The sequence below is a fragment of the Astatotilapia calliptera genome, chromosome 13 (assembly GCF_964374335.1).
Source record: "Astatotilapia calliptera chromosome 13, fAstCal68.1, whole genome shotgun sequence".
Lineage (NCBI taxonomy): Eukaryota > Metazoa > Chordata > Actinopteri > Cichliformes > Cichlidae > Astatotilapia > Astatotilapia calliptera.
Window position 1 is genome coordinate 23245588 of NC_137434.1, and position 72089 is coordinate 23317676.

At 38.4% G+C, this 72089-nt stretch overlaps 1 long non-coding RNA gene across 2 annotated transcripts; it reads left to right on the forward strand.

Annotated features, from left to right (window-relative positions):
- Positions 1–6776: 6776 nt before the first annotated feature.
- On the forward strand, positions 6777–40191 carry LOC113034976 (uncharacterized). 2 transcript variants are annotated; one of them, XR_003274270.2, is made up of 5 exons: positions 6777–7115; positions 11869–11980; positions 13814–13956; positions 33717–33936; positions 37569–40191. It is a non-coding gene; the product is annotated as an uncharacterized LOC113034976 (long non-coding RNA). The 2 variants fall into 2 exon arrangements; XR_013900874.1 differs by lacking the exons at positions 11869–11980; positions 13814–13956 and having other exon boundaries at positions 6784–7115.
- The last annotated feature ends 31898 nt before the right edge of the window (positions 40192–72089 follow it).

Sequence of the window (72089 nt, forward strand, 5' to 3'; positions counted from 1 at the left end):
AACAAAACAAAACAAAACAAAACAAAACAAAACAAAACAAAACAAAACAAAAAAAACAAAACAAAACAAAACAAAACAAAACAAAACAAAAATTCCTACAATTAAAATCATTCTGTGCCTCATACAGTTTGATGTACCATATTAATCACCTAACACCCCACTGTCCCCTCACCACCACCACACTGCTCTGTAACATGCCTATACCAAAACTGGAGCTGGTCTGAATACTGGAGCAAATCGCTACAAGTGTGTGTTTTTCTGCAAAGCTGGTTAACAGAGTTTGTATATATGCATCTGTTTTGTGTGTGTCTGTGTGTGAGAGAAAGAGAGTTGGTTGCTGCTGAAAGTAATTTATTCGATCAATCACTCCATTTGATTCCTGTTTATTTTCAGGAGTTGCATGGTCACTTCAGCCACACACTGAGCTCTTTATGCACTGCCAAGGCTTTTCCCCTCAACCAATAAGACTGTATTTGGCTATAATTTGGAGAGGAGAGCGGTTCCAGCACTTCTCAGATATTTCATGGTTCCCTGCCTTTATGGTGAAATCCCCTCAGATCTGTTTCTTGTCAAACTGGCAGTGTGCAGACATGCAGGTATACCAGCTTCATACATACACTGATTTATATCAGCGCTGTGGGCTTGTTTTAAATGACTGCAAACACGCTCCTGTGTGGAACTAATAGTTATCATCATACATAATTTGGAAAATAGGGCAAAGTATGCAGCCTCGTCTTTTAAAGGCATTACTATGAAGTAAGGATTTTATTTCTTTTCTTGTTTTTATTTTGCCTACATTGGATAAGACTAATAAAAAAGCCTTTTTAGAGTAAACTTTTTGTTTAATCTTAAAACCTACAGTTGATATGAACTTTCATGCATAGTTGGTGCATCTTGTGATGCTGGTTGTTAACAATAAATTGCAAACCTAGCAAGAAATTAACTCGCTCCTTTGCAGTATTTTGTTACACCAAGCAACTAAGAAACCACCATGGGACCAATATGTAGGATCAGATAAACTTTGGTCTGCTCTGCATCAAAGTAGACAGAATGCTGGGCGGTATAATTGGATCATGATAACCAAATGCTTCTGATCATGTAATATTTGCAGCAGAACACAAATACCTCTTTTGCCAAGAAATAGGAGGGAAGATTTTGCTCCACCCCTAAAATAAATATAAAGGGGACTTGAATGTGATACCACAAATGTTATTTCAGTGTGAATAAGGTCAGAGCTTATTTTGGAAACTGGAAGCAGTAACACACAAAACAACATTTCAAATTACCCACAGAAATCTCTATAGCTCTCTGCAGGTTTTACAGTCCTGTCTGCTTGTTAAGTCTTTCAGTAAAGATAGCTTGGATGGCCAGGTTTCTATTTTTGTTCAAGAAAATATGTGAATTCATAAACTGAGTTTTCTCTTTGGGTTGAACCTGGGAGACTGTAAGATTCCTGTGTGAATCTTTGAGTTCTTACAATTGTATTTAAGCTTTCTACTTATGGCGAAAGTCTGCAGAATTTCCTTAATGTTTTTTCCTCATGCAACATTCTTCCTTTTTTTACAGTGCTGGAACTCGTATGTCAGGAAAGAATTTATTAAAAGCAACTGGAGTAATTAGCAATGTGCTAATGCTTGAATTTGTATCCATTCCTGTATGTAGGGTTTTTTACAGCACTTCGTGGTTTTAGTTGAAACACAAGGCCTGACCCCATGTCACTGGCCATATGGGCAGTAAATACTTCCATGATAGAGTCAGTGGTTGTACTGATACTGTACCAGAGAGAAATGTCTTGTTATATCACGCCACACTGTGTATTTTATTGCATGGAGATGACAGACAATGACTTTTTAATGTGATTGGTGCTTTGTTTAACTGTGTTCTGATACACTGGCTTGAAAAGTTTACTTATTTTATTTTTTCTACAAACCTCAGTTGCATTTGCGCTTAGATACTAAATGCTAATGCCAGCATTGCAACATTCTCGAAGAAGCAAATCCATCATTGTCTTGTTTAGCAGGATTAATGCTAATAATCGTATACAATCTGGTGCCACTCAATAGCCCATAATTTTCACAGTTCGTATTTTAACATTTGTTGTGGGAAATGCACAACTTGAGGATAAATTTCATTTCAAAAAGTACTTAATTTCATTGAGATTTCAAATAAGTCACAAAAAACACAAGTGCTGGGTTACCTAAAATGAATGGGGCTATTTTTAAGGTCCTTAGCCACACCTGTTCATTTCCTTCTAAAGATTCGAAAGATAAGCAAAGTCAATAGGACTTATCCTCTGGGCACAGTAAATCTGCCAAGTTTCATGGAAATCTATCCAGTATACCTTGAGACTTTTATCTCTACATACCAAATCTGTAAGAGACAGACAGAGAAATACCTAAAGTCAAGTCAGTTTCACCTTCTCGACACCATGGATAGCTGTAACAAATGAAAAAAAGTTGGCAATTCAGTGACTGAGATATTTCATTTTGAACCAAAGTGATGTACTAAATAACCATAACAACATTCCCAAGAGCAATGCTGTAACCATGGATAATGATAATAAGAATGCAAACATGCACAAAGAAAGATAAATTCTCTCAGACATCTGGTTGTTGTTTTCACAAAACACAAACCTCATTTGGGGACTTATTCATGGTGTCATCACTGGTCAGATCACCCCAGAAAGAGAAGCGTATCCTTTGGATAACATTGTGGTGCTGTTGCCTTGTCTTTGCAGTGTAGTTTTTTTTTATCTTTTTTTCATGCATTCAGTAAATCTGAATCCTTCAAAAGAGCCCATTAAATGTGTCTACTTTCATCATCTAAATGACTTCTCGGACTATGATTCAAGCCATCCATCAAACCTTTTGTTGCATTCTGCTCACTATTGAGGATAACATGAGATATTGTGGAGATGAAGGCAAGTGTTTACTTTGTAAATAGAAGTGTGCACAGTGTGCCACTCATTTGTTTTTATATGGAAGCATTAGATTTCGTGATAGCTTTTTAATCCTGCCTGCGGGGTACATTAAATGCCTGCAAACCTTCGTCCAGGAAACTAACAATTATACTCAATCGGAGCATATGGAAACCGCAGCTATTCAAAAAAAAAAGAAAGAAAAGAAAAGATGGGGCCTAAGCTGAGGAACTGCCTCATACATCATTACACAATATTGCTTATAGTGTTCCTGTTTATGCCCCTAATTCAACGTCTTACTTTCTAAAACTTTAGTTCAAATTAAATCTGGATTTGCACAGCTGTAACATTATTAGATTTCTCAGTTCAAAAATGTCTCTTGAATCGGTGCATACAATATAGGTACTAAAAGCAAAGACTTATATTCTGAATTATCTTCATATGTATTTTCTCTCTGGACCATAAACTTTTCAGCTCCTTTAAGTCTACAATCTGCTAAAGATGTTTTTAATGGCATTTGCAATTCTTCAAAAATCACAGTCTTAGAATATTGTACTGTGTTTAGGGGCTATAGCTGTGTGGGACTAGATCAGATTTAAGCCATTTCTTTACATAATCTTTCGACTTAAATGTTCATTTGCAAATATATATTTCTAAACATACAGTTTTACATTCCCTGTATTATCTGCAGCCTTAGCAAAATTACGGCTAGATGAAGATCTTCCTGTTCTTCCTGTTCTGTGTTTTGAGGCCAATGTCACTGTGACCTTCTCACCCTGATTTCTATATAGTAGCCACACCTCATACTTCCTGGATGAAAAAACAACAAAGCAGTAAATACAGCGCGGCGGCCGAGCAGCAGGCTGAGTTCACTCAGACGCTCACTACTCGCTAACTGAATCTGACTCCAACTGCCACTCACACAAAACTTATTTAAGTATCTTGTTCTTTAGTGATTTCTCGGAGGTGAGGGAACTGCCCGCTGAACTGAGAGTTTATTTTGTGGGTCAACTCTTTTCGCCACCATAAGCCACTGCAGTATGTTTAGATTTGCCCCAAAATCAAACTTTAGGTAAATTCTTCCGTAGCTCAGAGGAGAAAAGAGGCCATTACTGTATTTGAGTTTGCTATACACCAACCTACTGTGAAGCTATTTAGGATTTCATGATCAGGTTGCTTATTCTTATTACTAATGGTTTCCATATATTAGTCAATACAGTAGAGCTCATGACTTAAGTACACGTACGACTAAGTTGCCATTAGTGGATCTGCACGTTTTTTTCATCGAGTGTATTATTCTCTGACGTGCCTCTACAGACAACCCCGATAAAGAGCGAGACGAGCAGATAATGATACAGAACACGAGCTACGACGTATATCAGCTCTGGAGGTCCGTTCTAGTGAAGATGCGGCTGCTGGACGGTGAAGGGATGATGAGCTTTCACATAAGCAAGAGGGGGATTACTGTCAATTGCTCCTAAATTGCAATAATACCCGCTGCGGGGCCACCCACGCATGTGCTGAGAGACAAGTGATAAATTGCTACATATGTCCATTCCACAGTGGCAACTACTGATACCAGCACACTGCCCTCAACAATCTCCATTCCTTAATGCTGCCTGTCGTACGGAAACAAGCTTTTACTGTAAGAGGTATTAAAAATCTAAAATTTAAACTTGGTTATGCGGGTTCAAAATAGTGGGCTGTCTCGTTTCCTTAATATGTATGGCAGGCTAAATATTTTTGTGAAAATCATAAAAATATCTCTAAATAATTAAGATCTGAGAAGTAGTTGAAAGTGCGCCTTTTACATTCACCTTAAAAATCCAGTTAAAGTTTAAACAGGATATATAAACAGCACAGGACCCCATTTTAAAGAATTCCTCCACATAAGGAAATTCTTTGCCGCTCAAGATAAACATGGCCTATCGTGTTTTGAAACTAAAACCTTCTGTGTGTTCTCATGAAGGAATAAATGGTAATTATTTCAGATCAAATCATTCCTCTGCCAAAGAGCCAAGCAGATGGCTAATCCAGTCTCAATATCTAATCAGAGCAGTCATCCTAATGACAGTATAATTTCATAAGAGGCCTTTGTCTCAGAATATTCAGGAGCAGCATGGGGAGATCGGAGATATTCATCATCAGCACAGATTGGAAACAGGCTCTAATAAATGACACATTTGCTTCCTGCCTGTCTGTGTAAGAGGAATGGTAGAATGCAGTGAATGTGGTACAGTGGGCTTGATTGTGTTGGTGTGTGTGTGGAGAGGCGGTGGCATCGTTGGAGTGTGTGGGTGGTGGACAGCTGCTGCACGGCTCTCCGTGTGCTTTTCTGAATATGCACGTGTATGTGTGATATGTGTACTGGTGTGTGTGCGTGGATGTAAAGGATGTGTGTGTCTGCCTGTGTTGTGTGTGTCCTTCAGAGTTTGGTTTAACTAATAGACGAGGCATTAATGTAGAATTTACACCTTGAGGTCAGGGCAGCAAAAACCTAATGAGTGCATGCCATGCAGCTGGTGTCTCAAACGTGTGCGTCTTTTCTTGCAGTTGTGTTTTAGTGCACTTTGATCATTTTCACATTTGTTTTTCTAGAGCAACAATGATGAATGTCTAATTCAAGCAAAAAAAAAGGAATAAAGAGAAATGACAGCTATAAAATCACATGTGGCAGTAAAATCCAGTCCTGTTCCCGAGTGTGCATCGCATGGAGACATCCACCTGTGAAAAGACATATTATTTACAGCACAGCGGGAAGTCACAGCAGCCCAGCATGGACAGATAAAAAATATATACACGCATGAAGGCAGGATATTCTTTTAGCCAGCTCAATGCTCTGTGCTGTTTATCATGTCGAGTCTCAGCTCGATATTTCCGGCAAACTGCATGAAGCCTGACGTTGTGCTTCTACCTGGGGAAGGAGTGTCCTGGGGTCAGGAAGCGATTGCGACACACACACTCACACAAACACTTGTACACAAACACTGATACACAGTGAACTGGGGCCTGACTTCCTTACTCGTTCGCGCGTTATAGACGAGCAGACGTTAAATTCATTCACCTCCACACGCACACACAAGCACAGATGCGAGCTCCAGGTTTGCATTAGGATGACAGAGGGTGGAGGCGGAGTCATATTTACATCAGCCAGTGTAATATTATCAATAAAAGCCAAGAGGACAGCAGCTTGCCATAACTCACTTAGGCAGGGAGTAACACAGCTGCTCAGAGTTCATCTTCCTCTGACTCAACAGAGGGGATGAAAAGTTACAGCGGTGACAAAGAAGCAGTGGGGAAGGAAAAAGCAACGACACAGAAAGGATAGATTAAGAGAGTGTGTGATACTAATTTACAGACTGATATCCAACCTAAAGCTATTTTACCAAGTTGGAAAATAATAATAACTAATTGATTTGTGTGTACTGTTATTAGTTCAGGAAAAATGAAAGGCCTACAAATGCCTTGTTTTCGCTAAACGCTGATTTAAAAACATAATAAAACAGACAAAAATAAACAAGAGGAAATCAGAGCTATAAAACGATCTGTTGTAGGTGATCAACTGATTGTCAGTCTAAGTCCAGACTAACCTTGCAATCAACTTTTTCCACTTTTGGTTTCAATCTTTGGTGATGTAGTTCATGGCTACATTATTATGCCATATTGTTGCTCAGCACAAGTTACTTGTCCAAATAATTTCACACATTGCTGTGAGAATACTGTAGCAAACATACATCATGCAGTTTGGAGCACAGGTGATTCCACTAAACATTAGTTTGATCACATATCGTATTTGCCATAAACATAACAATATGTAAGGATTTCACACACACTATATCACCCAATCATCCATCTAATTTAAAAGGGTGTTCATTTTAAAGCTTGTCAAAAAACATCTGATTGCATGAAGAAACTGATTTTTTAAGTCAAGGACTGCGGTGAGCTGTTAACTTCAATGCAAGTCAGTATGAGTTCACTCTCATGCATGCTGCTAACTTTTTTTCTTTCTTTTTTATGTGAAATTAGGTGTCACGTCTCATTTTGGAAAGCTGCTCCTCAAAAACTTCATCACTGGCCTCCTAAGATCCACTGCGGACGCTGGCTGACCTCAGCGAGTGACCTCTCCAATCATAGATCAAAGCCGTCTGCTTCCCAGCTAGTCGGGTTAATCAGAGGACCACCCTGAAGAGCCAATCAGGTAACATCTTACTGGACTTTAAGGAATTATGCTGCATTTGACAGGCATACGTACATTTCCTTCAGTGATGTACTGGAGCACATGTTTGAGGTTTATAGGTTTTTTTCTAAGCATGTCAGTGAATCTGTTTTGGGGATCAAGTGCTTTGTTTTCAATTACATCAGTCATAAGTCCTTTTAATTTGCTTACATTAGGCTTTGAAAGACAAGGGCATGCACACAAAAGAAGAGTATGTGACCCAACTGTAGCAGAAGAAAAATAATTAGAGGCTCATACATAAAGTAAATAACTCTAGAGGGCTAAAGCCTCATATTGTAAAATCACAAATTGCTTTTTGTTTTACTACTTAGAGTAGTTTCAACAACATTATTGAAATACAAATCTGTTTGTAATACAAATACAGTCTGAAAATAATGTCCAAGAACAAATATTCCAGTCAAAATGGAGCCCGAATAGTGTGAGTGAAATGTGTGTAAGTGTCCATGCAAGTGGTTGTGTGTGTTGTGATGCTAAGAATGGAGCACTTGTATCACTTGCCCCTGTTTCAGGGGAAGTGACATGAGATACTTAAAGACCAAAATTGCCTCACTTAGCCAAACAAACTGGCTCTCCTGACACACACACACACACACACACACACACACACACACACACACACACACACACACACACACACACACACACACACACCAACACAATCTTACATGCACACACACATCTAGAGCTCTCTAATGGCCAATAAACTCAGGATGTTCGTTCCTCCTCTCAGGCTCACAAAAACGAACAGCAAAATTATGAGAGTAAACGGATTCCACTGTAGCTCTGCCTAATGACCACACACACACAAAAAAACGTACACACAGTTTGTGTGTGTGTGCGTGGGTCAGTGAAGGCTGAGGCAGATAGGATGTACATAATAACCCTAACATGGCTTTTATAAGCCTTCAGCTCTTTTGAAACGACCTCGACTGGGAGAGAACCCAGGCCTGCATATAAAAATACTGAACATACTAGAACATGACTTTGAAGTTCCTTCTGCTTGACATCAACAGAAGAGATACCCATGGACACATGTGTCCAAGCTATTATAGCTAACAGGAATACCTTTTGAGGTAACACTTGATCACAACCTCTGCTTATAAAGTCCAGATAATAGTTAATTGTACTTTAATAAATTTTTATTTTGCTTCTTTTTGAATGATTTTTATTTATATCATTAGTTTATAATGCATGTTTATCTATATCATCAGTTTGTGTAATAAAATAATAATTTATGGATTATAATGTTTTATTACCACAGCTATAACAAATACACTTTACTAGTATCAACATTTTATATTCTCAGTTATGCGTTTTTAATGATCACCACATGTTATTACCATTTAATAGCAAATATTTCATTACTGATCAGCGAGCCAGTTCTCATACCTAGAGCTTCAAATACTGCCAGTACTGCCTGTAATTTAGCGTTGGTTCTGTGACATGGCAATAGCCAGACTAGTGTTATTTCCAGCTGACAGTATTTTTATCCAAATCACAATCTTTTCCTACGCCTAAACAAACGTGGTCTCAAAACCTCATGGAACCTCGAGTAAAAGTAAACAAAAGTGAGGGAAATAAAAAAATAAACAACAATCTACATGTGATTCACCCCAAACTTCTTTTTACAGATGTAAACACAAGTGACAACTTTGTAACATTCTAATAACCAGTTGATAAAATTATTATCACTTCATTATTTGTTAACAGTAACAACTATTAAATACAGTTTAATTATGAATTTAACAATTTAGGAATTAAGGTCATTTCAAAGTGTTTCCATTCAGGCTGGAAGTGATAACGAACGACAAAATGTTAAAGTCTTAAAGAACTCAGAAACTCAAACATCTTACTAAAAGTCATGAAACAGACGATTGTAAATGGCATACCAACACATATCTACCCTACTAAAGTCTGCACATAAATAACAGTATAAATGTTATAGAGAAGTACAAAAAATACACCCATGGAGTTTTGATACTGAGAAACAGACATCACTCCCAAAAATTTACAGGGCATTTCCTTCCTTGTGTTAATACTCCCACCTCTCCTATTTGCAAATTATTGTCCAGTCTCAGCTGGTAAATTCCCTTTACCTCCAAAGGACAACTTTTTTTGCTCTAATCTCACCACAAATTTAAAGAATTCTGTCATTTTATATGGATGGGGAAAACATGGAATGGGTCATACACACTGGAATCGTGTGCATCTCTGTGTGTGCGTGAGTGAGTGTAAGACTGAGACAGAATTCAAGCACCACCCCCCAATACTTCTAATGGTTTCTTTCAGGACCATATGTCCTTTGCGTCAGCACAGCAACAGTACGGCCTCTACAATTACAGTCGGCTTCGGTGTGAAAGACAGACATGTTGTATAATAGGAGGTGGGAGGTGGAAGGTGGAGGGCATTAAGTTATGTGTGTAGAGCAGGAGGGAGCTGCAGAGCATTTTTGAAGAAGCAGATCTCCCTGTATTGCCTTACCATCAATAAATCTTGGAGCTCGCTATAGTGCTGACATAAATTAGCCTCCACCTACCCATCTAAAACCTAACTACTACCTAACCCCCCCCCCCCCCCCCCCCCAACCACCACCACACACAGGCACACAGACACACAACTAAAACACCACCTCCTACTACACAAACCCTGTTTGAAACTTTCTTGAAGCTTTCTTCTTGCACGCACATGCAAAACTCACAGCAGCAGAGACACCCACGGAGTTTGGGGTAATTAGTAGTATTTCTCGGTGGTGAGTGCATTTCCTCCTCAGGGTCACTGATAGCAAAACGCTTGTTAAACTTTATATTCCCTGATGGGGTGAGAAAGAGTGAAACAGAAGGAGAGTACACTCTCATTAACACAGTCCTCTGTGTGTGTGTGTGTGTGTGTGTGCATGTGTGTGAGTTTGAGCGTGCATCTGCAGCTGTCTGGCTGATGTCTCCATGCTTATAACAGGTCTTATAATGGTGAAAGATACTCATTAAGGTAAATTATCAAAGTCAGATTTCATTAAAGCAACAAGCAAACACAAAATAAATTATTCAAAGGATTTGTCTCAATTCTTAAATATATATATTGATAATTATTTACAAAGTTGTTTGGAAAAATAGATGGGAAAAAGCTATACAATTATTTAAGCCCTATATTTTAATTTTAAACAGTAGAAACACAAAATATTAAATGCTGAAACTGAGAAATGTTTTTCTTTAGAAGGCAAGGATATAATCATTAATTTAATGAACAACCTTTCAAATAGTTGTGCCGGACAACAACAGAAAATATTAGAGAAGTGGAGTCTCTTAAAACGTTGTGGAAGGATTACCACTTTTTGGGAGACTGTAAGAATTCACAAAGTCAACATTCAGATTTTTGTGATTTTATCATTATCAGTAAATATTATCATTAAAGTATTGTTATCCCAGAGAAGACTCTATACAAGCTGAAAACTAATACAGAATGGCTGCATGGCCCTCAGGCACCATTGTATTTGAAACAGACTACAGTGGAAATTATTGCATAGGCTCAGGACCTGTTTTAAAAACCACTGTCAGTGAATACAGTTTATTTCTGCATCTACAAATGTAAGTCAAAACTCTATCATACAAAGACAAAACTAAACTGGTACAAACAAGATCCAGAAACATTGCTGCCTTCTCTGGGCCCAAGCTTATTTTGCATGGACTGAGGCAGAGTGGAAACTGTCCTGTGGTCTTATGAATCAAAATTCTTTTCTAGACACCTCATCCTCCAGACTAACGTGGAGAGAAGAACCATCTGGCTTGTTATTAGCACACAATTTAAAAAGCCAGAATCTGTGATTGTATGAGGGTGCATTAATGCTCATGGCATAGGTAACCTGCACATCTACGAAGGCGCCATTAATGCTGAGGAATATAAACAGGTTCTGGAGCTATATATCACTGAGAGAAGATCTGGTTTATTTTAACAAGACAATGCTCATTCTAAATATATTACAGCAGCATGGCCCAGCAGGAAAAGGTCCAAATGCTAAACTGGCCTGCCTAAACTGGTCCAGAATTGTACCCCATTGACAATGATTTGTGCATTATGAAAACAGATGACAAAGGAGGAGATGATAAACCGTTGGGCGACTGAAATGTTGCATCAGGCTGTTTGCAATTTTTAAAAAATCACAAACATTTTAACAGCTCTTGCAGTGTTATTTAAAGAAACAATGGAAGAAATCAGTGCAAAACATGCAGATGCCAAATTCAACATTAACATTTTTTAACTTTTTTATATTGTCTTTATACTACATTTAATTGTGTAAAGGCTTGAAATTGTTTACAAATTATTGCACCGGTTTATTGTCATTTAATAAATTTTGTTATATTGTAGCAAAGTCAAAGAAATACACATATAATAATTCTGTAATGACTATAATAAATCTGCCTATAAGTGTTACAAAAAGAAGGAATTTGAAAGACATAAAAATGAATAAATTATTCCCAGAGTGAGTACCTCTGTGTACACTGGCTAACTCCATCAATATCGAACAATTTTTGTGTTTTGCAAAAGAAGGATGTGGGAAATTTTAATGGACTCAGCAAAAAAGAAGCTGCACTGAGGCACTTTGACATTTTAAAACACACACACTTTTGGGGAATTAAAGAGATTCTGTAGATAGGTCTGAAAGCTTATCCTGTGCACCTCAGCAAATTCTAAAGCTCTTTTTCTTATGTGATCATTTTAGGTAATTTAATAAATTCCCAGAGCTCTGGGTGGAATTAGAAGAAGCTAGACTTTGGTCAGAGGAGAGCTTTTAAGAAAGCTGGGATCGTACATCAGAGGCCCAGCAGTCGATGGTAATATAATGAACGTTTACATTTACCTGCTTCTCACCTTTCCTGTTGGTATATACCCACAATCTAAACTGCACTTGTCAAAGCATCAGTCCAGTTTGTTTTCATAAATATGCTGTATCTCTTTTTTTCCATCTCTCTCCTCCATGCTCCTGCTCGAAAAATTAGATATTTGGTGTTTTAGTGAAGGGCTTGAGGTGTGGTTAGCGTACGCACGCGTGTGTGTGTGTGCAAGCACGTTGGGGTTGGGGTTGCAGAGAGCTGCTCACGATGCCAGAACTAGCACTTCTGGTTGGAAAAAAGGAGTCTGAGTTTTCGTCAGACGTGTAGGGAAGACAGACAGGGCGAGGGAAAGGCTTTTTGAAAGTGCAGTCCAAAAGCAACAGAAAACACTCCCTCTTGACCATGTGGTCAAAAATGGGTGTAGAGGGAGAGGCGGCATCTGGCGTGATGCCTGGAATGAAAAGAAGCAAATATACCCTCCTCGTCCTGCAGTGTGCACCTTATATTGCCAGCTGCAAACCGTGTGTAGACGAAGAGAGACAGGAAGGTAGAGGGAGAAACAGGTAGAGTCAAGAGCAAGACGCAGACAGACAGATAAAAAGCGGATCAGCAAGAAAGACAGACAGACAGACAGAGAGACAGATTCACATATAAAAGCGCCAGGAAGGAGTATACTGAGAAGCGTGGAGGCATATCATGAACAAGGTCAGAAAGACATCGCTTGGCAGAACAGGAAATGATACAGGATATATCTTCTCTCTCTCACTCGCTCTCTGTGCTCTCCAAGGCCTGTGCTGTAAGTGACAGCGCTGCAGAGGGAAGTTGACATTGCTGAAGTATGAATTTCACCCATTTGTGTTTTGCGGAAAACACGGAATCGAGGCTGTCTGTCTGGATCAGGGGCTAGGCCCTTGACCTTTTAATGACCCCTTCTGAGCAGACGGCAGGATTTTATTGGCCAGTCAGATTCAATTTATTAAACACTATGCAACTCTATTTGAAACTTCTTAGTTATTCTTTCCAAATGTGGTTGTGATATCCATTTGGAAATGGATGTGAAAGATGTTCAGCGTCTTTTATGACCACTTTTGGACCTCTTACTTTACTTTACGTGCTTTGCTTACTGCTTTTTTAGATAAACCAGCGTGGTCATGTATTTAAAAATAAAGGATATTTTTAAATACTGTATATATCATTAATCAGCCTGAAATGCTTTTTTAAGCCCAGCACAAATCCAGCACGTGGCCAGAGAGTCAAAACAGAGCAAAGGGGAGATTACTTGGAAATAATTGGAAATAAATCAATACAAGAGCAAGCTTCACATCAATGTTTTTTAACCATGCGAGGCAAAAACTGCTCTAAATATTACGTTGAAATAAATGACTCATGCAGCAGAACCCAGGCAATAAGAGGCCTTAATCTGGAGCCCAAATAAAAAGCACTAACATATCTGCATACACATGTATATTGACACACATGCACGGGCAGAACAGTGGGTAATACAATACACACAGCTATGGAGTGGTGGGGTAAAGTGAGACCTTCCTGTAATCAAAAGAAACGGTGTGCTATAATAAAGCCCATTTTGAAACGGTCTATGGCCTGAGGGATCAATCCTTCTGTTGGAATGAGGAAGAGAAAATGGACACTAAGCTGTGTCTCACAAAAAGAACAGAATAGAATAAAGTAGAATAGAGCGCTACAGAAGTGGATGATTGTACCGTCTTAATAACACTATGTTTTGTTGACTTGAGATCTCGTTTCTGTTCTTCCTTTGTCCTCTTTTACCTTCTTCCCTCTTCTTTTGTGGCATCTTCTCTCCTGATGTTGCAGGTTGCACTTCGTTTGCGAGTCTCTTGGGCGACATCCATCAGCTGAATGGATAGAGGCTGTGCAACAGCAGCGCTACAGCAAAAAGAGGGCAGAGGGTATTACCTTTCCAAAAACCACAGAAACACCAGTCTGGAATCAATCTGGTATCACACTACTAGCTCTAAAACACACACAAAAACACACATTTTAATCTTTAACCCTGGTGAGTTTGCTCGCTGCAATTTTTCATCTGCGTGAGTTTATGCGTTGTAGTATCGTGTCAGGCCCGGGATATGGTTCTCTGCTATATCTTTGACTTCACCTGCTGCTGAAGCTCTTTACCAGAGCACTGAGAGTTAACTGCTGCCATAAATAGTCAAAGGAGTGTGTGCAGTGATGTGCGGGGCAGTACAGGGCAAAGATATATCTGACAGGAAAAGAGCAAATCATCTCTCCTTGCTACCTGCTGTAAAAAATCCAGTTTCAATGCTTCAGATCAGCCTTCAGATCAGAGACCAGTTGATTTTGAAGAAATCCAAAAAAAAAGGAAAGCATGAGGTGTCTCTGGCATACTTAATTTGATTTGTAAGGCTCTGTCTCAAAAATAGATCACACATGGGCAGAGCGTTTACACAGGCAAGTTCATCATTACATTACATACTCTGAAAGCTGTACTATTTTCCACCTTTGCTGCTGTGGAATTTTACATCAATTTCAATTTAGGATTTCTTCTGTATCTCTCTTTTTTTAATTTGTCTTTGATGTGGCAGCTGGTCAGTTATTGGATATAATATCACCATTAGCTATACTAGAAGGACAAAAATATTATTTTTAGAAGGCTAACTGTTTTATTTATTATGTGTTTCATCAAGCCATATGAAAAATATATTTTAAGCAAAGTCATGTTTACTGTATTTAACAGCTTTCATGACGAATGCTGATCATTTTTGTTGGCAAACCTCCATAAAGCTCATAAGCAGGAATTATTTCCTAATTTGAACATGCTCTATTGAGTATTGGGTGAGATTCTGGGGCCGTAACACTCCAATAAATGAACAGACAGTGTATTGTTCCTCTGTGGCTCTTTGCTGCCTTTCCTGCTTAATTAAAGGTTAATTGCATAGAATAAGTCCGCATTTCTATTTCCATCGATGCAAAGCTGAGTTTGTGAGAGGGCGGCAAGGATATCTGGAATTTATCAACTTTACCTAACTCAGTGTGTGAGCAGGCACAAAACATGTGGGAGAGGGTATATGTGTCACACAGCATATGCACACGGCACACAAGGCACACAGACACACACAGAAAAATTCAGAACTCCCTCTGCCATTTTTAATCAAGAATTTGATCCCTCATTCCATCTGGGTGTTCTGACTTGGTGGGCTGCAGTGTGCACACAAGAACACATGCATACATGAAGCAGCTAAACACACACAGAGATACACATATATGTACATGGAGATGCAAACACTGATAGATAATCTGTGGGGTGGCTAAAGCGGGGACCACCAACTGCATGCTGAGAATTTTGCCTGAGCCATCAAGCAGCAGATGGTACTAGTCTATTATTCGACATGGTTTGCACACACGGAAAGATAAACGCATGCATATAAAGTTGCTTAGAAGCAATGTAATTAGCAAGTATTGGAAGAGCATGCACGAAGAGCTCTAGTATATTTCAGTGCAACTTCAATATGATCTCCCTGTTTCGTGTCTTTGTTCTGTTTGGGCTGATTTAGTGAGTAAATCCTTGTCCTTCTGTCAGAGGCCTCCTTATCCTTTCGTGATCACCTGTGCTCATTTAGCAAATAGGCTCTTGTGTGTTGCATGTGCATGTACGAGGACACAGGTTAAAAAGATAACATTTGGTGGACCACCTGCCAGGAAGCTCAGTTTGCTAAATACAAAGTCTCATCTTACCCAATACTGTGAGTGTGTGCATCGAGGGTTTACAGTTGACATGAATGGCTGAAGAGCAAAAGTGTTTGATTACTGATAAATGTTATGGAACAAGAACTACGTAAAGAAGATGAAGTGCAAATGACACATGCTGTGACTTTTTAGCAGTAGAGCTGACATTTGAGCACAAATCAAAACCAGACACAAAACCATGCAATTTCCATGCACAAGCCCTGTCATCACTTCAGTAAGATGTTTTTCCATACTGCTATAAACCCTAATTGTTACTGTAACTTCAACTATTAAAAAAAACAAACTTAAATCATCACTTTATAGCGACCACGTTATTAACTGATTTGAATTCTTAAATGAGGCCTATGGCAGGATCACTCAACCACTTATCACCTTTGCTTATCATTAGTGCAGTGCCGCAAGGCAAGTGTTACTACTAAAATGGCCATTAACAAGTTCTGCTACCAGCTCTTTGCCCCATAACCTGGAGTGTCTACATCATTAGGTCTAACTGGCTTCACTGATCATAACTCACAGGGAGGTTCACGTGCAGAAAAAAAGATGGAGACAGGTACAGATGGAAAAGGGGAGAATTAAAATGCTCAGTCTTCTATTGCTAAATGGACTGGTTCTCATAGTCAACTTGCCTCATTTACTTTCCTTCTAGGCTCTTTCTAACTAACATTCACACACATTCGTCCATCAGAGAGCAACTTGGGGTTAGCATCTTGTTCAAGGATATTTGGCATGCACTGGAGCAGACAGGGAACGAACCACCAACTGTCTGATTAGTAGGTGACCTGCACTACCGCCTGAGCTACAGCCATTCCATGTGTGCATATGTGCATTACTGATGAAGAGTTAAAGACATTAAGGATGGAATTAACAAATTTTTTGCTTTGGCGCAAATGTGTAAGGGTGTGGCAACATGTACGCTCTGTATTTGTGGGTCCACATGACTTAGAACCAGAGGAATTTTAATTGTCTGAAACAAAGGAGGATTTAATTTTTTCCCAGTACATCTATCTTTCACTCCTTCGCTCTCCTTTGCTTCTTTTTTTTCACCGTCCTTTCTTCCATGAAACAATAAAATCGTCTGGCCTCTAAGTTATGGAGAGCTTTTGAAGTGGCTAGAGGAGCCAGTAAATTTAGTGGGCACCTTTGGGAGTCGGTTCAGTGGTGCAGTGGCTGTACCTATATTTCATGTGTTCATGTGCTCGTGCCTATGTGTGTGCGTCTATGTGTATGTTTGAAAGTGTATGCGTGCTCACATGAGTCACGGCTGTGCCTGCGTTTCTGTGTGTGACACAAATGTGCTTAGATTTGGTGTGTGCACTTGAATATGTGTGTGTGTGTGTGTGTATGTGTTCATGTGGCTCTCTATTTCATAGTCATGCTGATTTGTAGCCGTCTACATCACGTTTCCCAGGACACCATAAATCTCACTGGGCAAACTGCATTGGAGATAGTGTGTGTGAGTGAGTGAATAAAATAGCATGAGGTCTATGTATTGTGTGATCATGGGCACACCACTGACCATCTGTGCCCGTAGTATTTGCTATATAGTGATAGTTGGCCTTTAATAGAGGTTACTCAGTAAAATTGATTGGTAGCAGATGCATTCAATTGGTGAAGAGAATAAATGAAACCTAGACTGAACAAATGGGGAAAATGCATTTCTCTGTCTACCTTCTTATTTCTTTACTTTGGCATTTGCATCTCTGTTTTACAAGAAAGTGAGTTAAAACAACAGTGCAAGGAAAGGCAAACTATTTAAACATATATTTTGCATTTTCCACATTTTTGTGACATTACCTACATACTAAAGTGTTCACAGGACATATGTGGACAAGTATATAAAAGTGAAAGAATAGGTTGTTGGACAAAGCTCACTGAATTCAAGTATGGTAGCAATGGAATGCAACCATTCAAATTTCTTGTCTCCTACATATACCATGATCGGTTGTAAGGGATATTATTGCAAAGTTGAAGTGTTTGGGAACCACAGCCACGAGGAGCAGATCATGTAAAGTTACAGAGCGGGGTCACCGAGTGCTGAAGCGCATAGTGCGTTAAAGTTGCCAACATTTTGCAGACTCAATAACTGCAGAACTCCAAACCTCCTCTGGCATTAACATCAGCACAAAACTTCCCCGCTAGCAGCTTCATGGCATGGATTTCTATTGCTGACCAGCTCCTGTAATTGTGATGTGTAGGTGGACCAATACCTTTGTCCAGTGTTTCAACTACTATTTAATGCTAATGAGAAAAACAGCTGAGCTTTTGCAATATACTGAAGTACTGATGCGTGGTATCCCTCCCGTTGTTTGTTGCATCCCCAATACAGTGAATTTATGATAATGTATAAAAAAACTGTTTACTACAAGATACTACTAGAAAACATAGGTTTATGAAAACAGAATAGAAGATGTGGACACATAAATATGATATTTAGTGGTAAAAAGTGTGTTTATGTTGCTTTTTCTCCTCTGCTCCTTGTTGTGTCTTTCCACTCCTCTCTATGCTTCTCTCTCTCTCTCTCTCTGTCTTTGCTCTCTCAGTTTTCCTAGACACCTGTGCAGGTCTAATGTTTCAGCCGAGTCCCTGAAAAATAAATGCGGCGCTCCAATCTCTTAATCCACTCGGCTCCATGTAACCACGTCACATGACACCACGATGGACGCCACCGTCTTGATGCCTAGACAACACTGGAGGGAGTGATTGTTTTGTGCGTGTACATGTGAGTTTGTATGTCGAGTCTTTTAGGAAACAGGGCCAAGGAAGAAAGAATTCAAGGATATAGTATGGAATTGCTTCCCTGACAGTTTTAGCTGTATATTAGGTTTGTGTTTGCATTCTAATACTGTATATAGGTGTGTCTTTTTCATGTGTGTGGTTTAGGGATTGCATACTTTATGGCAGAAAATAGGTAAAGTTGGAAGACCAATCTTTTCTAATTTAAATCAAGGTCCATGTGTATGTTTGTAAGTGTGTGTGTATGCGTGTATGTGTGTTTTGGGATGATACCCAATCCACAGCAATCAGTCTGACCTCCACTCTGGAGTGAACTGCTCTCAATGATTAATGGATCTGCCTCCGTGCTTGGTTGCCAAGGCAACCCGAAACCGGATAGCCCTCAGGAATTCGCTAGCTCGCCCTCAAACTTACGTTGTGTGTGTATGTGTGTTGCTAGGCTGTGGGTGGGAGACAGAGTGAGGCTAACAGTGACTCTTTGGAAAGATGGAGTTGGCTATGGTGAAGGTGGGAAAGGAGGTCCAGTTCAGTCAATAAAAGAGGGTGATTTCCATTCTGCATTTTTCAACGCGTTATTGTTTTCTTAAATTTATATTACACATTTTAATGTACTGTCAACCGTTCAGTCTTAAACATTTGTGTCCAAAGCAAGTATTATTTTAGGCCAGAGATACCATAGTATGTAAAATTACACCATTGTTATGGGCCACCTCTGTGTCGGTATGTGGTTTAAATTACAAGGACCATTATTCACTTTCAGTGATCTGTAGTTTCGGCCAAATAGTTATTTATACAACTAAAGGTTCGTGACAGTAATTAAGATTCGTGCATAATTATTTCCATTTGCGTGTGTACATTACTATTTACTATGCTATGTGAGTAGAAGGTTGGGCAATGCCCTTAGTCCATTTGAAACTAGTGATGAGTAAATCCATGTTAACAAGATGGCAGCTCTTAAGTTGAAGTGCTGCTGCCCAGCTTGTGGATTGTATGCTTGACAGACCAACTTAACACTACAGTGTTATTTTCAAAGGGCCTCTTAACACTTTATTGATCTGGAGACCATGGGGCCTCATTAGATGAAGGCTCTGGGTTAGCGCAGTATGCATGCAGTGTGTAGTGGTGCTTTCATTACTGATGGACTAATGATATACATCTATATATATGCATTTCTTTTTGGTGAGGAAATAACCAGTTTCAGCAACAAGGAAACGCTTTTTTTGTCATCTTACATTGTACTGTGGTCAATTGTTGTTGTTTTTTTAAACTATAGACTCAGTATCTTTAGCGTATCTGCCCTGATTAACACATTTACCTTCCAATGAAAGATCCCTGGTTCAGGAGAAGCCACAAAGCCAGTTCCCCCCACAAACTCGCACAATTTAAAGTCTTCAAACACTAATCACAAACACTGTTGTGTGTTGAGGCACAGATCAATAAACAATGAGGTAAAAAAAATCAAAAATTAAATAATTATTATTAAATAAATAGAATAACAAGATCAAATTCAAGATCAAGTGTTTTAAAACCAGTAATCATAGAAAAATAATCTAAATAACCCCTGTCTGAAAGGTTTTCAGTATCTATTGGTTCTACACTGTGGTGCAAGGTAGCCGCAACCTGAACTCACATGACAAAATGTGGTCAGGACGGTTGATGGCTGATGGCTTTTTGCTTTCTTTATCACCTGATTTTCCCTCATGCTGGTGTACTACTAGTGCCAGTCCTAAGGTCAATTAATAGGAGGGTTGTGTCCAGAAGGACAAATAAAACATGCAAATCCATCTGGTGTGACAACCATTTAGGAATGTAGGAAAGTAAGGAAGGAGCCAAATGTATCTTTTTCTGCGCTACAGTGTTACATGTATGTTTTCACATAGAAGTAGAACATAATAAAGAGTTTACCATAAGTGCATCCAATGCATTTGTTCAGATGGGTGTCTTGAATCTCTGGCATTGTGTTAGCTGAATGATAACTCTCTGGCATACACATATCGCAGATTTAAATTTTCTGCCCTGTCTTTACTCCATTAGACTTAATGGAGGAACCAGGTTATCAAATTCAGGATTAAATTCTGACAAATCTAGTGATGCATCTGTGAGCTTTATGAGTTTCAAGGCAATCAACATTTGGTGTCTGTTACATAGCTCTAAGCATATCAGACTGCTGGTGGATTTAGTTGTGTGTCATCAGCATAGCAATGAAAGCTGTTCTTGTTTCATGAGGAAGTTACTTTATGTCAACATATGATATATGAGACCCCACCAACGTTTGTAACTATAGACAGTATAAAAGATGGACTTAGCCACCGAGACATTTTTGTGAAGCGCCATAACAAGCCCAGCACCATTTTGGTATTTTGAAAATGGATGTGATGAGCGAGGGGTGAAACTGCACACTCATCGGCAAACAACCACAATATAATTCTCTATATGGAGTGAATGTTGTATTGACTGGCAAATTTATATGGTGTCAGCAACAAACTTTCATTTTGCTGGTTCACCTATTTTCCTACCCTCACATATGTTCATGAGATATGGGCAATAACCAAAGAATTCAGACAAGTGCCTGAGTTTCTTCTCTAGGGTGGCTGGGCTCAGCCTTAGAGATAGAGTGAGGAGCTAGAAGTAGAGCTGCTGCTCTTCCGTGTTTAAAGGAAAGGTTGTGCATCTGGTTTGGATGCATCCTGGTTGCTTCCCTTTACCTGAAAGTAGATCCAGAACCTGCTGGAGAGATTATATACCTTGTCTGGCCTGGGAACATTTCATGATCCCCCAGGAGTACCTTAAATGTGTTTCTGATCAGTAGAATAACTAGAATAACCTGCTTAGCCTGTTGCCACTCAAAGTCATCAGGAAAGCGTTTATGAAGGTCACAGTGAAAACATGCAGATACAGAAAAAAACAATTTAAGACAGAGCATTACTTTTTATTTCACTGAGACAGTAAATTTTAGGAATGCTATTTGCATATATTTGTTTGAGAGATAAGAACTGGACCTCTTGCATTGCATGCAAAATATAATGCTAAGCAATAATTATTGGTCAGTCTCACTAAAACAGTCACAAAGCTATAACTTAGAGACTGTCCAAAAATACTGTGTAATGTGGCCTTGTCTGTGTATCGTTCATATGTAATCTTTGAGAATTGGGATGTGATCTTTGAAGATCTAAACTTATCCCATCCATCCATCCATCCATCTTCTGTTTATCTGTCTTAAAGAGAATATGATAAAATGCCAAAAATGCTAAATGTTTGATCGATCTCTTATAGAGTAAAATGGAAGATCTACTTGACATGAGGAGTGGTTATAGTGATAGAGTTTCTCCAGGAATGCTTGGAGAGAGAGAACTTCATAATAGCACTGTAGAATTGTAGGTTGGCAATCTTAAGTAACAAAACTGTGGTATTCTAAGTTACTCTTTTAGTTTTATAGTTGTAACATTGTTGAAAAGATTTCATACATCTGAGAATAACATGTTAATAAACTTTTTTTTTTTTAATTTAATCTTCTTTTGAATGAAAATGTGGACTGTAATTTCTTGTAATAAAACAGGTGGTGTGAGCAATTTTTGGTGAAATTAATTTTTTGGCTAAGAAAAAGACACTTCACAATAACAAATAAGTCAGGTAATTTACATGATAATACGTCTGCTAAAATAAACATTGTCTACATTGTCTACAATGTTTATTTTACACAGATCATATATCTATGGATATGAATTTCATGGGATTTCAAAGTGTATCTACTTCTCAAAGATCCCACAAGTTATTAATAAAAATCCGCAAACTCAGTAAAGCTGTTAAGTTAGAAAAGGTTGAATTCATTTAAAGGTTTTTAAAGTAATTTAGAGTCCAAAACAATTTTCTGATAAATATTTTGTTTTTACCGACTATACTCATTGCACACTTAAAATTCTTCATGTTTTCATGTACACATGTGTGTTTGTATGTTACTGTCTAGGTTTATGTGTGCATAAGCTGAGTGACAGACGCAGTGGGGGTATCTGTGGCAGTGTGTCAGGGATGTAAACCCAGACTGACCTGGTCTTCTATTACCCTCCAGCTCTGTCAGCACACAAACATACACCTGCAGAGAGACATGTTAAAAAGAATAAAAATAAAAGCATGTTATGCTTTTATTTTTCTGTTACTGATGAAGCTTCCTGTGCACTCACACTAAGACTGGTAGATCGCTGCTACTTCACCAAGATGATGCTGGTGTGATTATAATTAAGATAAAAAAAGCAGCGGACACGGATCGTTTATCAGGGTTTTAACCAGGGAAGTATTATCAGAAAGATTTATATTTTATTGGCATTTTCATGCACTTCTGAATGCAGGAATAGAAAAACAGACATTTAGCTCTAGAAGTATAATTAATTCCCAGTCTTTAAGTGTACAGTGGATTGTAAGGGTTACTAAAAACTGTTAGCATTTTCTTGTATTAAAACTAAAAATATTTGCTTACTGCACGATCTCATCGGTCCTATTAGACAAAATTTGAGTACTTGTGGGTAGATTACAATACCTTATGATCTAGATCTTACCTTGTGATCTCTGATTTGGAGTGTTTTAGTTAGATGGATACTCCTGTAGTCATCGATGCAACTATGTCACCCTGGTAGCAAAGTAAAAACATCAAATGAGTCTATGGTGTTTCCTCTCTTAGAACAAACTTGATGTTATCCTTACTTTCCTTAAGAAACTCAAACTTAAGAAAGTCCTTCCAGGACTCAAACAGCCCTGAAAGTGTTTTTCTGAATGGAATCAGACACTAAAGACAAGTTGCAATTTAAATCCCAGCTTCTGATTATTGTTAAATGGCCTGTATTTATATAGCGCTTTTCTAGTCCCTAAGGACCCCAAAGCGCTTTACATATCCAGTCATCCACCCATTCACGCACACATTCGCACACTGGTGATGGTAAGCTACATTGTAGCCACAGCCACCCTGGGGCGCACTGACAGAGGCGAGGCTGCCGGACACTGGCGCCACCGGGCCCTCTGACCACCACCAGTAGGCAACGGGTGAAGTGTCTTGCCCAAGGACACAACGACCGAGACTGTCCAAGCCGGGGTTCGAACCGGCAACCTTCCGATTACAAGGCAAACGCCCAACTCTTGAGCCACGATCGCCCACATTATTATTATTAAGATATATATATATATTTTAATCTAAAGTGAGAAACTAATCACAGTACCATCAAACACAAAATTTGTACCTTCAATAGAGAATCTGGTAACAGCCAGAAATCCAAAAACGACTGTCGTGAAAGTTAATTTAGTCACATGTACTTACATAAAAGTGATGTTTATTATTAAATGCTAAAAAATATACTTGTTTGATTTTTGAGTGTTAGAATAAATGTAATTGTACCTATTTGTTGGTAAACATATTTGCAATAATTATATTACAGTTATACCTTTTTTCTACTCTCAAATTATTTATACCTTTAAAAAAAACTCATAATTCTCAGGTTTTCATATTCCAGCTGTAAAATGTAATTTTGAACATGAAATATTATCCAATTTAATAAACTATTTTAGGTTTCATAGATAAAGTCTTTTTTGTCTATAAACTGAGTGGATGTTAATACATTAACTTTACACAGTCCATAAACACAGTAACAGTGTTGGAGACAACTAATACATTCAGTGCCTCCATAATGTGGCTGTGGCTCACAAGCGAGTTAAAAGTGCTTAGACGCAGAAAAAAATGAATGTGTGTGTGAATAGGTGAATGAAGATTATAATAAGAAAGTGCTTTGAGTCCTCAAGTAAAGCTGAAAGGAACTAGATAAGTATCGGTCTATTTACCTTAAACTTAGTGACGTAAGTCATTAATCTAGGAGGTTATACAGACCTACATGTGCACACATGATTTGCAATGCCATTCGTTTAGGTGCGGTGAACAGGCAATCTTAATCCACTTATCCAAACTGTTTAGCTTCTGACGCTTCTGATATATATGCAAATCATATGTATAATGTATGTAAAATCACGAGTTGTAAAACAAATCTTTAAATGTTAATGGTAACTGAGTAAAGGGCTTTTGAAAGTACACACACATAATAAAACACAATACTTTGATAATACTTTGGGGTGGGATAAATGAACAAAAATGAAATCAAAATGTTTTTGTCTTTAAATATTTAAATACACAGTTTAATCAGAATTTATACAAACAGGAGCTTCTGGCAGAAGAAGTGTAAGTAGGCAGAAGAAAATGAACTCTACACTGAGCACTGCCAGATATACAGTGGTAAATATATGTGTAAGTGTGTGTGTGTGTTAATTTGATGTGTCTATAAACAAACTGAAGTCAAAGAAAGTTTAAGTGGACAAACTGTACAGCAATCAAAAGCAGTTATGGAACATCTGACATGTCTTTTCATCTGAAATAGTCAAGGTGGGGAAAAAAAGAATCTACATGAACAGTCCAGTGACTGTTGCTTGTGTGCATACTTGAATCAAATTAAAATGAAGGTCTGGTAGCTTTTCCCCAAACAGTCTCTGTATTTGCGAGCATCTGACTTGGTAAGAACAAGACACAACAAACATTAGGTGAGCAAGGCGAAAGAATAAGAATCGTGCGAATATTTACTGTCGCTAAATACATGTCTTACGGATCTTTATAAGAAAATGAAAAAAAGGGGAAAATTTGCTTTGGTTTTAGGTTATGCGGGCCAAACGACAGAACACCATTATGTGACCCTTCCCTAGAATTAAAGTGCGTTGGGTTATCTGTCACAGTTCACTTCTACTGCATGGCAATGAACCTGAGCCAATCAATGATTAGACCGGTCATATGTTGATGAATACCAGAGAGGCATTCAGTTCAGTGGTATTAGGTTTAACTCTATCTGTCAGCCTATCTTTCACACTCTTCACCCTGATGCGCGGTTTAAATTAGTCATAATCATAACACTCTTAGGTCTACATTTTTTTTTTAAGTTTTTATAAAGGTATGGAACATTTTTCCCCACTCTCCTATAGCCTCCCAGTGCTGTCTCACCCCAGTTCAATGTTTAGTGTATCTATGTGATGGTACTTTGACCTAGTTTATAAAATAGTACAAAAGAATTAGGAAAAGTATAATTAACTTTTCTGAAAATTGCTCCTCACTGATGTAACCAATAGTTTGCTCAAGTTTGATAAAACTTTACTAAAAATGATATTCTCCAGCTGTTTTAAGAAGAAATTATTATACTTTTAATACTGATTTTTGATACAGATGGATCATTGCTAAATAAATGTCTATTTGAAAGGACAATTTCAGTAAATACAGCAACAAAGGCAACAGTCCCAGTTTACTAAACCTTATGTATAGAACTGTGTGAGTGTATAAAGACATATGCATAAGCTTTAGTTTGATTGCACTGACACGTCCTCCTTTAAACATATGGGAAACCATGGGTTAATATCTCTGCATAAACACACATGTATATTCTCACATGTGTGTGCCTGACAAAATGAAAGGCGGCGAGTGGAGAAGGGTTCAGTACGGGCCAGACCTCTAGCCCTAATCAGGTTACATGATTAATGAGGGGGGGAAATGGGCTCATGTTGTATTAAGAAAATGTGTGTTTGAACCCAAAGCAGCGGGTATCAGCAGCCTAATGCATCAGCCATCGACTGGACACCTGAGATCCACGGTCTGCTGTGCTGTTAGCTCGGTCCCAGTGGAGAGACGCTGCATTGATTCTCCTAAAACTCCCTCACTTTCCTCCTGTTTCTCTTTTTATCCTGTTCTTCTTCTATCATTTATGTCCTTCTTTGTCTTTCTTGGATTAAGTTCACACCTCCTTTGTTTTCATTTAATTATCACTTTTTTCCTTCTTCACTTTTTAGTCTCTGCTATTTCAGTTGCTTCATCTGTCTTCCTCTTCTTTCCTTACTGCCTTTCTCCACTTCACTAACAGCTTTACTAGGTTTGCACACACCGCACAATAGCATCAGTGTTTTCTGTGTCTGTTTTTTGCCTCTGAATGATTTAGGTTCATTTCTGGCATGGACCGATGACCAACACTCAGCCCTCGCAACCCAAACACTGAAGTCATTTAATCTGTGCGACTTGCTGCACCACAAGCTTGTCTGATATATTAGCTATGCTGCATGCCTCATCCAATAAGGATTAGGTCCACTCAGTAAGTGTGTGAAATACACCGTAAGGGCAAAAACAACAGGTCGACTTGAAAAAATATATATATACTGAACAGTTTTGTATCAAAAAAAGATTTACTTTGAAACAGGGCAGCAGTTTTACCTCAGCAAATAGCAAAATTACATTTAGTCTGCTACTGGTTGGTGACAGTGGCCATTGTATTAATGCTGGAAGCCAATTAGACAGATTTTTGATGATGGCGGTATCTTGCATTCTCTGGGGAGGTGAGTTGTTATGTGCACAGTAGCTGTAGCACATACATAGGAGCTGATGAGTGATTAGTCTGGATTTAAACACAAACACACCTAAACCGTAGCTCTTCTCATTTTACCCTAAAACAATATTCAGCTTTCTGTCTTATCAACAGCTTCAACTGTGGCACACTAAATTGTAGAGTTACATTAATAATCAATAGAAAATATTATTATGCAGTTTTTCAGGCATGGCTGTATTTAAGTGGCTGCTGAGTTTATTAGAGAGTGGGAACGTGGCTGTGGTTAGGATAAGGCTGAAGGGTCAAGAGGTCAACAGTAGCATAAAGTGTTGTTTTGGCAGCATGAGGTGTTTTCCCAAAGTGAAAAGTAATAATGTTTAGCAATATAAACAGTGGAGGAACATGGTCTGAAATCAGGATGCAAAGATGTTACGCTGACAAAGTCGACTTTTTTTCTCTTTGCGGTGTAATTTTCTCAGTTTACTCCCTGGGTCATTTTCTTGGTGAATATGCCATATTTATGAATAATCAAAGAACAGTCTGTTTGCTCTCCTCAACTGAACCATCAGATCCAATGAGAAAAGTTTACTCTGAAAAGTTCAGTTACTGAGTCTAACAAAGGAGAAGTATAACGCGTTCATTAAAACAAAATAACCCCGGGCTCAGAGAATCAAAGCAATAAAGCAAACTGGATAAATAAATACATGAATGAAATGAAGATCATGGAATCGAGTCAGAGAAATGTTGAGGAGACCGCAAGAAACCCTTGAGATATGGAAACAAACCTGCAATATATAGACAAACGATTAGCGTACCATGTCATCAGTAAAGATGATTCATTGTTGTAGCGTTGCATCCTGAAGTGCACACATGTGTGCGCACATGCACAGTATATGTAAACAAGCATACAAACACAAGAGCAGAGTACAAGCCCAAACGGTCCAAGCACACAGACACATGCAGACTCCCACTATGGATTCTGTGAAGACAGCAGGGAAAATATCTGTGTTTTGAAAGTATTACCAGTCATATTTTCATATTTCTTTCCCCCTGCTGTTATAATTTTCTTCCCTGTCAAACAAATCAAAACGCCAAGACCAAACGGAGGCTGAAGGAGCAGCTCAGATTTTCCACTGTCAGGTTCACAAATGCGTTTCTCTTACAAACAGGCTCTGTGCGAGGAGACATGACCTGTGTGTGTGTGTTTGTGGATCTGTGCGCTGTGTGTGTGTTAAGAGTGCCCTTGTGTTGATTTTCATGTCCGCGAAAACAGTACAGTTCATTCTGTTTAAACTGCATCTAAAACGCGTAAATATTACTCTTGCAAATAATCATCAAAGCATTATTTCGTAATTTAAAACTAATAATAATTTGATTTGGAAAGACAAATCACAAACACAACAAATTACACAATTTACCTATTTCAACATATACTCTTTCAATGTAATGACATTTATTAAGCTGTTATTAGCTATTGTCAACATGTCATCGATAATACTGAGTTTAAAAAGCTATGACTGATGCACAGTTTAATCCTGTGGGAGCCTTTGTATGATGTGGTAGAAATGTAGTTTAGACTTCATGACAAGTGATTGTGTCTGGGCCCCAGATGTTAAACCACTTCAATACCGAACCGGATCAGTTTTTATTCTGAAGTGCATTTTTCAGCCCGTTCGGTTACGTCAAGTAAATAATTTGAGTAAAATATTCAAGATACAGTTTATATAAATGTAAACAGAATGGAAAAAAGTGAGTTATCCTGTAAATTACAACAATTGTAATTCACGTTAATGCAAGCGAAACTAAATCTATACTGCATTCATGCCTCTCTCCACAGCGTGTAGAGTAAAAACTCTGGATGATGAAGCAACAGTGCATTTCATTTCCCAAACAGGATGGCCGGGGTGATCTGCTGCCTTCTGGTTACATTTCCCCTCAGAGCGTCATCCGTCATCGGAGGGTCAGGGGTCGGGAGATTCATCAAAACAGTTTGTGCAGTGTGAGGTACACAAAGGAGCCTCTCAGGATTAGAGATGGCTCGCTGTGTTTATGGCTGTCTACATTAGGGTCTATCCCGTCATCACCCTACCCGGCTTGGTGTGAAGTCATCATCCATTCTGATGGGTTGACATGAAAAACCATCATATACACAACTCTCTTATTGCATTCCCTGTTTCTGCTGCTCTGCAAATATGAGAGTAGGAAATATTGATCGAGATCAAAATGATAGTTTCCAATGCCTTCGTGGAATTTAATAGATGGAGGTTCAACCTGTGGCAAAAAATTATAGAAGCCTAGTGTGCATTCCTAAAAAGATGAACTAAAAAAAAGTTATTATTCTACAAAGCTCATGCATATCTTTTAAACTCCCTGAAGCAACATTTTTCCTTCTGTTTATAAGACTTTAAAGCTCTTTCAACTCCTCTGTCATTGGAAAAAGTACCAAAAAAAAAAAGAAATTTACAGCTAAATATTTCTATTTGGGCTTTTCTGACATGATGAAATCGCCATAAACAAATGTTCAAATCCCACTTTAATACCATCAGCGGTTTAGGTTGTGTATTTCCTGTGGAATCAAAGGTAACGTGGCAGTGTTGCTCTTGTTTTCTTCTTTGGCCGAGATATGTAGTCACATGGCATTTATAAACACAGTACAACTGATGCCTATTATGTTTGACATGTGTTGATTGCTGGACAGCTAGCGTTGGAGAAGAACTCGCCGGAAGCATTTGAGTGTCCTATTTTTGCACATTATTTTATTTAACATGGTGTCTTTCTGAGTCTGTGCCAGAACGAGAGTTGCCAAAGCTATCTCCATGATAAATCTGGGACTTTGACACATATGCTGCCCAGCAGAGAAAAATCTTACATTGACAAAATGGAGTCCATATATCTCTCTGCCTAAAGAGCGTGCTGGCTCCATTAGCTGGTGTTTGGACACCTGCAGGGGCTCGGGACTCAACGAGGAGGGCTGTCAACGAGGGGCTTTGGTAAATCGAGAGATTATCCAAACAGTGGGACACTGGCTAATAAAAACAAGCCCCCCATTCACTGCATTAGTGCTGCATTAGCGCAGAGGGTATGGAGAATGGGGACCTGTGGGTCTGAGAGATGCACAGTCCAAAGCTGTTAAAGGGCTCTTCTGTAAATAATTAGTGATTTATTGCAGGTTGTATTTATTAGATTAGTGATTGGAGTGTTTCCTTGTTTGAAGGAAGTTCTGACATATATGTAGTTCTGACATATACATTTTTACTTTGTATTTAAATATTGGAAGGATGACATCATGCACTGTAGGTGAATTTAATAAACGCAAGATTAATTAATTTATTTAAGCAATTCTAAAATGGCTCATTAATAGTTAGAAAAGTGTAATGTGTATCTAGTACAATAAAGAACTTGCCAAATTAAATATTTACCACTTTTAAAAATGTCATTTATATCCCACAACATGGTTACAGAAGCTTGAAAAATATTTTTTTCAGACATGAAACCATTAGGATCGAGGTGCTTTAGATCATCATGTAATAAGAGGTGTAGTAAATATATATTATACAAATGCATGCGGTATTTTAAATAGTCACAAAATATTTCTATGTAGAATACAGAGGTGAAAGTGTAACTAGCTTGTTTAGTAGTCAGCAGAGTTTTCAGAGTGAGCATAACGTTCATCAGGAAGGCTTGAGAGTACAGTAAGCACAGTATATTCTCTGCAGCCGTACAGCAGCTTCACTCAGGGTGTGTACACCGGTCATGGGCATAAACTTCAGTTTCTGGCCATGACATTTATTAACTCCTACAAATACGACAGCTGGTGTTTTTTTCTCTCAAGGCACGGAAAATGAAATCATCTAATTTCCTTTGCATAACCTTAGTTTTTTGTGAAGTTTCTCAGGGTGAATTAACGGAAAAGTTTCAATGCATTAAATCATTTATTTACACAGTAAAATGCCCGTTTCCAGCAGTGACCAACACAGCGTAGGTGCTTTAACACACTGTAATCCATTTATACAGTCAGTTAATACATGGGCAAGGGGTTAAGGGTTTAATTTAAAGCAAATTAGATTGGTTAAAATAAATCAGCTTCATGTTTCTGACCATGTAGAGTTCTCACTTTCCTCATATTTAACTTTTATTTCTTTGGAGAACTTGTGCATAATATGAATTTTCTCTATAACACATACATAAATTATATCAATGTATTTGTTTATTTCAAGAATTGCAAATAATAACTTTGCATATATTGTATGAGAAGTTTTAATGCTAATAACTGTTAGCGAGACAGTGTAATGCCATTAGGGTATAATTGCTGGTCTCTGAGGTGGTAAGGACACTGCTGGCAATAACTCTCGCAGAGAGGGAATTTGCCTTTTATTAAAAACTGCTTTGGTGACTGGGAGTAAATTCATTTTCTGACTCTATTAGCACAGCAGATTGGGAATAAACTACTAAGGAGGAGCCACAAAATGCCTCAGGAAAATGTATTTGTGCATGCGAGTCTTGCTTTTTATCATAGCTCACAAATAAGTCTTCTCAGATTGACTGGTGTCATTTTCCTCAGCAGTGGCTTTCCTTTCACTGCAATGTGAAACCAGATAGCTTTTGTTTTGTGTTTTTTAAAGCTGAGATGATGACTGCAATATTTTCTTTTTCATTTTTATTTATTTAAACCAAATTCTAATCCTAATACGGGAGGTTTTAAAAGAAAGCTTAGTAAAAGGAAGGCGTCACCAAATTTCCGTATATAACGGTGTGACCTTCGATGATCCTTTATTATACACACATACATATACAGTCATTTAAATTGAGGGAAGCAGACAGACCTCGGCTCATCTTCTCCATCCTCCCATCCTGCTTGGATTAACACAAAGCTCATTTCAGCTTCCGTCCAACCACTCATCTCCCACCACTTTAGTGAGTTCTCTCCATCCACCAGCCTGTTTTTCCTTCAACCCATAATAATCCTCCCAAAAGCTTCTCTGTGTCTGTTTCCCAAGTCTTAGAGCAGAAACACAATGGCAGCGCAGCAGGATGTACAGGCAAGCAGAGGAGATCAGTCAGTTTGATAAATGCGGACACATCTGCGGGAGATTTTCACTGTAGATAAAATGAACTCTTACTGTTTTAAGCTGTTTTTTCTTTTCTTCCACATTTCCTGCCGCTGTGTGTTAAATATGTATCTGAACCGAGTTATTTTTTTGATGGTGTTGGGAATCGGGGTTGTTTGAGAATTACTAAACCTCCAAAATATTAAGAGAGAAACACATAGACAGGCCACAGTCTTGTTTCAGTCTTCCAGGAAACTGTGTTAAAGGCACTAACAGTGACCAGAATCAGTGGCTTCTAATAACACGGATCTAGGAACTGAAACTTAGAGCACACTGCACTTCAACAACAGTTCCAGGTAGATGCCAACAAACTAAAAGCTAGACCTTTAACAAAACACTTCTTGCATTGAGATTGTTTTGTTATGGCTCTTGGAACTACTAAAGGTTACCCAGCCGTTTAACACAGACAACAGTCTACAATTCTTATCTCTAAAACATACGCCAGCTGCAAATGTGATATGGGAAAGAGGCATTACCATGCTTAATTTAACCTCATCAACGTGTCTGCTCTTTTTTTCCTCCCCCCCATCATTCCCTGTGACTGTACTGCGAAGGTGAATAATTTGTCAGTAATGCTGTGACAGTGGAGGTAGGAGCCTACTGGGGTTTAGGGACCAGACTGTGTGGTCCTATCGGGTTGCAGTATTGACCCGAAGTCTGACTTGTGAGATCAGAACGAGAACGAAATCCATAAAATGAAGGAAAAGCAGTCTCTGTGTGAGGGCAGAAATCTAAAAACATGAATCAATATATAAAAATCCTCAGCTATATTTGAGTGAATACAAAACAACAACATGTTACCTAATCAATTAATAAGAAGCAATAATTTGTTATTTCTAAATCTGTGTGCAACATGAGTCTGTTGAAGAAAAACAAACACCTAACAATTCTCAGATTACAATTTTTTGGTACTAGCAATTATTCTATCATAAATACTTCTGCATTATATGAAATCGAGACCACTTCTAACAGTTTTAAATGCTCTTCTTACAAAGGGAAGCTGGCAATAAACAAGACAGTTGGGCATTAATATTCATCAGCCAAATGAAAAGCCACTGAATCAGATTAAAAGTTCATCATTGTCCTGAAGGGATACTTCTTCGGAAGTAAATACAAAATGTAGACATCCTCCATATCCAACTGATATTCCAATTGCAATAAATTCCTTTTGATATTTTTAGGGTGATATATATTCTTAGTGTAATGCCATCAAATAGGTTTTATTATTTAGCTGAAAACAGAACTTGTTTCCACAACTTCACATTTAGTTTCAGAAGAGTTGGTGTATGTCTGATAGATGTATAGCACTGTAGCCCGATGTCCTTTAGATTTTTTATAACTGCTGCAAGAATGTGGTGCAAAATAGGTGATCACATACAATGAAACACGTACACATAACTTCTAACCTATGTGCAAAATACCTAGCATGACAGAATTCTGGTTTCGTCAAAGTGGTGATGGACTCGCTCTGTTTTTCTGTAGACACTTGCTATCATTTGTGAGATTCGAACTACACTCGTGCGAGGGACAGGTGACAGATTATATCTACTTGCTCCTTCCATTTCTTCAAATTCAGACTGTTTCTGATGTCTACTCGGGCAGGTTTTCCCCCTGCACTGGGTAAGCTCTTCTGGCTCATGTCAAAGTAGAGTTTCTGCAATATAATGTTTTACATTTTCGTTCGGAGACTTTAAATTGCCTCAAAAGGTTAAAAAAATTCAAAAAATGATTTCTACCTCACGTTTTTTTTTCTTCCTTTTTTGTGTTCAGGGGACAGGACTTTGTAAGGCGACTACTTTCCACATCGGGGGGCCAATCAGGAACAGATGGAAAAGGTGATGACCCCCCCCGGCATGCGAGAGCAACAGCGAAACTGCCACTCAAAATCCCAGCATGTGGACATGTGTGAGTGGAGATTTGTGTGTCAGAGGACGATGGGAGGTTGTGTTATGGCTCTGAGGGTGCTACAGCAAGAGGGGTCCCCATACGAGTGAGTGACACTCCTCTAACATCTGTTCCATGGAAAACACACGCTCTCTTCCTCACTCTCAGTTCTCCGCTAACGATCTCCTTGGCTCGGTCTCTGTTGTTTCACTGTGTCTCGTCTACACACACACACAGACACACACACACACAGAGTTAGATGATCTTTTCATTTTACAGTAAAGCCGAGAGGAATGGAGAAATTAGATTAGGGCAGAATAAGATACTCCATTTATGATGTGGCTCTTTGCAGGGTTCTCTGCATGGTTGACAGAGGAGGTTGCAGACGGCACTGATGCCTTCACCCTTTTCTTCTCCTTGCTCCCTCGCTGTTGTGTCCCCCCACCCCACCCACCTCCAGTTCCTTGCTTGGCGATCAGGTTTCTCTCCGTCCATCAGTGCAGAGGGAGAGGAGAAAAAAGGGGAGGAGGTGGGCTGTTCTGATCAATGGCAGGAAACCAGACGATGGGAAGGGAAGACGTGAAACAGATAGGCCCCATAACCTACCTACCTACCAGAATACCGCAATCACATCTCTCTCTCCATCTTTTTCTTGCTCCCTTCTGTGTTCCTATCTGTAATACACAAAAACACACACCCACGCACACCCACGTAGCCCTGTGGAAAAACAGCCAAGACACTACACATACAAACATGCATCTGACCACAAACATGCTGCAAAAAAAAAAGAAACACACAGCAGCACGTAGCTTTAGACTGATATGCCAACATACATACACACACACACACAACAGGGTGAACGGCTTATATTTACCTGTGCCTTATGGGAACATTACTAATAATATACACAATTTGAATATACTTTACTTCCAGCCGTATGCAAATCTCAAACATATTGCTTACTTTCTCCAGGGGCCCATAAATTCCCACACACGGGCATGTGAGAGGCACACAAACACACACACAAACCCCAGTGAAGATATGTGTAATCAGGACAGAGAGACGGAGTGGCTGTCTGGTTCGACTTTATTAATTTGTGGTATTTTTATTACCGTTTATTGCCATCATTTTTATGGTGGACAACACCGCTGCTCACTCCTCGAGGCGCTCATTAGCTGAATAAGTATTTGACAGTTATTTAATTATGCAGTATTAGATCCTTACAGAGTTATGAAACCAACACTGATAATACAATGAGAATAATGGAGACTTTTATTATGTACCTATAATGCAACACTCATGCTACACATCTCACGGCTTCTTATGGCAAGGAATTAATGAAATTACATTTTAACAGATTTAATGTGAGATACAAGTTCAACTGTGATGCATTGAGTGAATTCCTGTATGTATACGTGAGTAAATGTATGTGTTTTTGATCTTTTTAGTGCAGACTGCTGAGCTTTCTTGCCACTACATCTAACTCTTAACTCCTGTCAAAACACAGAGCTTTAAATTGAATTAAGACCGCATGCTGCAGTCCCTGCTATGATCCCCCCAACCGGCGCTTTTAACACCATACACTTCTGCAGAACACACACACATATTGATTCAGACCTTTTACATGAATGTATACATAGGCATTGACACTAACACCAATATTAAATGTATACATATATTTGAATCAGTAATAACGAATGATTTTTGAGTGCTATATGTTGAGGCCAGATAAGCCTCAAAACTCGGTAACTGTAAAGACTTTATTTCAGTGTTCATAATCATGCCGATAGTTCTTGTCAGCTACAGTCCCAGGATTTTCAGTGCCCTTTTTAAGTGGTTAGTTAAATTGACCGGGACTCTCCCCCCTCCCAAAATATAGAAATAAAATAAAATTATTGAATAGTCTTGATCTTATTTTTTTTTCAATTGACATATTTTGGTATGAAACCTTACCATATATCTAAAATACAAATTTTATTGCCATATTATCATCAATATATTCCAATGATTTTATATATGTATTCAAGAGAAAATCAAAGTATTAGTGTCAAATCAAAGTCGGGGTGCATTTTATTTTAATTACAGCTTAAATCATCTCACAGGCAACTAAAACCAATTCCTAATATGCAATAAGTAAAAGAATACCCCAAAAATGAAACGGCATACATATCAGGCAATAATTCACCACCACCCCCACTCAAAGCTCGTCTGTCTGCGTCTGTGTTTTGTCCACTGCAGTTTAGTTTATGTAACAAAAGTGCCGATGCTCTGTGTTTTATCCAAAGATTATACTCCAATTTGTTCTATGTGTTGGTGGCAGTTCAAGTTGCTCTATTAGAAATCATGCTAAAGCAATATTGTCTAAGTGAGATGGTCATTAATCATCAGGCTGACAAGAGCTCTGGACATTGTTGACGAGTAATGAGTGTGTTACTAACCTTTAATACATTTGGGCTGCTGTTAGTCAGCTGGATAATTAGTACACACTGACGATGGTACAAATGTATTCTGTGTGCCATCAATTCTGGTGATTATGTGTCATTACTGAATTGAGGGGTGGAATAAAAGGCAGGAGTTTTGTTTCAGTTTTACAGTGTAGACATTTGTTGGCTTCCACGTCTTCTGAGCAGATTTTGTACCAGCAGCTACTTTTCCCCCATTAATTTCCTGTTAAATTTAAACATTGCTTGTTTAAAGAAAACACTCACTGCAACATTTTACTTTTAAAATACTTTGGGAAAAAATAGTAACGTGAGAATACATTCTCACTCAACATTGTTTTATTACTCAGTACGTTATTTATGAAGGTTTGTATCAGCTACATAAATTTATGAATGAGCTGTTCTGGTCTGGCTCCCACAAATGAGACTTAAGTGGCGTGTGGGACATAACCTTTGCTTGGGGACCGTGCAGAAGGTTACTGCAGTGCGTGTGTGTGTATTTATGTGCACAGTGAGTATTGAGCAAAGGCCACTGCAATGCAACCCAACACCATCTCTTTGTCTGAGCCCCACAGGCTGCTAACCAGAGTGCCTCACTTTTTTCCACATTCAGCTCTTTAATAGTGTATACAATGTAAGTTTTAAATGGCCATAGCCTGGTAAAATTACATGAGCTTCATTTGCTTCTTTATGGTGGATAATTAAATAAAATCTAATTCGATTTTTATTCCTATCATTTAATTTAAATGTTTATATATTAATTTATCCGATGAGTTAATAGTAATTCTTTTCCGACTCAATTACAACATATCTCGCTCAAAGTCAATTCAATGTTAATGCAAAGCAGAGCTTAAGGTGCTAAATATATTTTATCACTAACAATAAAATTCACAGGTTTAATGAGCTATACACAGTCCGTGAAAATAACAGGATATAAAGGTTAAGACCAGGAAACCTCTCACCTGTTTTGGTTTCTGCTCTGACATTTACAACGATTTTTAAACCACCTGTTGCTTGAGAGCAAAACAATAACAAAGTTATGAAATCAATAAATATAAATGGGGTGACGCACTGACACTGAAAGAATTGAAATACTGATAGTATGCCTTTTAATTTTCCCACACCGTAGCCAGGTTTGATTTACAATATTCGCCATAAAACATTGGTGTGCGCGGCCACTAGTGTGTATGCACATGTGTTTCTATCCCTTTAGAGACATGATAATTGTTTGTTGTGATATTGTAATGAAACCCTCAGGCCCTCTTAAGCTAATCAGCCTCTCTCTCTCTCTTTGCAGATAGATCAGTTGTCAAGGCCGTGGGCAGGACAGCGCGGTGAAGCACAGCGTCTGCCTTTTGGCCTTCGGCTTGCGTGGCACACATTCCCTGCCATTCTTGCCTAACACATCAGCATGCAGTCTGCTTATCAATCAGTCAGTAAGCTCCTTCATTCCAACCCCCAGCTGCTGTTTCTTGTCGCGCTGGAGGTGATGATACATGCGCAACATTTTAGGGCAATGCAGCTCAACTTTGCTGCCAACAGTTATACCGATGATATCTGAAGGGATTTAAAAAATGATGTGCATGTCGGTTGGAGTAAAAATTGCAACTTGGAATGTACATTAACTCTAGTTAACACTTTTTTAATATACACCTCTGTGTGGTATTTTGGTGTAAAGAAAAACCAAAACAATTATGAATCGAAGCAATAAATGATTATTTATTTTTTAATTCAAACAAACAGCTTCGGTTTTTCATGTTGTGACAGAAAAAAAGCCAGAAAATGGGTAAAAAAGTTGAACACAAATTATTAAATATTGACAATAAGAGTTACAGTGTTTCTAATATAACAAATTAAAAATTGAGTTTCACATTATATATTTGTTTGAAGGCCATTTTGATCTTTCTTTTCTTTCTTCCTATCAGTACCAGAGTATACAAAACAAATGGAATTTTCTTTTTTTTCCATTAAAAAAAAGAAAATTCCATGAAAAACGTCCATCCACCCATTCTCTTCCGCTTATCCTTATCAGGGTCTCGTTATAGGTTATAAGTTATACGCTGTTGTTCATATCTATGCACAAACTAACCTTTTGTTATTTTCAGAAAATGACTGCTTGTCCAGGATGCTGGAGGCATCCCTCGCAAATTTTACATATTTAGTACATTTGTTTTTGCTTCTGCATTTGTTTGCATGCAACAGTTTTTTATAGAGTATAATGGAGACATTCAGTTTTATATGTCTGCCACAGACTACGTGCCTGATCTTGAACAGACAAACAAAAATGAAACTGTGACAACACAACGACAATAAGAGATAAAACTCTTAAAACACCTTTTACATGTTTAATGCAATCAGAGTATATAAATGTACATATGTAAATAATATACTAGAATGAACATGAAGTCTGGCTTCCTGAAATGCATTATTGTTGTGTTAAAATTACACCTGTTGAGAACAGTTCGGAGATATATGGATTTAGCCAATGCCTTACTTACAAAACAGATGACTCTCCTGAGAATGAAGGGAAACCAAAACAAAAACAACACTGGTGTAAATTAACTCTCTGAGAGGATCTAGGTCTAAAGCATGCAGTGTAGCTCGGATTGTGTGTACTACTCATTTGTCTGGTGATCATGCACATGACTCACTCCAGCATATACCTGTATTACTATCCAACAGTGGACAATGGGGTTGGTACACATTCACCAACAATGGTGTGCTGAAAAAATCTTGTTCATTTGTATCTACAAGAGAAGTATCAGCACACGTGAGAGTTGACTATATTACTCAGCAGTGCTTCTATGGGCTGGATCACGGAGAATAATGACCAACTCAAAAACACGTTTTCACACATCCACATTGTTTGAATGGAGGCTACTTAATATTGCTCTTCAATCAGTTACACCATTTAAAAAATGTTAAAGCCTCATCACTAGTTTATGATGTAGCTAGCTTAAAATTCACATTTGCATAAACCAATGAGTCTTTAAAATATATTTTACAAATAGGAGAAAAGAGAAAAGGAGATGAAAAGCAAGCTTTTTATCTTCAAGCAACAGGTAAAATACAGTCATGAGACTTCTATTAAGCAGCATGTTCACAGGAACAGGTGGATATTGCACTTGTGTCTTTAGTTTATGTGTGTGTTAATGCATTATGATGGAAAACCTTTAACATTTGATCTTCATGGAATGGCAGAGGGGCCTTGTTGACTACCACCGTGATCAACTGGATGAATGGATGTTAACTCAATTGAACAGAACAAAGCCTAACCAATCAGTGAACACTAATCCTGAGCTAATGTTCTGCTGCCATGCTGGCTACAGTAGCACTCAATACTGACACTGCTTTTATATTATTGTTATTGATTAATTAATTGTGAAATATCATAATTTAGCACTGATTTGACATCAACTAAGGGGAAATATTGCAGTGGTTGTCTTTTTTCTGATTCTGTTGAGTGAGGTTTTCTGATCAGTCTAGCTTATTACTGTGCAGAACTATATAGCCTTTTCTGCAGAGTTATTGTTTAATTTTGTGTGAAATTAGAACTTTAAAATTATATGACCTTGCCAGCAGTAATAAGTGTTCACCACTTGTCCTTGATATCAAGCTGATGTGTCATAATAAATGTCTCAATATTTTATACATTTTGTCTGCTTCCTGAATACAAGCCTGGTCATGTAATACTCCAAACCGAGACAATGGTAATGGCAATATGGGCACCGGTGAAAGGAAATGTTTTGAGTTGAATGATCCAGACTCAGAAAAGATGTGTGCATTAGCACTGAAGATCATATATAGGCTGGGGTTAGTAGATAGAGTATTTTACTGTAAATACTACTAATTTAAACTTTGTTCATTGGTACATATGTTATACCAACATTCAGCTCAAAATAAATGAATTTTATTGGAAATGGACCAATTTTTTTAAGTCTAATTACAGCTGCAACCATATGGATCACCATAGGCTTTAGTGTGTGAGTGTGTGTGAATGTGTGTGTGAATGGGTGGATGACTGGATATGTAAAGTGCTTTGGGGTCCTTAGGGACTAGTAAAGCGCTATATAAATACAGGCCATTTACCATTACCATTTATATGGACAAAATTACTTGGTCACACCTTTGAATTATCTAGGTGTTTTCAGTTCAATTCCATTGCCACATTTGCATAAAGTAAAAGCCACACAGTCTGCTTTAACAAACATTTGTAAAAGAATGGATGATACTCAAAAAGGATGCCACTGGTACACCAACTACGTTTGTATAATCTTTTCCCTTCTAGATATTTCATGATGAACTGTAAGTGGTATTATTGGAAAGTGGAAGCATTTAGGAACCACAGGAACTCACAAAGTGACAGACCATGTGATGTTTTACAGTGTGGGACTTCGTGACATGGGTTTCCATGGTAGAGCAGTTCTTGTAGATGTCATGTGTAGGTTGCCCTGTGCTTTTGTTCACAAACTCTGTTTTTTTGTTGTTGTTTTTTTTACAAAATTTAACCAGATTAAACTTTGACGCCTTTGATGACTGTTTACAATATTTTCTTACATATATTAGAAAAATAAATATTTATTTCATTAAACATGAGCCTGCTGTTGTTGGCTGAAGGTTTAAAACTTCCCTTTATAATTAAATAAAAATTTTTAGACACTATTTTGGAGGTAAAAGCAAACATTTTAGCACCCATGTTGAAGATGAACTCGTACACTCTTAGTTCAGTGTGTTAGCTTATTTGATAGTCGATTCAATATTTTTTAATCAACTACTAAACACCATAGCCCCACAGCTGAGGTTGAAGAGTCATTAGTTTTGCAGGTGTTTAGTCATAAATCAAATGTTGACCTGAGGGTACTGCTAAAAGTATTGCAGTTTATCTTCTGGTAATAATGACTGTCTCTAGAAAACTTTTGTCATTAGTTTGAACACTTAGTTATAACCCTCCTGAAAGGAATCCAAGCATGTTTTAATGCTCTCTCTGTGTTTGTCAGGAGTGAGCCATGTCTGCAGTTTCAGCTCAAGTCACTGCACGAAAAAAGCAAAAGTTGTAAAGAAGAGAACAGAGTAAAACATTATCATGTTAAAACAGCAGAAAAGAATAACAGAAACAAAAGAAGAAATAAGATAAAGACTGATTTCATGACTCACCTGCTCTCGGCTGTAAATTTTGGCAATCTTTTTTCGTGAAGTGGTCATGGATTAATTCCTCCAGCCAGTTAAGCATTCTTAAGCCGATGCCGATTTCATCTCATTTTTCTGCAACTTATTATACACATTTATCCATTTGTTCTCATCTCTGAAAATAGAAGGCTGCAGATGGCTCAAGGCTTTCACGCTGTGCTGCCACATGTCTACTCCACGGATGACAGTTCCTGACATGTACATCTGAGAATCTAAGATTTGATCCTTTGCTCTCTGAAGATTCGTGAACCTTGGAAGAATTCTATCTGCCGCATTCCTGATCGGGGCTTCGGCTACATGCTAGATAGGGCGTAAACAGCAATTTGTTATAAAGATATACCAAGTATGTCTTCAGGAAGAACCAGCAGGCTTAGAGCTGCAATAGTATGGAGGTCAGAAAGTTTGGTTTGTTGTTGTTTAATTCCAAAACAATTGTTTATTTTTGGGACTACTGTGTGTAATATGATTTTAATCTAAGAGTCTCATGAATTATCTATTTTCTTGCAGTATTTACATTACATTAATCTGTCCTTTAAAACTGTTTATTATGTAAATTCTTATGTATTTTGTGATTTTAAATAAGGTGTTTAGGTGCATTTTTTATTGTTTCACATATTTTAGTATATATGACACTGAAATTTCTTTTTGACATCAATTTCTATAAATCAAATGGAAACATTTTTTAATTCTAGAGGTTTTAGTGCTTTCAGTATGACATAAATCACAAATTGTCAAATGTAGTAAGATCATTCCCTGTTCAGATCAGTAAACCTGCCTATATAAAATTCATAAACATTCAGTTATTGTATTCTAGATATTGAAATTAATCGAATTTAAAATTTCCAGTTGATTTTTGCTTAGTAATTGTTAACCCTTTAAAAAATTATGACATATGACAGCCATTACTCTCATATTGTACAATATAAAAAAAATTAGAAGCTATTTTTGTAAAGAATGAACTAAGCTGTAAAAGTGAAATTACATTTCAGATGTGCTTAACAAAGGAGATCATTTTTACTGTTTGGTGGTGATACAAACACTCATAGTTCTGCCATTTTGTACCACATGGATCTTTGAAGGGAGCATGCATCTTTACAGAACTGTATTTAGCAAAAAATAATAATTCCTAAATAAGATCAAGTAGTAAAATAATTAATATTCATTAATCACAACACTTAAAAGATACACTCTAGTTAGTGTAAAGCTCAAATTCTCTGAGCTCATTGTAGTGCAAGATAATTTAAACTATAACATAAAACAAACAGAATGATGTGTATGGTATCATAATGATATCAAATGCAAGTGAGCAAGACATCAATATTTCTAATATGGTTCAGCTATATGAAAATTAGACTAGAAAGACAGAAAAGCGGAAAGAAGGTTGTGTGAGGACTATCCTGGAGCCTTTAGAGTTATTTAATGAGCAAAGGGTGTTGGCCACACTGTTGACCAAAATAGACAACACCTTGCTTTCCTCGTCATGACGTACTGCTCAAACAGCAGAGGGTTTTCAGCAGCAGGCTCCTTCAAAACTATTGTAATAAGGACCCATATAGGAAATCACTCAGTTAAAGTATTGAATCACTCCCCTCTGCACGGGGAGAGGACACTTATCCTCCTTATTTGGACACTCTACTTTATTACACAGTAGTTTATATATATATATATATATATAGATAGATATATAGATAGATATATAGATAGATAGATATATAGATAGATATAGATATATATAGATAGATAGATAGATAGATAGATAGATAGATAGATAGATAGATAGATATGTATAATATTTTAACTTCAAACCATCAACTGCAGATGAAACAGATAGATAGATAGATAGATAGATAGATAGATATCTATATCTATATATATATATATAGATATAGATATATAAAAAGCAGACCTACATTTCAAAAGTTCTGATTTTTTTCAACTTTTACACCTTTCGTGTGCGTTAGTTGTTCACAGGTTGTAGTGAAAGTAGAGCAGTCTGCAGTGACCATGAGAGGCATGTAATGTGTTTAAATAGAGCAAAGTAGTGTTTGGAGAATTGGTAATTACTTACATCCCTCTCTGACCATTGGGACACTGTCCAGATCACCTTCTGCCACATCGATCCACACATACGCAAAACATGTGCAAGCTATGATGAAATGTAGTTAGACACTTGCTACACAAACACCCAGTCAGTTCAATTGTCAATGGTTACAATGCTTATCAGACATAACCAGCATAATAGTACTTCAGTAGCAGTCATTAATGGTACAATATGTCATGTAAGTTAGTTAGATTTCTTTAACTCTTCCTGGTTGGCCTTCTCTGCAAGGTCAAATCACCCAAGACATTCCTATTGCCCTCTACAGGACAAAACCTGAAACTCCTCCCACCAAAAACTACTACAGTAATTTTTCTGGAAACAACAAAAAAATTATTCTTTATCAACAAGGTTTAAAATGGTTCTTTACCTAAATACTTGCATAAGGTTTAGAGTATTTAAGCACCCACATTCACATAATCCATATACAGCAATATAATCATGACCGCATAAAACAAAACAAGGTAATATTTGTCTGCAAACCCAGACACGTAGTTTCATTAGCTATAGCTATTAGCTATACAGAGAGTCATCTACTGCAAGTTGGTTGCACTAGAAAAGCATCAAAGTTCAGTGACATAGTCAGTTGCAGGTCAAGTGCAAACGTAGCTGAAGAGCTAGCTGCTAACAAGTTCATGCAAAACTTGCACATGCAAGTGAATAATACCTCTAATCTGTTAATTTCCCTGCACGGGTTTGCAGTTATGAACATTAATGTTTTCAAGCCTTTAGTTGACTCTATAGCTGTTTTGCACCACCGTTTGAAAACGATGTGCAACATTTCTTGTATTTACTGAAAGAAAAGCATCACTGTGTATGACTACTATCATATGTTGAAATAAATAAACACTGTCTCCAAACGGATTTTGCTGAGATAAAACATTATTATCAAAATAGAAGTTTTATTATTTTATGATGACTCTATTAATCAAATAACAAATTCAGAAAAGAAGTATTAAAGGAATTTGCAAATATTAGCAAACAGAAAAAAGTATCTGTTACTTATGATGAAATGTATGCAAAAACGTAAACATAAGCAATATGAATTGCTTAAGGTATTGCTGTTGCAGTCATATGCGGTTTAATATTTTGCTTGTGGGCACCTAAACAAGAGGTGGGGATCAAACCACCAACATTCTGATTAGTAAACAACCAGCTCTACGTCCTGAACTACAGACACCCCAAGACCAAAGTTAAATATGCGTGTGTGCATGTGCTTATCTGTAAGTGTTTGTGTTTTGGGTAAGGAGGTCACAGGTGGCGCCAAACTCGCCTCCGGATTGAGTGTTTAACTTGAATTTCCACTCTCGCTTTTAACAGTTCTGGCACTAAGTGCAAGGGAGACATCAAGATGTGACCACAATACCACATTCTGCGTAAGTGGACCTTTTTCACACTCATAATATTGACTCTGATAATGTTTTCATCACTGCATGGCAACACCAGATCAGATGAACTGCACTCTGCGCAGACCAAATACACGGCAGCTCCTGCATGATTGAAGGACAGAACGATTTGTGTTGCTTTTACCTTTTTACCCCTGAATCAATAAAAGACACTCTTTCACCTTTTCCTGAGTTGAGAAGCACGTGTGTGCTGTTCGCTCATCAAGACGCACCCACTTGCTTTGCTCTTAGAGGCCAATCGTTTTGAGTGTTTCAAGGAAATGGACATGAAAATATACAGAATTGGCTGTAATTATATGTGAAGGTTTATTTAAGTTTGAGGGAAGCGTGAAGAAAAAAGACAGGCAGACAGAAATCCAAATGAGAGTCTTGTATGCCTCTTGAGCAGAGTGGGTTAAGCCTCTGCGAGTGTGTGTACTTATCCATGTATGTGTGTCTGTATTTCACATTGTGACTTGATGATGTTGTCTGGGCCAATCTAGCAGAGTGAATGGTTTGAATTTACGAGCCCGCGACAGTCAAATTGTCCTAATCACTAAGTAAATAGATACTTCCCCAAACTATCAGGGCACACACACTGACAAAACTGCTTACAAGGACAAGGTTGGAGAGTGAAAAAAAGGAGAAAACTTTCACTGTTAATTGTTGTTTTCCTTCTTATTCCAACTTAAAAACACTTGGTGTAATTATTCATAAGTGCCACTTTGATTCGGGCAAATTTGTTTGAAAGAAGCTTAAGGTGTTTTGGTTGAGTTATTCTCTTACAGAGCTTGGGTTATGCACGAAGGGTCTTTTGCTTGCAGCGTTTTTCGTTAAATTGAAGCTGAGAGCCGGGGTTTGGATAGAATTACACACCTTGTGCCCCTTTCTGAATGACTTGCCTCTAATCTAACCCAATCTGGCTTTCTACAAACCTTATGGTGCTATATTTCTTTACATGTGTTGGGTCTTAAGATAGGATAACAACTGATGAAGATAATCCACTAAAATGAATTAGATTTGTAAAAAAAAATGCTTTTAGCTTAAGTGAATCCACTGCCTCTTGTAAACATTTAATTAAAGTTTACAGTGGATAATGCCATGAAACTTAAGACTATCTTGATTTAAAAGCACAAACAAATGTGCACAGATAACACAGGAAATTTGCTGTAATAAGCATCTGCAACGAGGTAATTACATCAAATTAAAATTGCTGCGCAAATGCAAATAGAGAATCATAGAATTCAACAGCCGATGAAACGTTCAGGTCAACCTGTTAGAGTTTCTAAGATATTTCATGTTTTTAAATTAAAATATCTAAAGATGACTACAGACGATATGCTGTCAAACATACACCACTGTGTACTGCCTCTGCATTTATTGCACCTAAACTAAAAACACGTTCAATTTCTGCAGACAGCACAGGTAAAAGTGTGTTAAACATTCACAAAAACGTAACAACAGAAATGCTTTTAATGGTGTTGTAACTGGAAATCAAGGCATGCACCACTCTACTTGTGGTTCACCAGTGATTTGAACATTAGAGTGTAGCTCAGGCCAAGTAAGCAATCCTGCACTAGAGTATAGAGTGTCTGTCATGCCTGGTTTACACTGGACCCATGTCTGGAACAGGAGCGGTGAGGATACTGTGACATACCAGGGACTGAAACTCTCAAGTGGCTCATGTCTCACACTGTGGTGAGGGAAAATAAAAAGAATAAATAAATTTAAAAACACGACTGAATTTATATGACACAGCTCAGATGTCTGGTTGCTTTCTCGTTTGAAAATTTTAAAATTAAATTTAGCAACTCTAGGTATACATTTTTTTCTCTATACTTTACATGATGAGAAAAAAAATAATTACATGGGGAAATACGAGCTGGAAGACAGTTACATAAACTATTTAGCTGCACTGAGGGTTGATATACAGTATAACTTAAATGAAACAATAGCCAGGTCAACTTAAGACAACAAGGAAATTAAAAAATGAATGTACATTTTTTTTACTTCTACATTTTTCAAAATTACCAAAAAAAACCCCAAAACAAAACACATCAGCACAAGTTCGTCTAGACATTTACGTATCACATGTCCACATAATGTGGCTTATAGGAGCTCCCAGCCTTCTTAACCTACCTACACAGCAGCCGTTAGCTTTACAGTCTAACATTAAGGGCCACAGCAAATGCCAGAGCTGGTGTTTAACCTGTAAACTGGAAATGAGGCAGCTCAGTGTATGCGTGTAATAGTAGGAATGATACTAATCGCTTTTTAGCAGTTTGTAACAGACACAGTTTTTACTGCACGTGTGTACACACGTGTACAAAAGTGTCTGGCTATGTTTGAGAGTGTGTGTTTACGGGCTAATTAGGATTGCAGTTACACCATAATTAGTTTTGTGGCATTCCCACAGCACGGAATATCATGTTACATCATATGCATAATTAGGCAAAATAAACATTCAGTGCTGTAGTTGGCTGCTATGACTCTTTCATCACCTTCCTGTTTTTTTCCTCTTTTTCGACTCCCTCCCCTCTCCTTTTGTTTCTCTTGTTTTGTCTATCAGACATGCTGACATGCAAACACACCAAAACGCAATGTGAGAAGTTGTGCCTGTAACACACATATTCAACCTGTAACACATCTAGACACACACAGACATTTTTAAAGGGTGTCTGTAAACGTGTGAAGACAGAGTTTCTATAAAGATCTAAAAGATTTAAAAGAGACATCAATTAGATGTTTGAGGCAGAGAAAATAAAAGAAGTTTTAAAGCCGCTTTCACACACCCACACACACACACACACATACACACACACACACAGTGGCACTTTGGGGTACTTTCCTGCACCGTCAGTTGAATTTTGTTGTGTATGTGTTGGGTTATGCATGTGCAGTAGTTGCTAGAGGTGGACAAAATGAAAATGATCCAAATATGAATAGTGTCAATACCAATTCTAGCATTGGTTTCAGATCAATACTAGGGCGATAAGATTAATACTTTGCTTCTATCCTCTAAGTTTAGCATGTAGCCACTGAATTGTGTTAAATAAATTATTTTAATTATTTTTTGGAAATAAAAAAATATACATCAAACATGTACTATGAAAACCTTTTTGTATTTAAGTATCAGCATCTGTATTTGTAATACAGATAATACTCATAATAATCAGCAATACTGGTCCTGTATTAACTTGTTATTGGATCGATACCAAAATTTGCAATATCGCAGAGCAGAGCACTAGTGGCTGCGTGAATACAAACCCTCCCACTTCAACATTTCACACTTTCACATCTCTTTCAGGAAGATTTGAATTTTGCAGAAAATGCACCTCTAAGTTTTGTGGTGCATTGGCAGCAAGACTGCAGTTCCATCTGTGACCACTTGAGGCTGGCTCAAAAAGCAAACCAATGTCGTAGTAGACTTTGGCTCATAGTGTGCATTCATACAAATCACTGAACACTGCAAACCTTTCCATCAAACTAAAGTTTGAGTGTGACTTCTCTGCCTCCTTCTTGATTGCCATAAAGTGCAACAAAGTGTCTCTTCTCCCTCCCTTTAGTTAAACGGCTCTTACATTGAACTGTCACTGACTTTCATTAAACTCTTGATAACAATGTTACGTTACCAAAGCTGTGCAGTGTCTGATCCACCTACAGTATCCAGAAAAGTCAGTGAGTCCACTTTGTGTGAACAAAAAGCTCAAACCTGAAACACATGAATTAAACACCCATTAATTCTGGTTTACAAATGTTGGTTATAAATCCAGTTAAAAATACAACCATAAAAATAAACCATTTGCCTTTCTTTTTCTCTCAGCTGTTCCTGAATAAATCCATAGGCTTTTTTTTATATACTTTGGTGCTCCAGAGCAGACACATGATGTCAATACCACTATTTATTATGTTTATTTTGTTCTTTCTCCATACTGGAAATGTCAGGCTCAGTCTTTGCTCTGTGGCTTTTGGCTGGACCTTAGAAGAAATGACAGCAAGGCAGCAAGGAGTCTATTTTTCCTATGTGTGTGTGTGTGTGTGTGTGTGTGTGTGTGTGTGTGTGTGTGTGTGTGTGTGTGTGTGTGTGTGTGTGTGTGTGTGTCTCCATGTATGTTTGTGTGTGTGCATGTTACTGACAGATTTTTCTTTACACTTCATGCTGACATTGACATTAGCCATTTAGACCTCTGTGTATTTGTGTTGCTCCAAAATCACAGGCGATGCTCAATTTGCTCCAGCCGACATGAATTTGTTTGTCTATCTACAAATATGTGTGGATGGTGGATGTGTCTGTGTGTTTCCCTCCATATTTACAAATCTCTCTAATGAGAAATAATTGAGGTGCAGCACTGAATTAAATTAGCTACAGTCAATTTATTTTTCTGGGAAACATGTCCATATTTTAAAACCAGCTATTGCTTAACAAATAAAATGAAATTTCTGAACAAGTAAAATGTAAGCCTCTACTGTCCACTTCTTAGAGTTGTGTTTACAAGATTAATTTTAAAATGGTTGTGACCTGGGGGTGTTTATAAGGCAGCTTTAGCTTGTGAATGTCTCAGCAGTCAGTGAATCATTCTGGCTAGAGAGAGAGAAATTACTTCCAGAGAGAAGTGGGGGAACTAGAATGAAAGCAGCAGGGACAATCGTTATCATCTTCAAAAACCTCCCACATACACACAATCACCCGAAATATGATTTAACTTGAAATCTAATTTTGTGTAGACATACATGCATACAGATTTCCAGGTTTCTGCATGGCAGAGACCAAATGACCACAACATGGTAAACATAATCATGCTGAAGTGTACATGTATGTGTACACAAAAACTTGAGAGCTACGTATTCGTAGCACTGGCAGAGAGGGATAACCTGCCCTTCTTTTATGGAACAAGTTCAGTGTGCACACAGTCTCCCATTATTCCTCCATATGCCTCTGGCGTATGGGTGGCCCTAAATGTCCCATTAAAATGATGAAACGTACTCCTGGAAAACTCCTTGATAATTAGTCTGTACATATCTTGACTGCAAGATGAAAAGGTTTGAACATATGCATTCAAGCCAGCCTGTTTGATCAGCATTAATCTATCACAAAGTTGTTTTCTCTCTCAAAGAATGAACAGGCTGGGATCACGCTCTTCAGCCTCCCAAGGAAGGCATGTGTTCGAGTGCTTGAAAGGAGAGTCGGTCCATTACTCGAACCTCAGATTCATGGAGAACAATGCAGTATTCATTTTGGTTGCGGAAAACTGGACAAGCTCTTTATCCTCTCAAAGATACTTAAGGGTGGATTGGACTTGAAGTAGGTATTCGAATCCATCCCTGGGGGGTGATTCAGGAGTTCGGGGTATCTGGCCCGCTGTTACAGGTTATTTCATGCCAGTGCAACTGTGAGTACTTGGATCACATTTTTGCCAATAAGAGAGACTCATTCATGGTGGGGGATTCACCAATTCTATTCATAATTTTTTATACACAGAATTTCCGTGGATAGCTAATTGTCTGAAGTTCTCCACTGTGGTGGCATCCGGACCTCACCTCATTGTTTTTTGCAGACGATCATCATCTGGTGACCTCCTGTTTGCAACAGGGTGGTTTGAAGCTGAGAGTGGTTCTCAGCCAGAGAAGGGTAGAGTCCCCACTCTGGCTCAGGGATGAGTTCCCAACCCAAGTGGAGGAGTTTAAACATCTAAGGGTCTTGTTCACAAGTCAGGAGAGAATGGAGTGGAAGACTGACAAACAGATTTACATGGCATATTCTGATGCTGAAACCAAAGTTGTCGATCTAAGTTTTTAACCTCACCTGTGGCCTCTGACTAGTGACCAAAGGAACAAAACTTCAGATCCAAGTGCCATAAATGAGTTTCCTCTGAAGGGTGTCTGGACATGGCCTTAGCAATAGGGGAAGAATATTAGGAGGGGTTCAGAGTAGGGACACTACCCCAGCACAATGACCCAAGACATGCTGAAGAGACGATCTTGGGGTCCCCTTTGCAGAAAATGTTATGTTAGGCATATCATAAAATAATCACTGTTTTTAATAAACTGCTTCATCAGACTGATAGCTAAAAAAAGCTTTCTTGTCACAAAATAAATCGCACGTTTGACGATATGGGCATTCGATATATGCAATTTATGACATTCACTAATCTGATAATCTTTTAATCTTTTGTGCAACTTGGCATATCAACAGGATGGCCTACTAATTGTTTTTTTCTTCTAGTTTGTGTGGTATAAGAATTAAGAATTATTTGGTGAGATAATCTACGTAATCCTATATTTGTATATATTATGGCATGCAACTCAAATTTACAGACGTGTCTTGTCAATGAAATATTCAAAGAGCACAGGAGAGGGAAAGAAAGACTTTTACATATCTGTCCCTCTGGCTGCAGGGACTGAAAGTCAAGTACATACACTGCCCCACTGTGGCACATCTATATAAATCAAAGGGAATACACCTCTTATTAAAACACTGTCATTCTTAATGCTAAATTGTAGCATTTTCAGTATTACTGTTTATTTGTTTATTTTACTGTTTATTTACCACAGAGAGCTGGAAAAACCAAAGAAAGAAAGAAGGAAAGAAATTGTGCAGTCACTGTTGAGATTTTGTTCAACAGCTGCACTTCCTCATGGCTCCTACTCAGCACATTTCCATCAACCACCTCTGCCAGACCACAACACACTCAAGAAACAGCTCGCTTTAACACACACACACACACACACACACACACACACACACACACACACACACACACACACACACACACACACACACACACACACACACACAGCTGAGTGCATTAGCTGTGTAGATTAATGAAAACGTCTCACCGAACAAGGAAGGGAATACCTTGGACTGTGGAATTACTTGCAGACTGTTTTGTGTGCATGTGTCTCAGAGGTGAGAACAGCATGTTTCATCTCAAACCTTGTTTCTCAGTGCTGCTACTACTACTGCTTTTACTTTTCCCTTGTCTCACCCTCCTTCATGCCCCCTTGCTGGCCATTTACACTTGTCAAGACGTAGCCATTAAACCCAAAAGCCTGTACCGAATTTTTTATTACGAAACCATTTGTATCCCTGAAAGAAAAATAAATCCAACATTCCCTTGGACTGCATTAGGACTGCGGTTTGGAGATTTGTTTAGGCTGATAACACTCTCAAATGCTGATGTGACTGGAAAAATAACTAGGCCTTCATTCTGTCTTCCTCACTCGCTTGCTTGCTTTCTTTCTTAGGACCCATAGAAGGGCCCTTGTCTGGGTGTTAACCAGCTGGCTGTAACGTAAAGTCATACTTTATTTGACTTCTATTAGGGGAACAAGATATCTAATGAAGAGGACTGTTTATGCTATGTGTAAGCCATAAGAAAGAAAGAAAGAGAAGTGGGGAACTGGTCTCAATAAAGCAGTTGGATTTGCTCAGCGCTCTTGTAAAATCAAGTGGGCGCAATCAAAACGACCAGGAGAGAGAGAGGGGGCTAACAGGGCAGCTCTTTCTGGAAAAGTCTCCGACTAACTCTTCTGGTGTGTATGTGTGGGTTCATACAAGTGTATAGGCACTTTCGTACATGTGTCTTTCATCCTGGAATGAAAAATCCACTGGAGTGTTTCTCCATTCAGCGCTGCAGCCCAGAGCTACACTTTTTTCTGTCCCCTGTTCAAAAACTTGAGCCTGATTTCCAGACTATTTGTCTGGCTGCTTCATGGTCGCAGTGATTTCATGACAGTATCCATATGCAAGCGCGGGCGGATTGGGGTTTTATCTTTCTGACATAGTAGCAATTGTACAATCTGATGGCCTTGGAAAGGTAATGGCTATTCACATTGAGCTGCCAAAATGAAACCCAACTCTAGATGACTGGGAGAATGTTCCCACATCTCTTGTTAAATTGTCTCTGTCTGGTCATTCATTTGTATGGTTGTTGTTTTTTTCTTTCTTTTCTTCCTTCTGTCTTTAGCTCGTGTCTTTTTCTCTTCTAGGCTTTGTTTGAAGTCTGCTTTAAGGCAGTAAAGGAACTCCCCCATCCTTCCCTTGGCAATATAAATGACAGCTAGTGAAACTTGATACACTAGCCCACCATTTAAAAAAAAAAAGAAAAAAAGCCCGATAGCCATGGTGCTCACTCTGTTAATCAAATTTGCCATAATTGTCATCTGCAGATTTTAAAAGACGCAGAGGGGAATCCATAAGACGAACCTCTGAACTTGGAGCCCTGGGGTCAGTGTTTGTGCGTGTCTTCGGGGATCGTCTGAGAGTTTGTATTTGGTCACGCTGAGTTAAGGAGCTCCATCTGAGTTCTGGATGGCTAGTCTCCTAAGGGAAAGCCTATCATCCACCCACTCTGTCTCTCAGTCTAGCTGTCTGTCTCCCCAGTCCTCATGTTAAATCCCCCCACCCATTGTGTCTGTTTTTACTTTCTCTCTCTCTCTCTTGTCCTTTCACTCTCTCTGCCCTTGGCCATAATTTTTAACTCCTGTTTAAAACTCCATTTTGTCACAGTTATCAGAACAGCTTTTTCAGCTATTTTAAAGACTAGTGAGTCATATAATATATGTATAAAAAAAATACAAATTATGAAATAATGGCTCTCTTTCTCTTTCCTCAACTACTGCATTTTGCAAACATCTGCTCAGGCCAACACAGCTCCACTATTGTGTAGTGTTACATTAACTGTAGCACTTTAAATCAAAATTGTCAGGAAAATATCAATTCAGTGCTCATTATAGTTTTACATATCTCAGCTTAGAATTAAATTCCCCCATTTTGGCACCACAGCACTGGACACTTTAGAGCATTTCTCAATTCCTGCCACAAAAACAATCCCATACCAACATATGGCTCTTGGATTTGTTCAGGCTGGACTGGTTTGACGGAAGGAAGTGTAGTGGAGACAGTCTGTCAACACTTGAGTGTTAATCCGAATGCCTGTAAATAACATCTGATGTTTTTCTACAAGCCAAATGCCTCATCCCTTTACTTTGAAGCTTTCATAATTCATCAGTCCTGTTAACCAGGTCACGTAAGTTATGTAGCTGCTGAGGTCTATAAATAAAAAATCAGTTTTAATGCTGAATAATGAGTAATAGAAGTTGCATAATAATTCATTGTGACAACCACAAGAAACTGGATTTTGATCTACATTAATATGATAGGATCCAAATCTCTCATTCCACCACATCCCGAAGACATGCTGATAGTAGCCACTAGGTGATGGGTACTGTGGTGACAGAAGGACAGACATGTGTTCAGTAGGCTGAAGTGCTTAAACAACATCATATTGATACTAGGAGGCCTAAAATGTGCCAGGAAGATATCCGCCGCACCATTAAATCATTACCAGCAGCCTGAACCCTTGATAAAACGTAGGATGGATCCACATTTTTATGACGTTTACGCCAAATTCTTCTGTTCTGACAGCAGTGACACCAGTTGTGGCCTTGTGGTCGACTGCTGTACCCCATCTGCTTGAAGGTCCAATGTGCTGTGCGTTCAGAGACGGTGTTGTGCACAGGTTGCTTATGGTAGGTGGTTACTTATTTACTGTTCAGGCAATCTTATCATTCTCCTGCGACCTCTGAAATTCCCTTAGTATTACCAATCAGAGAACTGATGCTCACTGGATATTTTCTCTTTTTCAGACCATTCTCTTTAAATCCTAGAGATGACTGTGTGGGAAAATCCCAGTAAACCATCATTTTCTGAAGCAACTACAATCGGTCATTTAAATCACTTTTCTTCCCCATTCTGATGCTTGTTTAAACTTCAGCATGTTGTTTTGATCACATCTACCTGCTTAAATGCACTGAGTTACCGCCACGTAACTGGCTGATTAGAAAAGTGCTCTAATGAGCACTTGAAGAAGTGTATGGTACAATAAAGATTTTGTAAAAGAGGGACGTCAACGACACATGTTATTAAATACGTCAAGGTGACAATAGATGACATGTGGCCATTCTCTTTTTGTTCCATCAGAAATTCATCAGGAAAGAAACTGAAGCTGAACTGGACAACCTGCATGATTTCACATCAGTCAGCAGGCATTTAACAGTGTAACAGACCGTATTACAGCACTGGGCAAATATGCACTTTATCGCCTACTCAAGTCTTTGATTTTCCTTTCTGCTCCATTTGGATTGACATAAATTGTGCAAAATGGTATTCTTGATTTCTGCCCCAGGCGGACAGGCAGCTGGCTGAAGAAGAGGGGAGGGGGGCAGAGAGGAGAAATTTAATTCTGTTCAAGCCTTTGAATCGTGACTGTGTGTGTGTGTGTGTGCGTGTGTGTGTGTGTGTGTGTGCGTGTGTGTGTGTGTGTGTGTGTGTGTGTGTGTGTGTGTGTGTGTGTGAGACTGTATTCACACCTATGCACTACTGACCGCACGTTTAACAAGACGTTCCGTTGATCCTGCAGGGACAAGTGTTTACCCAAAGCCCTGACCTTTTTACACTGACACTTTCGCTGGTGATACAAATACCACATGCACACATATGCAGCTCACACAGCAGTAGCAGTGATGCAGGTAACTCAATCCTCATTGTCCTCCATTCTGTCAATTGGCTGACACCTGTCACATGTTCTCGCTTTCAACCAATCAGACTCCGTTTCCTTAATGATACAACGGATATTTTTACACCATGTACTTGTTGTTGAGAGACCTTCTGTAAAAATTGCGTTAGGGTGGGAAAGGGATCATATTGGGTTGCAGTATATGCATGTGCACGCATACACGTGTGCATGCATATGTGTGTGCGGTTTGAAACTAGATAGGTGAGAGAAGCCTGTGCTAATATGTCCTAAAGAATGCTTGTGACGAGGTGCTAACTCGAAGTGATTGCAACTGCTGGTGGCAGGCAGAGAGAACACTGCAGTTTTATTTGGGTGGCTGTGGAAAGCTCCCATCATGCATCATGTTGACAGCACATTTGTCAAAGAGGAATGATGCAACTGCTCCTCTGTCACATGGAAAACATTCAGCCACATATACATTTCTTGTTGGAAAAAATGACTTCTGAGAACGCGTAAGTTTGTATTGATGTGTCATTAGGCATTAGCCAGGTGGGTCCTATGTGTGAAAGATGCTAATGTTTCTTTCATTTTACTTAATTAGGAGTTGAGCCACACTTCTTTCCACCACTCTTCATTATAATAATGGGCTGGTTTTACAGCTCATGAAGATATCATTACAAAGTTTAAGCTGTACGATGGTTATCATTTAATATTCATCATGTACAGGAAAGATAAACATGAATAGATAATTTAATTTAGTTCATATCATTTGACACAGCACAGTGGTGCAGCAGTTAACGCTAGCCATTTCGCAACAACAAGGCTGTTGGTTCAAACCTTTTAATGTGGAGCTTGAACATTCTCTCTGCGTGCATGTTTTTTTCTCTGGGTACTCTGGCTTCCTCTCACAGTCCAAACACAAACATGTAAAGCCTTTTGAGAAGTCTGGACAGAAAAGTGCAATATAAACACCAGCTCTTTCCAGTCCACATCCTTTTATCATAGCAGCACAGTGATGCAGTGGTTAGCATTGTCTCAGCAAGAGAGACAGGTATGTGCATTAATGGTTGTTTGTATTTCTGTCCGGGGTGGACCCCATCTCTTGTCAGTCCACTTAGATAAGCTCCAGCTCCATTTAAATAAGTGTTTAGGACAAGGAAAGATAGGTCCTCTTAGTGGTATTTTAAATAAATGCACAGCTTTAAAAGTAATTGTAAGTATTACTCAAAATAAAATTGTTTGCCAGAGCTCCAAGCATATGGGTCCATCACTCCCACCTCAGCATTTTTCATGATGCAGGGTTTATTCTTGTAAAGGGGTGTGTTTTAACTCAAACCATGATCTTGTAAAAACCCTAGCCAAGTAGTTTTTTATTAAGCAAAACTAAAAAAGGGTTTAAAAATGAAACTAGTTAGTGGAAAACATTGAAGTGTAACTAAACCATCTCCAGCCCCCCAATGTGCTACCATGTGTCATGGCACCAATGCCAAAAGATACATTTTCACTTTTTGTGCACCTGGCAAAGTGGCATCTGTGATATCTCAGGGTGAGAATGCACTGGTATAACACACTTGCACATTTCCTAGTGCTCATTTAAGACAAGCATCTAGGCTTCAATACAAGCCACCTCATCAGGTAATAGTCTAGGCATTAAAATTGAACTGTCGTCTGTTTGTTTTAGTGAAGGTCAGGAGCTTTAGCTCTGTATCCAGATACCTCTACATCTAGTAGGTCAAAAAAAAAGACCAAGACGAAAGTGTAAGTGAATGTGGCTTCTTTTCTTCTAAGTTGCCTGAATACAAAATGAACAAATATTGATCGTATAGGTACAAGTCAGGTCAAACAGTACACTCTAGCATTCTGTATATAACCAGTTAAGTAACCAAGTATATTCAGAAAACATGTGTCCCTGATGCACAACATCATGACTTTAGGAAACTTTACAGTAATGTGTCTATTAAAAGTGGAATTTATGTAAAAGTTTTCATATTGAGCAGTCATTTCCTTTTAATGTTTAAGCTCACTATTTCCAGGCAGGAGTGTCTGAGCTCTAGAGAAAATAAAACACAGAGGAAGTGGAATAAAGAAAAACAGAAATTAGTAATTTCTTCACGGTGTGGAAAAGGCAAACCTTCATCATAACCACACTCTTTGTTCTTATATTTGCTCGCTCTTAAATACTTGTGTCTTAAATACTGTGGATTTCTTTCACAGATGTCAGACATTGTCATTTCCAACAAGGGAGGGTGAGTTTGTATGTTTGAGCTTATCTTGTTGGTTTACTATGTAGAGACAAAGACGCATTGTGTGCCTGATTGATATGTGTCCCTGTTTTCTTTCTCTGTATCTGCTCCTCACGTTGTGCATGCTGGTATTTAAGGACATGCTTGTCCCCCATCTGCATTTCATTGTCTGTGTAAGTGTGTGTGTGTGTGTGTGTGTGTGTGTGTGTGTGTGTGTGTGTGTGTGTGTGTGTGTGTGTGTGTGTGTGTGTGTGTGTGTGTGTGTGTATGTGTGAAGGCATTTGTGCGTGTGTCTGTTTGTCGATATAGCTAATGGATTTTCTGCTGGCCCAAAGTTTGTTTGTTCAGTAATCCAATATGGCAGTCGGTTTATAAGGCAAGCCTTCAGAATAGAAGCATGACTCATGACTCTGTCTGACACAGCCGTCGATGACCTGACACCCATATCAAGTAGCACCCAAAGCAGGGGAGAGAGGGGGGAGGGAGCAGGAGATTGGGAATAAGACGAATTGTGATGATCGATAGACCATCAAGACAGGCTGACATTTTAATCTGAGGAGAGGAGGAAAAGTGTTTTGAATGGAAGAAAGAAATGCAAAAAAAAGGAAGGAAAAAGAAGGAAACAGAAAAGAAAAAAATGAGAAAAGGAGGAAAACTACCGTGTTTCCAATCTTAAAACTGTAAGTTATTTTACACTTTAATGGAGAAAAAGTGGAAATCTTCTATATCTAACACACATTTAAACTATTAACTATTAACTATCAGTAGGAGAATGCATTAGTACAGTTGTCAGTAACATAGACAAACTTCAGACAAAGCATTGTTCACATAAGATTGATACTCAAGCTGGCTCACTGAGTGAAAAATCTAAGCTCAGACCAGATGATTTCCACAGAGGGAGAAACTTTCTGTCTCCTTTTTAGTACTAGTTGAGTCACTTCTCTGTCTTGGGGCCCTTCTTTTCCGTATGATATTACATTTTGCCACATGAAATGATCTAGTTTAGCCTCCCTGTAAAATGCTGTATGCTGGAGACTGGGGGATTAAAAGGGCTTATTTGACAGCTGAAACAGTGACTGAGACGAAATCCGGGCTGCTGAACAAAGCTGAATATGTAATGAGCTATCGAGTCATATACTGTTTGTGTAGCCTATTCTATAATATATAGCACAACAAGAATGTTTTTAAAATATATTACATTGACAGGTTTTAATACATTGATCTTCCAGAACAATTCCATACATTTATTTTTCACAGGTCTTTTACTTTGTTACTTGGTTCCCTGAATGTACTGAACAGTTTTTAACAGCAGCTTCTTGCTTTGGTTTATCTCTTCACTTTACCGGTGCTTTATGGTACACCACCTGTCTACCACTGACAGAGTTAGTGACCTACTAGTAAAGATATACATAGACCATTTAGTGAGTATAGGGCTAAATCCTACTCAAAGACTGAAGACCAAGCAAAAAGGATTAGGAAAGGATTCCAAAAGAGAGTGAATTTTTTATTTCAATGTGCAAATAACATCCACACATTCATCTTCTGCAGCTTAGTTGTGTCTGGGTCACGGTAGTGGCAGTCTAGCCAGAGATGCCCTGATCTTCCTCTCCCCAGCAACCTCCTCCATCTTATCCATGGGGACACTGAAGTGTTCTAAGCAAGTCAAGAGACAACAGCCCCAGAGTCCAAGGTACTTCACCAAGAAGGATATGCCTGAAACACCTCAACTAGCGGGTATCCAGGCAGCATCCTAGTCAGATGCCTGAACCACCTCAACTGTCTCCTTTCATTGAGGAGGAGTAGAAGCTCTACTCTGAGTCTCTCCCAAACTGATCAACCTCCTTACATTATTTCTAAGGGAGATCCTAGGCGCTCTTCGGAGAAGCACATTTCCATTTGTGCCCATAATCTAATTTTTTCGGTCACTGCCCAGAGCTCATGACCATAGGTGAGGGTACAAGTGTAGATCGACCAGTAAATCAATGGCTTGGCTTTAACAGACAGCTCTCACAACAGAAGTAGTACAGCGTCTGCATGATTGCAGATGTCGTTCTAATCTGTCTCTCATTCTTCCACCATCGCTGTTGAAGAAGACCCTGAGATGCTTAAGTAAGAACACACAAGACATGTGGATAAATGTATATTATACATTCCATTTATGCATTTTAGGTATGATTAGATAGCAAGAAAATGTTTGGTGTTAAGACGTAAAGCATATTTGGGATAAAGGCTGATTACAAAATAAGTAATAATTAAAATATGCATTGCACAGTAAAAAGAAACAATGAGAACTGTAAGATACTACTTAAAGCAAGAAGAAATAAAAATCAAGAAGATTTTAAACAAAATGGTGGAAAATTAGATGGGAGAAATCAGCGAGGAAGCTTCGACCCATGAGTCAACATGGCTTGGCAAGAAACATGACACACAACACCATGCAGCGCTTCAAGATTTTCCCCCATATTTCTCTCTGTCTTTGTCTTTCACTGTTTCAATGTCTTTTTCCCTTCGGTAGTATGCCAACCGAACATCCCCCAGCATTGTTCTCAGACAAACAGAGGATGGATTGTCTTACCTTTTCAGGAAGACAGAAAAAAACAGGCAGAACATAAAACTCCCTAAAAAACACAGGGGAGAAAAGGGGGAAGTGATGGTGGCAAAGGAAGGGAGCAGGGAGATGGGATAGTGGGAGGGGGGGAGGTTTTGATAAGTGTAGTGTAAAGAAGAAGTGTAGAAGGATGATCTTTGATTTTAGACACAGTTTTCAAGTCAAGCAGCTAATGTGTTTGGTATGAACCTTGGTTCTGAAGTCATTGTTTGACAAAGATACCATATTCAAATACCAAACTAGCCACAATTCCTACTGCAACCAGTAGGTTGCTGGGCTCAGACTGCATGCTGCTTTTGTCCTTTACAATGGTCACTCTGTTAGATACAGTCATAACATCTTGTCCTCCAGTGACTGGCAGACATTAGATACTATGCAGACGTCACGTTATCATGTTTGCTGTTTATCACAATGTGAGCAAAGTCATCAAAAAGGAGGAGCTAGCAAGTAAAAGCACGTAAGCAGATAACGCCAACAAAAGTGGTTTGAATGATACCAACTGCCCACTTTCGAGCGCCACCTAGTTACACCAAAAATATTCCTCCCTGGTGTTGCCTTGTTTCAGTTTTAGGTGAGCAGTAGAAAAACTTGACATCCTCAACAAACTGAGAAATCATCATAATAACAACATGTTATTCTTCTCTCTGGATGTCGTGATGAATCCCAAAATCAGCACTGGCGTTTGTCCATTATGAAACATGTAATTATCCTAAATCAAGTTTCCAAGACATTTAAACCTCAAAAACTGCACAAAGTGCCGTTTTCTGTTTTTGTCACTGTCTGTTTCATTGGAGTTGTCAATAGACAAAAGCAAATGGGAGATCTTTATTTATCTTCAATGTGAGTGCCACATAGCGCATGGTCAAATGACATTGGTTATTTTATTTTTTCCATTGGTATAATGTGATGCAGAGAGTAATCGTTTCCTGTTGGGAAAACAGCTCAGACCTATTTTAATAATTACAAATCTATCTGCGTGACATTTTTTGGCATGTTGCCCTCATTCTGTGTTTCATGACAACAGCATAATTCATCATTATTACCGGTATCAACATTGCAGGTCAACCTGTAATCCATTAATAACTTCTCAGATTACATCCTTCCTGTTAGTCATAGTGGAAAACTAAATACCTGTAACACCACAAATACTGAACATTTTCCAATTACCTAAGCAGCCAATAAATATTTGTTGAATTACATCACTCTTTAGCAGTAGTGCAAGGACGACAGTCATTTTATGCAGTAGTGTTATGATAGACAGACAGACAGACAGACAGATACATTTTTTATGTTTTGGGGTAAAAAGTGCCAAAATAAGAGTTCAATTCCTGTCTCGCCTTGCCTGTGAGCCATGAGCTGTATCAGGGGAATTTACAGAGAGCTGAGACTTCTCACATACACACACAAGAACAAGGGGTGGATGTTATCATCGTGATCAGGTATGTATGAGAAAAACGACACACACCAACTCACTTGCCCTCTAGATAAGGAGGTACAAGTTTCCAGCTTTCTACTGCAGCCATATCCTGTTACTAATACACTGCCCTGGGCATGCACACCTACAAACGTACACCCACACAAGCACAGTGCTCCAGGGCACAAGAACGTCAGCTTCTACTGTTCCTCAATTTCTCACCCTTTTGCAGCGTTTCACCTCTCTATCACCTTCTAGCTCACACCGTGACCTTTTCACACCTCACAACTGAAAGCAGACACACACAAACGGGCGTGAGACTTCCTCATAAAATGGTATATACACTGTATCATGTGTAATACATTTTGAATGATCAAACGATGCATACACTTAGAAAAATACATTGTTAATGGCAACACAAAACAGCCTTCCTGAAAAGAACGAGCATGTACAGTGCACCAGCTGGAACAAGATAATCTGTGGAGTGATGCAGTAAACTGTGGTTTTTCTGAAGTGTTAACATGCTGCTAAGCTGGGTAATGTATCCTGATTTGCTGATGCATGTCATAGTCAAGATGCCAGACAAACACTGGTTTAAACAGTAGCTGGAGACAAGAGTGCACAATTCCCAAATATTATAGAATACAGAAAAGATATATACAGCAAATTTAAAAAAACACATTTCAATGGTGTCGCTGTTTTGCAGTGAAAGTTAGGAACAAATATTATACGTAGAACTTTTCTTAAAGGTTGCATTTAAGAATTTCAACTCCAGTGAATCGCTAAAGTAAAGTGCTTGGTTTAATGAAAACAAACAAAATAAACCGTGTTTTATTTTGTGGTATACTTAATTCTGTGATAACAAGTGAAGTTTGAGTGCATTTTAGGTCAGAAATGTAAGGAGACTCAACCCTCCCCCCTGCACTGAAACAGGTGCGGCTCACTTCCTTAAGGCCAGGTTCAAAGGTCATGACCAGAAATGCAGTGCCATCGAACATGCGAATTTGACTCTGAAACCTTAGATTCCCTTACGTCTGCAAAATACAGTCTGCCCATCTGCATCTTTTTTACCATCACTTCAGTTTTAGGCTCACACTGCTCTGCTTTCACAATAAACAGAAGCATACTTCCAAAGATATCCGTCCTTTGTGGTTTAAGAGAATTCATATGTAAACATGAGCATAAACACAACTGTTAACATACAGAGGTAGCTCTAGTTAAAACTGAATCAAGAAAATGTTCTGCAACACAATGCTGCTGGTTACTTGATTACATTTCATAGCCAGTCAGATCAATGTTAACTGGCCATTAATCAGTCTCTAAGTATTTGTCCACTGTATAAAATATCTAGAATTTAAAATATCTTATAACTTAGAAACTATGATTCAGTGTGGTGTATGCTGTCAACAGTACCATTTAAAGATATGTTAAAATGTAATGTCACATTTGACCTTTGAACTTTCCTTCAAGGTCAATAGATTGATCTGAAGGAGACAGTGATAATAATGCTATACAGAGCTATTTAAACTATGTTTCTTACTGCCATTGTTTGTACTGACAACATTTAAGCATTCAAGGAATGATATATGGGAATTCTAAATATCACATTACTTTGGACCTCTGACCTCGTCTTCAAGGTCAAATAAGGTCAAACTTCCTTTGGGTCAAAGTTTGTTATTTATCTGTAAAACTGTCTTTAAATTATACTTTGTTTGTATTGGAAATTCACTCGCTGGGCCCATGTCTTTATTTGAGGTTTGACAGCATTTTAGTAGATAAAGGTGAATGGCTTGGACATGAATAAGCTGTGGTTTGGGGACTGGCAGCGGCTCCTGGGCCTGGCAGATCCCAAAGTACTAAATAGAAGTGAAGAAGTTAAAGAATTAAAAGGGAAGGGAGGGTGGGGCACGGAAACGAGAAAGAACAGCTTGTAGAACTGGGGGAACATATATAGATGAGAACCGGAAGGAGCGTGTTTGGAGGCGTGGTCCCGTACCTGACCAGATACTTTCTTTCCAATTATACTGTTATATGGAGATTTTAGACAGCATATTACAGTTTGCATCCAAAAATCATGTCAAATTTCAGTCTACCCCATAATAAATTATATATTTATCAAAAAATGTATTGTCAAAAGAAAGAGAATGAATACACATGAATGAATAAAATACAAAAAAATAATTATATTCAAAATTATGTCAAGTATATTAAAATGGGTTTCAGCAGAGCAAATAACAAAGCTTGCACTTTGCACTTGTTTTTACTGCACTATAAATAACGTGATTAAAAAGACCAAAAAAACCCAAGATGAATATAAACGAAGTACAATAATACTCCCTTATGAGTAAATACTGCCCAGAGAATGAGCTGCTTTGGCACAAGTTTACATGCTCTGGGCGACTCGTGTTCTATTTGTGGTTCACTTGTAGTTTGAGTTCTATTAGCCAGTTGTGTTTGAGCAGGCCTTTTAAAAAATGTATCTGGATTTGCAAAACCTGGAGGTGAACAGGAAGACTTGACCCAGATATCTCCTGGATATAGCAAAAACCCTGGGAATGGTCCTTTGGCCCCAAAGGCTATGTCAGAAGACTAGTCGGAGGGTTCCCAGATTATGTCAACATGAGCTTAGCAGAAGCACCTGGATAGCATGACAGAGTAACACTGCATCTAAATCGCACAAAATAGAAATATACACACATATGCAACCAAGGTCTTGACAAGTTCACTCAAAGTCTTAAGTGTGAGATTAGATGGGTCTATCGACAGTTAACACACACTCTTACACACAGTGAGTTGCTGGGTGGACAGCTCCCACAGCACTAAATGGTAAACACCGGGTTTCAGGTGACACGTTTGGAATGTAGAAAATGCACTTTCATAATAAGCAGCTCCCTAACACTGCAGGGTACTTTAATCTCCATTTCTGCAGATGTGTGTGTGTGTTGATCAACCTTTAAGGTTAATAAACCCATCACAACTATGCTAATGTGTGTTAAAGAGGTGTGTTTAGCATGATGAAGTGGTTTAAGCCAGTAGAGATTATATGCATGAACAGCTGAGCGTAAGAGCCTCACTAGCTGAATTGTGCACTTATAGTTATAAGAAAACACTTATACTACAAAAAACAATGTGACAAGCCGATTGCATGCCACACCTTGCAAGATTAGCAAGTCGAATACAGTCTTGGTCCAAATATTTATCTAAATCTTGAGATGTATCAAAGACGCAGTTAAGATTTGTTAGGTCTATGTGTCTAGCTCTGTAATGCTTGAGAGTCATTCTCAGCTCTTCAAAGCAAAAAACGCTAAAAAGATCAGCGTGAAGTCATAGCAGTCATAGCAAGTGAACACAATTTTCTGTAATATTCCAGTTGATTGATTTGTAAATACATATTATAAAGTAAACAGTTGGAACTTGACGAAGGCTGTTGGTTACTGAAGCACCGAAACAACCATCGGTATTCTCACATTTTCATTGTCTAATAACCACTTTAAGATGGCTTTCTTATACAGGGAACTTACTATGTGAATCTAATTGCAGCCATGAAAGACTGTGGATACTGTATGTGTGACCTGTAAGTGCCTGTATGGATGATTGTGCATTTTACACAATCACATTAGTACAATCAACTTCTACTTTACCTGACACACTGTAACAATAGTTTAATTCATGCAAGTTAATTAAATAGACTAACTGGTATGGCAACAATTGTCACTTTCAGTTGCTTACAACGTAAGATGTCTAAATGTGTGAAAAACCTGCATCTACAAGTGCATACACACACACACAGACACACACAAACACTGACTAAGCAGTCTTGCACACATTTCCCACACAGACACATTGTCTCATTTCCCTAATCATGTGGTTTTCTGTCACTGCAGTGATCTACTTCCTGATCGTTACCTGTTTTTATTCAGGCAGGGCTTGTGTTTGTGTGTGTGAATGTGTATATGTGTGTCTGGGTGTGTGTCTGCTATTTGAGTAGTGATATACTCGACAAAAAGTCAAAGAGAGTTCATCCAACAAGATCAGGAGGATGTGCCAGGACTGTCATGTCCCAACAACTTTAGAGGAAAACTGAGACGCACATGCACGCATGCACACACGTACACATACACACGCACGCACATGCACTCATGCACACGAAGCTCGCATAAACACACAAGAAACAAAGTTCTCTGTAGATGTCAACAGAGACATTTATAATATTTGAAAAATGGAGTTGGAAGTTGGGATCAGGAAAGTAAATAAGATTTGCCATTGAGTAATAAAAATAACACCTCTGAGTGAGTTTAAATATGTCTAGAAACCACATGTTACAGCCCTCATGCTATTCCAAACACCATTGTGCCAACTTTCTGTATCGGCTACAAAAAGGTGTATAAACGAGCTTAAAATTGAGGTACAAGGTTAGATATTTAGAATCACATGAACTTATTTCCCACTTCTTCCTCATGTCCTTGGAGCTTTCTGGAAGTCCCCTGTGAAAGCTGAGAACAGCTGGGTCTCTTACTATGGTCAGGGCTTCATTCCCTTGGCCCATCCCCATCAAAGGCCTTCTGTTTGGGGGTAAAAGAGTCCAATTTCTGGGCCTCCCAAGACCAAACCCTATGGTGGCTTGAAGTAAAGAGCCTGGAGTGGGGTGGCGCTAAGTAAGCAGGGGCCGAGTGATAGCCCGGGATATGAGTAGACAGGCCTGCCTGACTAGTGGTTCTCTCGCTGGGGAGAAGAGGAATTTCTTGTGCGAGAAAGGAGAGGAAAGAGGGGCTAAATATAAGAGATATGTGTGGATGCGTGTATATTATTTGTTGGGGGCGCTGAGTGGGTGTGTGTGTGGACTGTATTTCCCTACAGTGCACCCATTAGGGAAACTCTGGAGAGAAATACATTCAGCACTTCATTTATTATTCTGAGCAGTCAGCTGTCATCTGTGTACTCACACACAGACAAGCAGTCACCTCTGTATGATCCATGCACACATAGCAGAAACACATATCAATGCACACAAGAAATAAATGAAGCGTGTCACTGATACAGACAGTCCAGGTGACAGAATTAATTCCCACAGGGACAACCCGAACTACAACTGCATTCACTCAAAACACTTCTAACTTTGGCTAACCAAACACACACTTTAAGAAGGAAAAACAAAGTCTATATATAGATGTTGATGGAAAGATGGCATATATAAAAACTATATGACATGAGAGTCTAAATAAATAATGAGTTTGATTTTTATTTTAAACAATAAAAGCATTATCATATCACAACATCACATTTTGAATACTCTATGTATGTTGGAGTTTTGAATTTGAGCAGTTTAATGTTTTTTCTTTTCTGGACTAGTTACACCGTATAATTTGAACACAGGATACGAACCTAACCAATATTAGAAAAACAAACAGCAAGGCCACAGAAAACGACAATATTCTGCAGCAAAGCTATATCGTATCGCTTCTTCTGCATTTTTTATAAGATTTCAAAGCTCATAACAAGAACTTGGAATCTCAGTTGTTCTTTATCCTAATTTGGCAAACATCTCCTGAAGGAAAGGCACTTCTAAGAAAGGAGCTACTATGAAGAAGCAGCCATCATGAGGTGTGTTACGATCAGCTTGCCACAACAAAGAATGGAATCACAATGTCAACTTAAGAAGAATTAACAAATATTTATTAGACTTAATAGTAACAAGAGTGACATGTGTAAGTCAATATCAGTGCTGTAGGACAGTTTATGGAGGTGTTGGCAAATGTGAGGTGTGTTACAAGTGTTTAAAGCTAGACATCTACCTGTATGCTAATAAGAAAAGAGCTGAGTCTGAGAAAATCAAAGTTATCTCAACATTTTGAAACGCATTGCTTCTATTAAATTTATAATTAAGACATCATTTTAGTAAAAAACTAACTAAAACTGTACAATAACAATATTTTGTTACAATATTTTGCAATAACAAATTTAAGTTTGTTTGTTTTTTCAGTACAATAAAAAATCTGTTTCATTAGATATACTATTGTCTCTGTACTATTTTCATTTACCTATAGAGTTTAAATAATGTTCAATTTATTGCACTGGCTTTTACTTTAAATTTTAAATGTGTGTTTTCTCTTTCCATGTACAGAACTGTGCATAAGTCTTGAGCTTGTTTTTTTTTTTATATTTCGCTAGGCAAATGGGAAAAAGCAAACATGAATAGCATCTGTTTGAACCTAGAAAACATACATGAAAATGCAGTATATAAGTCAAAAGCAATTCGAATGAGCTTAAAAGTCTGTTTAATCACGTTTTTCTATTCAGGTATGCTTTTAGTGCATTGACAGTGTATATGGGATTATCATGTTGAAAAATTAACACATTGCCAATCAGAGGCTGTTTATATGGTACTGAATGATTGATCATAATCAGATGGTACTTTTCTGCATTCGTAATACCATAAATTCTTGACAAGATCCCCAACACCACTGGCTGTAATGCAGCCAGAGCCTCCACCATTGTTCAACATTTGGCTGTAGATACTCATTGTTGTACTTCTCTCCTGACCTCATCTACATGTACTGACAATATTTTAAACAAAACATTACAAACTTGGGTTCATCACTCCATAAGTTGCCACTGAGTTTCAGTCAATTTCCAGTGTAATATGGCATACCTCAGCTTTTTCTTCCTGTTTCCTTTCATTACAAAGGGTTTCTTGACAGTGATTCTTCCACTAAGACCATTTCTGATGATGCTTCAGCAAACAGTAGCTAGATCTACTGAATGGCTCTCATGCCATGTGTCAGGTTTGCTGTTTTGTTTCCTATCCTTCATGAATTTCCTTGATTATCAGATACTGTTCATGTACACATTTCTTTGCTAAGACAGTTCATCCCTTAAGTTAAGTCACTTTTTAAGCTGGAACATCGTCACAACAGACTAGAACACGTGCATGTCCCCACCTGTCTTTACAGCTCGATGCTGCAGACAATAAAAGACGGAAGAAGGTGGAAGGATAGAGGGGAGGATGCGTGTCTCCTGTGAAAATAAACATGTGCTTGGGGTTTAGGTTTCGCTGCTGTGATGACACTGGGCATGAGGTCATCGTAATCAAACCCTAAATAAAATACTGTAAGGGAATGTCTATTGAAATACGCACACTTTGTCAAAGACATTTTCCAAAATGTCTCAAATGCAGTAATTAGATTTAAACAACAGTGAAATCAAAAGTAGATGGAGGAAACACTATTAAAATGTTCCCCTAAAGTCGAATTAACAACAGTGTAGAAAAACTAGAATGAAGAAAAATAAGATTAGTTGTGCATAAGTGCTTTACACTAGTCTGGGTCTGCAGTGTAACTTGTGATTAAAGTTACAAGATCATTTTAGTGGGGAGAAAATGCAATATTTCTCTATGAAACATGGAAGGAGTGAAATGGAAGTATAATGTAACATGGAAAAGGAATAGGCTGTGTGAACAAACACTACATGCAAATGTACACAAAATCAACACAGTAAGTTGATCACACCCAACCTCTGGATCGCCACCAACATGAATGGAAAATGACGCTCTCAACACAGTTCTGGGAATCCCCTCACATAACAAGCCGACGCGGATGCAAATACACATCTATGCATGAGTATACCAGATTATTTCCACATTAAAATTGCTTTCCAGACTTCCTAGAACATGTGTGTGGCAAATGCATTGTCATCCACCACATACCGCACCATATACAGTTCAAGCAATGGTAGTACATTAAGTAGTATCTGAAATGGCCATGTTGAACTGACCACCAGCTTTTCCACTGACATACCACATTTACCACTGGGTTCAAATAAAATGTCCTGGAACACCCCCTCGTGAAAGAAAATACAGACAGCTGAGACGGAAAGTGAAAATGTGACACAAATTGTAACACGATAGCGGATGTGATACCGGATATCAGCGAAGTACGTAAGAAAAAGCATTACTCTGTTTCTTAATGCTCCCCTCTCACACTTGTCTTCTGTCTCACCTGAGCAGAAGGGCCTGGGAACAACATCCTCACTACAGCTGTGAGTGACAGCTCATAGCCCTAAGGCAACCAGCTCCGCCTCCAGGTGAGGTCCGACCGTCTCAAGTTTCCTTCCTAACCCCCCTCATTCGTCTCCTGTCTTTGCCTCTTCTCTCTCAATTTCTCACAGACATAAAACTTTTTTTTAAAAACAGAATGACAAATGAGAGAAATGCACATATTTAATGTATTAATATATGCTAAAATACCCACGCATACACACACACACATACACACACAAACAAAGACATCTCCCCCCACCAAGTCACAAAGGTGAAGGGGTCAGAGTATGTCTTTATGTGCATTTTTATTTTAATGTGTGTGTACAGAGCCCGAGGTAGTGGGGTTTCAATTACAGGTAAGCTTCCTTTCCCAGGTGAAAAGCAGAGCAGAGAGAGGCAGCTTAAAATCTCACAGCCTCAGGTGACTTCAGCACAACTCGTACATTGCCACGCCGCCACTAGTACTTTCGCACCTGTCGGTAAATCCATTTATATTCATTCTGATAATTTGATCAAAATCACTATAAGTTACTACTGAAATTAGCGTTCCTGACACGTAGACACATTAACCCAGTTATCTTACTTGTAATAAGATTAAAACGTGACCAAGCGAAGTTCAATTAAAGCTTAATTGCATGATTCATATTTCCTACACAGCATGTTCATCCTGTAACATCAAAGAAAAAAATAAAGAGGAACTTGTCTCCATAACCAACTCACTGGTTCACATATTCTGCTGCAGCTATACACAACCAGACAACCACGTCAACTGTTAATTCAATTTCTTGGAGAGCCACACCACATGTAGTGCCGGGTGAGCTGCATGCGCGTCACCCACTGCCTCTGTTTCATTCACACACACAAAGACATGGATGATGGACCCTGTTCTGTATATCCCCTCATGTATGTGCACACTGAATCAAAACATGGTCATGCAGACGCCTGGCTGAAATTCCTAAACAGATCAATCACAGTGATAAGAATCATAGACAGTATATCAAATACAAACGTAGTTAAGCCTAAGCCTGTGAGATCTTTAGACTGAACTTCTAGTAGTGGCCAGCAGGGGGTGAATCCTGTGGGCATCAGCTCTGGTTTTTAAAGTCCAGTTTTGTAGCCTAAAGAGTTCCACTCTCACTTTCACCATCTTGAATGAAAAAAAGGAGTTCTGGCAATGAGGGGTAGATTTATCAGTGAAACAGCACATTCATTGGCTACTGTGACTGACAAATAATTAGCCAGTGAGCATGCATCCATTTTAAAACATATGGAAGCCCGTTTCCGCCACTGAAGAAAAAAAAAAGGATCCAGAACTTGACATTTCTAATTATTTTCTCGAAATGTCGAGTTATTTTCTTGAAATTTCGACTTATTAACTCAAAATTTCGACTTATTAACTCAAAATTTTGAGAAAAATCACTCGAAATTTCGAGTTAGCGCTGCCAATCAGTAATCTACGTGAATGATGTCATTTCCTTGTTACCCGGAAGCTGAAGCCCTCAGGTACAAATGTTACAGCTAAGCTACCAGTATTACATCCAGTCATGAATGGACAGATTGCTGAGTATTTTCAGCGTGGCTTCAAAAATGATGAAATCCTTGTGTTATTAGCTGACTCACATGGCGTTACTATTAGCAAACGTACTTGCGAAAGCTCCAGTTTGTTGTGATCCGGTTTTGAGTGCGCGTTACTCTGCGCCATATGCTTCCAGGTACAAGAAAGTGACCTTATTCATGTAGATTACTGATTGGCAGAGCTAACTCGAAATTTTGAGTTATTAACTCAAGATTTTTAGAAAAGTAACTCGAAAATTTGAGTTATGTTTCTCCAAATTTTGAGTTAATAAGTCAAAATTTTGAGTTAATAAGTCGAAATTTCGAGTTATGGATACTTTTTTTTTTTTTTAGTGGCGGAAACGGGCTTCCATAAAAACATGCTATCACCGAGATTTATTTTTAAAATGCAGGAACCCAGGCAAATGATTTAGCCAATAAACCCAGCAAGAAAGTACATACAGAGGTCAAGTTAGCAAGATATTTTTCCATGGACTTCTATAGCTCTTAGATGACAGGTTTAAGGTACTTCGGCACAGTCTCAATTTTTCCAACCCAAAAAAAGCTACATGTTTTCTTTACCATCTGTGCTCCTGTGATTGCAAAAGAAGGTTATTTCTAAAGGCTCACTGAAATTGTGACCTTGTAAAAACACTTTTCTGATGGGTTGATGGCCTTAATTGCTAGATTCAAGACTAAATTTACTGAGTGTTCCTCTGTTTGATAGTCCAAAACTTCGTGCACTTTTTACATCTATTTTTAAAGCTTCAAATATAG